General features: G+C 43.0%; 1 protein-coding gene and 1 long non-coding RNA gene across 3 annotated transcripts; both read right to left on the bottom strand.

Annotated features, from left to right (window-relative positions):
• Positions 1–9,755: 9,755 nt before the first annotated feature.
• Positions 9,756–11,334, bottom strand: LOC122455903. The gene is made up of 2 exons (XM_043492759.1): positions 10,942–11,334; positions 9,756–10,393 (listed from the first exon to the last, which is right to left on the bottom strand). Exons 1-2 carry the CDS (start codon positions 11,291–11,293, stop codon positions 9,861–9,863), a joined length of 885 nt encoding a protein of 294 aa, XP_043348694.1. The 5' UTR covers positions 11,294–11,334; the 3' UTR covers positions 9,756–9,860.
• A 15,059-nt stretch (positions 11,335–26,393) lies between these two features.
• Positions 26,394–40,450, bottom strand: LOC119861505. Of its 2 annotated transcripts, XR_005294914.2 has the most exons (6): positions 40,353–40,450; positions 36,221–36,358; positions 31,231–31,379; positions 30,710–30,753; positions 29,684–29,911; positions 26,394–26,863 (listed from the first exon to the last, which is right to left on the bottom strand). It is a non-coding gene; the product is annotated as an uncharacterized LOC119861505 (long non-coding RNA). The 2 variants fall into 2 exon arrangements; XR_005294913.2 differs by lacking the exon at positions 30,710–30,753 and having other exon boundaries at positions 26,399–26,863.
• Between the last annotated feature and the right edge of the window lie 18,705 nt (positions 40,451–59,155).

The following is a 59,155-nucleotide window of genomic DNA, read 5'->3' as shown; positions in this document are numbered from 1 at the left end:
AATTACGTTCAGAATAAAATTTCTCGCTCACATCTGTTAAGATTTTTTGTAAAATTGGCTGTCAGGGCTGTTGAACAAAACACAAAATCGGATGGGCTGCTCCACACAAACAAACCCCACCCTCACCCCTAGCTAGGTGGCAGTTCTAAAGCTGCACCCACATTTGAGTACGCACCTTGGCACTTTGGTGGTGCACGTCTGAGAACGGTGGTAGCATCCCTGCTAACCGACGGTTCATGAGGCAAAGTGCTGTACCTGGGGCCTGGACTAGGAAAAAGCATCCTGCATCAATGGCTTCCGGTCTTCTCCTTCCAATCACTGCCCAACACTTCCCTCTTCCCGGCAGACTTCACTCACTAGCCGGTATTCCAAGAGTGGCCAAATTGTAGCTCATGAGCCACATGCAGCTCTTTGACAGTTAAAATGTGACTCCTGGAGCCCCCCACACCCCTCCATTCTCCACCTATCAGACTGGAGGGGCGGGGAGCTTGAGGTGGGCTGGGGGGGGCGAGGGGCTTCTGCCAGAGGCTATTGGTGCCTGCTGAGAGTGGGGGAGCACAATTTAAAGGTTCGGGCCCCCCAGGCGCACACACCCCTCATACCCTATGTGGCCCCTCCCTACAGCTCCCAGGTGTTTGCTACTGCCTCTCCCCACGGCTGCAGCTCCTAGCTTGCCAGCTGCAGCAGCTGCCATGCAGGGAGGGGGCCCGGTAGCACCTTGTGACTGAGTGGGGCCTGCAAACCCTGGCAAAAATCTGCGGGGGGTTCATGACCCCCCATGTCCCGCCACGCGTCGCCTCTGGCTTCTGCCCAACAGGGAAGGGAGTCTCAGGGCTTTAGCCCCACAGCACATGCCTGCTGGGGCTCAGAGCTTCAGCAGGAGCGGGGCTGAAGCTCTGAGCCGGGCAGGCACCTCCTCCGGGGCTGACACTTTGAAATCCCCCTCCCCACAGGGCTGAAGCCCCGAGCCTTGGCAGGTGCTCTCCGGCTCAAAGACTTCTGAAGATTGTCATATGTGGCTCAGAGGGTTGGTAAGTTTGGCCACCCCTGCTCTGTTCTCTCTCCCTCCCCAGACCGCTCACTGACAAGGAAAAGGGTGAGGTCTCCTGAAAAATTCCAGGCTGGGAGCAAAGAGCATGTGTCTGATGTCATGTGCCATGTTGACTAAGCAGGCCCAAGCACAACCCTGGGAAAGGAGCTCAGGCAGTTTGCAGCAGTAAGGCACTCTATATCGAAGAGTGAATGCTGAATACATTACATTTCCACCGGCCTGATGATCCACAGAGCTATTTACCTGATCTCTCATCTGGAAGTAAGTGTTGCAATAGTAGCACAGGGCACAGAAACGTTTCAGAGAAATTGCTGGAGATTAAAATAATGTAAGGAGTGAAAAGATGAAACAAAATTAAAAGCTGTGCCAGGTGTTTTTGAATTGCATTTGGATAGAACTATAACTTGCCTCAAATGAATCATGAACACGTATCGTTTAGATCTTTAAACTCCACTACCAGCTTTTCCTAGCTCGGCCTCTCTACACTTCACTTTCTCACTGTGTGAAGGAAGCCTCCCGTGGCACTGAATCCATAGGTCTCAGCACATTCGAGTGCAGAGGTAGGCAGAAAACCAAACTTGATCCCAGAATGCATGTAATTACTGATTTCAAAGAAAACATTGCCCTCCAGCTGGCCTACTTGTGTAGGTTATAATGTCTGGAAATGGAATTAATTAACCGAGGCAGGTCTCTAATGCATGTATAACCCCCTGCAACCCATTTACAAACTTGCTTAGCAATGCTGTTTTTGCAAACAGCCAGTCAACTCTAAATACAGCTGCAGATGGACTCTTTGAAAATTTAAATGGTAGATTTAGGATGGGAATACCTTGACATTTAGTTCTGGAACAATAGCAAAATGTCAACATCTGTTGTGGCAGTATAGAATAATGATTAACGCCATTGAGTTTATTAAACTGCAATAGCATGACAATTTACTGGGTAGCAGCATTCTGCACTTTGAGAAAACTGAGCGTTTAATTAACTTAATTACAGAGACCAGTGAGACTTAATTTGAAGTTCTGCAGACTCAGACCCCAGTTCTGCAAGTGACAATGCCTGGGCAGAGCCCAGTGGGCTGCCAGATCAGGGCCTTGAACTATATTGATATCAAATATTAAAATGGATCATTCACAATCTTTACAGCAGAAAAAGTCAATAACTATCCTGGCTTGGTTTGCCTCTTATGACCTGCAGCAGTCGGACTGTGATACATCCGAACAAACCCAGGCTGTGTATGCATTCTACTATTACCTTTTATAGACCTAAATGCCTTTAAAAATTACTCAAGGGGTTCTGCTTTCATTTTCTTTCCCTAAAATGTGGTGGTGGTCCCTGAGTGATGACTTATCAGTGGAATATCTGCCCATGTTATGATGGAGGTTCAGGGAAACCACACTGAAATGGGTGGGTGAGACATCTGCCCTTAGTTCAGGATAAAAGTAAGAAGCAGTTAAGCTCCTTTTTGGAGCAAGTTTTGTGAGTATTGTTGGATAGAGGGGTGTGTCCGTCTGTGAGAAGAAGCACCCAGAAGCAGCCAAAGAACAGGCAGAGAGAAGCAGCCAAAAAAGCCAAGCAGACAGCAAAAGAAGCACTGGAAACATGGCCCAAAGAGAAAGTGAAAAGAAGAAGTTTTGGGGCAGAGTACTGGCTGGAAAGAGACTTGGAACTGTGAGCAAAGAAAGTGCCTCCTGTTTGATTCCTTCAGGTTCAGGGAAACAGGACTTTGCACACTCATTGTCAACAAAGCAGATTGCATCAATGATACTCTTGACTCCATCATCAATTTATCTTCTTAACAGAAACAACCTACAAGGCGAAATCTTGGCTACCCGGGAAGGTCAAGTAGGGTTACACCAAGGGTAGTCAATAGGCAAACTGTGGGCCAAATCTGGGTTTGAATGGACCCTGGTGCTTTTGAATGGACCCCAAAATCTTTTTATTTACTTATTATTGTTTTTTATTATTTTTATTTGCTCTGGAGTCTGGACCTTGACAATACCTTGACCAAGAAATTTGGACCTTGACAAAAATAACTGATGACTCCTGGGTTACACCAACAATAGGATCTTAAAAGACCTTGTAGCAACACTTATTTGCATTGGATAAAATAAAGTACATTGATGATGTTGGATTTTAACACTGAACTAGAGGCCTTGACCTGCATTTTATCAGCCAATTCTGTGTGAGGGCCAAAAGTATATACTCAAGTTAAAAATTCCTCATCAATTCTATGTCAATTTCATGAATATATTATCCTAGTGAAGACTACACCATTAAGAATATTTCCACATTTTACTTCTTACAGGTTTTTGTTTTCCGATGTCTAAGCACAGCCTGAGTAGGGTCAGAATATTAGCAGTGCTATTCTGTTCGGCCAGCAGTCTCTACCTGGATTACATTGAAAATTCAACCCCCCAGTTTTTACAGCAGGTAACAGTAAATCCAGGAAAACTCACAGCATCTAAACCATGGATTTCTTTTCAGAACTTGTATAGTTTCCATTTCCTTGCCGATTTTAGTAAATGCGGAGGAAAAAAAACACAACTGATCACTTGTAAATCTGTAAGCCATAGAAACAAGGGGAAAATAAACTTGAATTTACATTCTGTCCCAGGCTAAAATCCTCCCCTTGGAAAAGAGCCTGGAATCTTTTCCCCTATTCTTTTACTCTGTATAAATAGCTAGTCTTTTTCTAACTCCAGCTAAGCTCTTGGCTACAATAATATCTTGTTGCAATGAGTTCCACAGGCTATAGACTTATTGCTGTCCACTTAGATTTGCACACACACACCCTCTAAAAATGTGTGATGATCCTATATCCTTGCACAGGAGAGTGGTACTTATTTGCCTGCCTAGATTTGGTTTTCAGGCACATGCCAGTTTCTCAGCAGTTTGAGGATCTTGTTTTTTATGTCCAACTTATTCCTACCCGAGGGAGGGCCTCAGTTGAGCATACACAGCTCTCGCTGAATTCAGTAGGAGTTGCACACATGGAGCATAGATCTTAAATTAGGTTTAAACTCTTAAAAGCTTTTGTACACTGCCTGGAAGGCATTCACCTACCAAGGTGCTGGGAGCAGCTTTAGAGCCTACATAGAATAGAAGAGTCAAATTTAATGTGGTTAAATCTGGTTTTATTTCTTGCAATTGCGAGTCACTTCGGAGGAGTTCAGATCTGAATATCAACTGGCTCAGCTGGCTTCTGGCTCAGAGTTTAAATCCACTCTGAAGAACCCAGCTTTAACCTGGATGAAATCTTGGCCCTGTTGAAGTCAATGGAAATTTTTGACAGGTTTCAGAGTAGCAGCCGTGTTAGTCTGTATTCGTAAAAAGAAAAGGAGTACTTGTGGCACCTTAGAGACTAACAAATTTATTTGAGCATAAGCTTTCGTGAGCTACATCTCACTTCATCGGATGCAACATAAGTGAGTTCAGTGAGTGAGCTGAGCCAATGAAGTGAGTTGTAGCTCATGAAAGCTTATGCTCAAATAAATTTGTTAGTCTCTAAGGTGCCACAAGTACTCCTTCTCTTTTTGTGGATACAGACTAACACGGCTGCTACTCTGAAAGGAAACTCAGTATATCAAACTATTAACAAAAAACAGCACACATATAGCTATTATACTGTAAGCCCCATGAAGAGTCATCTTTAGCAACAGTGATTGCAACGCAGGTGTTCATACCAAGCAATCCCACTTGTTTATTGCAATACGAATAACTTCATTTTCACACATGCTGTTACATGATTATATATTTTACAGGAGAAGTTTATTCGTTGTAATAACGGCGGTTCTTTTAAAATTACTATCGGAAACTTCAAATTACTATTGCTGTTTATCTGTTAGTAGACACAATGTATTTGCAAGGGGGCTTTCCTTTGAAGAGTTATTTGAAGAAGTTGTTAATATTGATGGGGGGAAGAAAAACAAAAATTTTTAATAGTTTCAATCTGTTAACGCTAAAGCAGAGCGCACTGTAAAGTTCCACATACTGAATAACACTCAGTGGTGTGGGACTCCATTGAGGAAAAGCTACAGTTGTGTTACAACCTGTCACTTCCAGCTGTCACTGCTGCTAACATGCGTGTTCAGAAGAGTGACAGGCTGGGGTGAAATTAAAAATAAAAATAAAATCTTGACTCTCAAAAGCAAACATTCAGCATAACTTAGCCTTTTCCCCTCTGCCTCTCTTCTGATAGGATTGTAACTGAAATTTTCAGATGTAGTTCTTTAACTCTAGCAAGATAAGACAAGTGTTTGCCACCATAAATCCATAGGAGCGATTAAGCTGAGGGAGAGACGAATTACCTTAAAAAAAAAATTCTACTACCCCTGTAGGAGGGACTGTTTTCTGTCCTGGTAGAGGGATGAAATTGACTAGCTGATCATTTCAGTCTTGAACTTCTATTATCCTACCGAACTGATCATACACAATGGAGAGAACTAAAGCAGTCAGTGAAACCTCTTAGTTCCACAGGAATAGGGACAGCACATCCATGACAAAGGAAAGGACACTTCAAAATATTAGCAGTTGAGGAGATTATTGTTCAGTATAGCCAGGGGGGGAAATCTTTTTAAAAACTGAAATGCTTCAGAGAGGATGTGATGGACAGAGTAGGGAAATTGGCACAGCGAAATAGAAAGAGTTAGATTCTCCTCTCACTCCCACCAGTCTCACCTGACTGGCTTCAGTGAAATAAATCCTAGTTTATACCAGTGTGAAGTTTTTCTCCACTGTAGCCAGTGGAGTCACTTCACTGTAAATGAGAAGAGAAAGGCCAAGCTAGCTAGTGCGAGACAAATGAACACTGGAATTATGAGTTAAATGTGTCAGGTGATCATTTACACATCCCATTATTTCTCCCATAATAAAGTAGTTTATAGGGGAAAACTCTATGGTACTCTTTCTTCACTCTGGGTGCTGAAATATCCTGGTCCCACTGAAATGATTGCAAATATCCCACTGATTTCAATGGGGCCGGGACTTCACCACAAGTGGTTAGCACAGTGGGATCTGAGAAAGAGGTCGGGTTTTTTCAGAGAGAAAATTTGTTGCCATCAAATCTAGGATTAATGGATTATGGTAATCTACTTTGATTTATCAAATAAAACCTCAACAGATCCTACAGATGTAGTCAAGTTTTGACTAGAAATCGGATTTTAAACTGCAAAAGCACACAGTTCAAGCTTCCACAGCCATATTGATGTCAAGGTATTAAAGTCCAAGGGTTTCTCCTTCCAACAGATCCCAGTTACTTCCTCCAAACAGCTGTTTAGAGTTTTCCTTTATTCATAGCTCCAATTCTGTGTTTGAAACACCCCATCCCAAAACACAATCCAAAGCCAGATGGGCTCTGCACATCAGAATTAAGTTCTTGTAATAGAGCTGTAAGGAAAGACTAACCAAGTAAACTTCATAAGACACGTGTAGTTCTGAGGCCAGGAACGGATAAACTCCTGATCATGTCTGCCTGCCTAGAACTGAAATTGAGGTTTATCATTTTCCTTTTCTGTTCACAGTAAGTATCAAGGATGTCTGTTCTAATGCATTTGAAGATGGAGAGGGAGGGAGAAATCACATGTACAATTTTTTTTTGTACCAACATAGTGAACAAAGAGGAACAAGAATAAGCATTTAAAGAAGTCATTGTCTACAGCAGTCACAGACGAGACCATTAACTTAAGCAACACAATAACCTCAGAGCAATCTATTGTAAACAATTTTATGTAATCTATTTCATTGCAAGCAGGGTACATCACCACATGTATCATCAGAAAAGGTGTGTAACTGTGTGCCTGATGTGAATCTTCACTCCACTGTACGACACTCTCCTTCTACCATCTGTGACTGGTTGGGTATAAATACTGCAAATCCAAAAGCTATACATCTTCCCATAAACCCTTTACATGTATAACCCAGATTTCAAACAATATCCTATCTTACTACAAAGCAATCTTGGAGACTCTTACCAATGACAGCAGTATGTGTCTCCATACTTAATTAGAGAGACTCCAGAGCTTTAAGGAAATCACCAAGGCAATGACTGTTTCTATTAGAGTTCCGTAGACTCTAAGGCCAGAAGGGACCATTGTTATCATCTAGTTGGACCTCTTGTATAACACAGGCCAGAGAACTTGCCAAAAACAATCCCAAGAGCATAATATTCCTTAGCAAAACAGGGCACTGAAGCAAAAAGAATGAGAAGTACTTGTGGCACCTTAGGGTATGTCTACACTACGAAATTAGGTCGAATTTATAGAAGTCGGTTTTGTAGAAAGCGTTTTTATACAGTCGAGTGTGTGTGTCCCCACACAAATGCTCTAAATGCATGTAGTCGGCGGACTGTGTCCACAATACTGAGGCAACAGTTGACTTCCGGAGCTTTGCACTGTGGGTAGCTATCCCACAGTTCCTGCAGTCTCCACCGCCCATTTGAATTCTGGGTAAAAATCCCAGTGCCTGATGGGGCTAAAACATTGTCGCGGGTAGTTCAGGGTACATATCGTCAGGCCCCCATTCCCTCCCTCCCTCCCTCCGTAAAAGCAAGGGCAGACAATCGTTTTGCGCCTTTTTTCTTGAGTTACCTGTGCAGACGCCATACCACGGCAAGCATGGAGCCCGCTCAGCTAACCATCACCGTATGTCTCCTGGGTGCTGGCGGACGTGGTAGTGCATTGCTACACAGCAGCAGTTTATTGCCTCTGGGCAGCAGACAGTACAGTATGATTGGTAGCCGTCGTCGACATAGTCCTGGGTGCTCTTTTAACCTGGCGCCTGGGCAAACATGGGAGTGGCTCAGCCAGATCATTTCCCTTGTTTCGTCTCATGGCGATTGAGTCCTACCGGCAGTGCACTGTCTTTTAATCTGCAGCTAGCAGAAGACGATGGCCAGTAGTCATACTGCACCATCTTCTGCCGAGCATCCAGGAGGTGACGATGGCTAGCGGTCGTACCGCACAGTCTGCTGCCAGCATGATGTATAAAGATAGATGAAGTGGCTCAAAACAAGATATAGACCAGATTTGTTTTGTATTCATTTTCTCCTCCCTCCCTCTGTGAAATCGACGGCCTGCTAAGCCCAGTTTTGAGTTCTATCCTTGAGGTTTTGAGTTCTATCCTTGAGGCAGCCATTCAGTTTCTTGCAAAGCCACCCCCTTTGTTGATTTTAATTCCCTGTAAGCCAACCCTGTAAGCCATGTCGTCAGTCGCCCCTCCCGCCATCAGGGCAACAGCAGACAATCGTTCCGCACCTTTTTTCTGTGCAGATGCCATACCACGGCAAGCATGGAGCCCACTCAGATCACTTTGGCAATTAGGAGCACATTAAACATCACACGCATTATCCAGCAGTATACGCAGCACCAGAACCTGCCAAAGCGAAACTGGGCGAGTAGGCGACATCAGCGTGGTGATGAGAGTGATGAGTACATGAACACAGACTTCTCTCAAAGCACGGGCCCTGCCAATGTGGGCAACATGGTGCTAATGGGGCAGGTTCATGCGGTGGAACGCCGATTCTGGGCTCGAGAAACAAGCACAGACTGGTGGGACCGCACAGTGTTACAGGTCTGGGACGATTCCCAGTGACTGCGAAACTTTCGCTTGCGTAAGGGCACTTTCATGGAACTTTGTGACTTGCTTTCCCCTGCCCTGAGGCGCAAGAATACCAAGATGAGAGCAGCCCTCACAGTTGAGAAGCGAGTGGCAATAGCCCTGTGGAAGCTTGAAACGCCAGACAGCTACTGGTCAGTCGGGAATCAATTTGGAGTGGGCAAGTCTCCTGTGGGGGCTGCTGTGATGCAAGTAGCCAATGCAATCAAAGATCTGCTGCTATCAAGGGTAGTGACCCTGGGAAATGTGCAGGTCATAGTGGATGGCTTTGCTGCAATGGGATTCCCTAACTGTGGTGGGGCCATAGACGGAACCCATATCCCTATCTTGGTACCGGAGCACCAAGCCAGCGAGTACATAAACCGCAAGGGGTACTTTTCAATAGTGCTGCAAGCACTGGTGGATCACAAGGGACGTTTCACCAATATCAACGTGGGATGGCCGGGAAAGGTACATGACGCTCGCATCTTCAGGAACTCCGGTCTGTTTCAAAAGCTGCAGGAAGGGACTTTCTTCCCAGACCAGAAAATAACCGCTGGGGATGTTGAAATGCCTATAGTTATCCTTGGGGACCCAGCCTACCCCTTAATGCCATGGCTCATGAAGCCATACATAGGCAGCCTGGAGAGTAGTCAGGAGCTGTTCAACTACAGGCTGAGCAAGTGCAGAATGGTGGTAGAATGTGCATTTGGACGTTTAAAAGCACGCTGGTGCACTTTACTGACTCGATTAGACCTCAGCGAAACCTATATTCCCACTGTTATTACTGCTTGCTGTGCGCTCCACAATATCTGTGAGAGTAAGGGAGAGACGTTTATGGTGGGGTGGGAGGTTGAGGCAAATCACCTAGCTGCTGGTTACGCACAGCCAGACACCAGGGCGGTTAGAAGAGCACAGGAGGGTGTGGTGCGCATCAGAGAAGCTTTGAAAACCAGTTTCATGACTGGCCAGGCTACGGTGTGAAAGTTCTGTTTGTTTCTCCTTGATGAAATCCCCCACCCCTTGGTTCACTCTACTTCTCTGTAAGCTAACCACCCTCCCCACCTCCCTTCGATCACCGCTTGCAGAGGCAATAAAGTCATTGTTGCTTCACATTCATGAATTCTTTATTAATTCATCACACAAATAGGGGGATAATTACCAAGGTAGCCCAGGACGGGTGGTGGAGGAGGGAAGGACAAGGCCACACAGCACTTTAAAAGTTTAAAGCACTTATTGAATGCCAGCCTTCTGTTACTTGGGCAATCCTCTGGGGTGGAGTGGCTGGGTGGCCGAAGGCCCCCCCCCACCGCGTTCTTGGGCGTCTGGATGAGGAGGCTATGGAACTTGGGGAGGAGGGCGGTAGGTTACACAGGGGCTGTAGCGGCGGTCTGTGCTCCTTCTGCCTTTCCTGCAGCTCAACCATACGCTGGGGCATATTAGTTTGATCCTCCAGCAGCCTCAGCATTGCATCCTGCCTCCTCTCATCACGCTGCCGCCACCTTTCAGCTTCAGCCCTCTCTTCAGCCCACCACTTACTCTCTTCAGCCCACCACCTCTCCTCCCAGTCATTTTGTGCTTTCCTGCACTCTGACATTGTCTGCCTCCACGCATTCGTCTGTGCTCTGTCAGTGTGGGAGGACAGCATGAGCTCAGAGAACATTTCACCGCGAGTGCGTTTTTTTCGCCTTCTAATTTTCGCTAGCCTCTGGGAAGGAGAAGATCCTGTGATCTTTGAAACACATGCAGCTGGTGGAGAAAAAAAAATGGACAGTGGTATTTGAAAAGACACATTTTGTAGAACAATGGGTACACTCTTTCACATTACATTTAACATTACATATATAGCACATGTGCTTTTGTTACAAGGTCGCATTTTGCCTCCCTCCAGCGCGTGGCTAACAGCGGGGAACATTTCTGTTCAGCCATAGGCAAACAGCCCAGCAGGAACGCGCACCTCTGAATGTCCCCTTAAGAAAAGCACCCTATTTCAACTAGGTGACCACGAATGATATCACTCTCCTGAGGATAATACAGAGAGATAAAGAACAGATGTTGTTTGAACGCCAGCAAACATACACTGCAATGCTTTGTTCTACAATGATTCCTGAGTACGTGCTACTAGCCTGGAGTGGTAAAGTGTCCTACCATGGTGGATGGAATAAGGCTGCCCTCCCCAGAAACTTTTTGCAAAGGCTTTGGGAGTATATCCAGGAGAGCCACGAATGCCAGGGCAAATTAATCATTAAACATGCTGGCTTTTAAACCTTGTATAGTATTTTAAAAGGTACACTCACCAGAGGTCCCTTCTCTGCCTGGTGGGTCTGGGAGGCAGCCTTGGGTGGGTTCGGGGGGTACTGGCTCCAGATCCAGGGTGAGAAACAGTTCCTGGCTGTCGGGAAAACCGGTTTCTCTGCTTGTTTGCTGTGAGCTATCTACAGCCTCCTCATCATCGTCCCCAAAACCTGCTTCCATGTTGCCTCCATCTCCATTGAAGGAGTCAAACAACAAGGCTGGGGTAGTGGTGGCTGAACCCCCTAAAATAGCATGCAGCTCATCATAGAAGCAGCATGTTTGGGGCTCTGATCCGAAGCGGCCGTTTGCCTCCCTGGTTTTCTGGTAGGCTTGCCTCAGCTCTTTAAGTTTCATGCAGCACTGCTTCGGGTCCCTGTTATGGCCTCTGTCCTTCATGCCCTGGGAGATTTTCACAAATGTTTTGGCATTTCGAAAACTGGAAGGTAGTTCTGATAGCACGGATTCCTCTCCCCATACAGCGATCAGATCCTGTACCTCCCGTTCGGTCCATGCTGGAGCTCTTTTGCGATTCTGGGACTCCATCATGTGCACCTTTGCTGATGAGCTCTGCATCGTCATCAGCAACTTGCCACACTGGCCAAACAGGAAATTGAAATTCAAAAGTTCGCGGGCCTTTTCCTGTCTACCTGGTCAGTGCATCTGAGTTGAGAGTGCTGTCCAGAGCGGTCACAATGGAGCACTCTGGGATAGCTCCTGGAGGCCAATACCATCTAATTGCGTCCACAGTACCCCAAATTCGATCCAGCAAAACCAATTTCAGCGCTAATCCACTTGTCAGAGGTGGAGTAAGGAAATTGATTTTAAGAGCCCTTTAAGTAAAAAAAAAAAAGGGCTTCGTCATGTGGACGGGTGCAGGGTTACATCGATTTAACACTGCTAAATTCGACCTCAATGCCTAGTGTAGACCAGGGCTTAGCGACTAACAAATTTATTTGGGCATAAGCTTTCATGGGCTAAAACCCACTTCATCAGATGCATGCAGTGGAAAATACAGTAGGAAGATATATCTATATACAGAGAACATGAAAAATGGGTGTTGCCATACCAGCTCTAACAAGGCTAATCAATTAAGGTGGGCTATTATCAGCAGGAGGAAAAAAAACTGAAGGGCTCACTTCTGACACAGGGCCAGACTGTGAATTCTCAGCTCAGAACAGAGAGCAATTGACTCAAGTCGTCACATTGAGTCCATAGACTCAGGTGAGTGATTACTCACCTGGGTAACTAAGGATTTCATAGCTGTCCTTTGGTATAGGGCTCACCAAAGAGGGCCTGCTAAGTTATTCCAGTGATTAACTACCCTCCCATTGACTTCTGTGGACTTTGGATCAAACCGCTCCAGAGGCAGTCAGTGCAAGACAAATTAACCCTTGGGGCAGGTAGGAGGAAAAGTTACCAGGCCACGTGCTATTGGACACAAAAGCTGCTTAAGAGGCAAAAATTAAATGTTGCCTAATTGCACCTTGTATCTAAATATATTTAGGAGAATTGCTGACTGTATTTGATTTGTCAGGGTCTGCTCTCATCCTTCACAGAGGGAATGTCTACACTGCAATAAAAGACACGTGGCACTGCCGTGGCTGGCCTGGATCAGCTGACTGGGGCTCACGGGGCTTGGGCTGCAGAGCTATAAAATTGCAATATAGACCTGCAGGCATGACCTGGAGCCCAAGCTCTGAGACCCTGCAAAAGGAGCAGGGAAAGAGTCTCATAGCCCAGGCTCTATCCAGAATCCGAACATCTTCATTGCTATTTTTAGCTCCAAAGCCAGAGCCCTGAGACTCTGTGCCCCTGGTTGATTATTGTAGTGTAGACGTACCCTAAGGGATTTACAACAGGTAAATGCCATTAGCATCACATTCCCAACACATCAGCTGGAAAGAGAGATCCTAACATGACTGGATGTGTATATCATAACTCCTATCAGGTCTGACACACGCACTATCCCCAACATTCTGTTCTAATGATATGTACCCAAGAGGGATCTTGTAAGGTACTGTATGTAAACTGGTGACCCACTGGTCAGGAATATCACTGTGTGATGTATGTACAGGTTGTATATAAAGAATTATGTATGTGTGCTGGAAATACCTTTGTAAAATGAGTGTGGAGACAGAGCATGAATCAAACCCACCCTAGGCAAAGGAATGTGGATATCCAGGTCGGACTGGCTTGATTACAGGCAGCACACAACGACAGTACATTTACATATAAGTTAAGCAAAGCCATCAAGATAACAAGTGGTGGAGAAAGCAGTTTAGTATGCAGCACACCAGTGGACAGAGTCTGCACCTCCAGGAGTCTTCCTGGCTCTGGAGGCAAAGACAATGGACTTTGGGAAATATAAGGGGAGCAAAAAGACACTCTAGGGAACAGTACTCTCTGAGTCTGTGAAAAGTGGATCCTCCTACCTGAATGCTGGAATTGCTGGTAACTTGATGCAATAAGAAACGTGGTTAGGCAAAGACTGTAAGCTGCTAACATTAAGTTTTAGTCACTGGAAAGCCTGTATTGTTTTGTTTGTAACCATAGCTGTTGCTTTTCCTCTTAATTAGTATTACTTAAATCTGTTCTTTATTACTAAACTAAGTTCCAACAAAGCTCTCTCTTGCTAAGGCAGGAAGGTAACACAATGGCTTACAGTTCCGAGTGGCCTTAGGAGGACATCACAATGATCCCATGATCAAATTTACAGAAGTGTTCTAAAGAAGAGAGGTGCCTGTATATACATGTAAACAGTGAGTTAATACCCAAGGTGCATGTAGAAGACACTCAAGAGTATGTAGCATTGTTGAGTTTTGTAGGACCAATAGAACTACTTCTTGTGCACTACAAATGTCTTCTCCTGCATTGCTCTTTACACACATGCTACTGCCTACTGTTGTGATTCTGTTGCAAGTGTTGTGATATTTGAGTTTTTGTTTCTAATAGCTCCAGTAACTGGACTCAAGTGATTACATGAGAATCTAAGATTTCTTTTCTTCCCCTCCCTCGCAATTTTTTTTTTAAACAGTAAATTTCTAGCCCTCTTAATTGTGGAGCAAAGTTTGAAAATGTGACCTACAGGCACAGAAACTAAGAAAAAGAATTCCAGCTTTATAATTTTTAATTTTCATTATTTGTATCTAATCTCATGGTTTCTTTGAGGCCTGACTCATGATTTTTAAACTCCTGAGGTTGACAAAAAATTAGCTATGTTCATGGGCCCATGCCAGTTTGAGTCTGCTATGTCCTGGAAACATGCACCCAGCACGAAACGGTCATGAACAGAAAAATGTTACTATGGATTTTTTTTTTAAAGTCACACAAAAAAAGCCATCTCATATTTTGAATAAAAAAGTGAATAAAGATTTTCCCAGGTACTTGCACTCAGTTTTATCAGAGGCATGTTGCAGAGACAGGACTTGGAGAACCCTAATTTTTTTACTGTCCTGTAGCAACTTGCCTAGTGTATGCATACCAGCTGTCATGAATCTAACCTTTGGAAAGGCTATTTAAACAAACTGAATGAGTGTGATACCTTCAGTCCTCCCTGGTTGTAATCACTGTCGCTAAAAATCACAGAACTTTTACTTACGGAAGATAAGGATCAAATGTGAACAGTTTCTATAGTTATACGAAAGCTACTCTGCTTCTAGAGACTTTATAGTGTGATCGTATTGAAATTATATTCCGTTTTAAAGTGTTTGAGAGATTTCAAGAGAATCTTCTACCGGTTTCGGCCACACGCACAGACATTTAGAACCGGCTGCGCTGCTTCCCATGAAACAGTTCATAAGAGTCTCCAGTTTCAGTTTTCAGCAAGGAGACAGACAATCAGCTACAGCTCACGAGATTCATAATTCATCTGGAATGAAGTGTACACTACCAAAATGTATCCAAGAGTAAATGTTTCTTTAATATAAATGGTGACTTTGGGGAAAACTCTGTGCTGCTGTCCAGTGTTTATGACATTCCTGTGTTCCACTTGTTTGTCTTTAACAACTAACAGTTTCTCAGCTTTGTTGCCTTTTTCGAAATAGACTCTAATTCTAACCAAAGCCATGTGTCTGCTTATCCCATAGAGCCCCCCCCCCCCCAAAACACACACAAAATTCCTACAATTACAAAACCACACATTACTGAACCCCAGGAATGCGAGTGTAGAGCCCAATTTTGTTCATATCTTATCCCTTGGCCAAACCCTCAATTGTGGCCAAAATAACCTCAGTACAGCTGAGGTTTGTAGGGTGGATGCTCTAAGCCACCTTTCCTTTCCCCTGATTATGGGGCCAGTCCAAACCCCAACATAGTAAAGGGCCTGTTCCAAAGCCCATTGAAGTCAATAAAGACTCCTCTTTACTTCGATGGGCTTTAGATCAGGCCTTTAGAGCAGCCCAGCAGCTGCTCTAAATTACTACCAGTCCCAAAGGGAGCATCCCAGTCTCCAGGCCTTTCCTTTGCGGCAAGCCAAGCTCCAGATCTGCCTCCCAGCAGAAGCAGCCTTTGGCAGCAGGGGTGGCGGGACTGGGTAGGTTTATGGATGAAGTCAGGATTTTGGGTCTTTGATCTGACTTCAAGAGGAAGAAAGAAAATGCCCATCTTCTGCGGTGGTGACTCCCTCCCCAGGTGGGAGGAGGTGACATTGGCCAGCTAATGTCCTCTGGATTGTGGACAGTCATCCAGCTCCTTCTACTAGTGTGAGATGCTGTAGTTGGCAATGCCTTTCTAAGGCTCATGAGCACCAGCCTCTGCCAGGGTACACACATCTGGGCAGCACTGTAGTCCTGCTGCATGGGCCCATGCCAGTTTGAGTCTGCTCTGTCCTGGAAACATGACAGGGATATCTTATGCAAAACCAGTGGTTTTCTATTACAAAAATACCTGCTACATTGAACATAGTTAATTTATAGGGAACACTTACCCCTTGCCTCCCTCCTTAAATTTGCTACAACACTTTCAACTGAGGAATGCAACTCCCAGGAGCCCTAACTTCAGGGAATTGCACCAGGACTTGCGGGATCCGCACTTCAGAGGCCCCACAATGCGCTGGTACAGTAGAAGGGAATGGTGAGTGTGGATGCACTGAGCCTGTTCATAGGGGCCAGTCTGGATAGCGGGAGACATTGAGCCCCCATTTCAGAGGCAAAAAGCCCAGTAAACAGCTATCAAACCATTTTGATTTGAGTTGAGGCTTCCAGCACAGAGCATCCTTCAGCAGAGGAATAGCCAGGGTCTAACTTCAGTGATGTGACTAGTTTTAAAACAGCGATTCCTTCACCCTGAGGGAAAGCTCTGGGATAGTTAATTAGTACTGTATTGCTGAACATTCTCTGGGCATAGGATGCATATTAACCAAGCAGCAGGATGTCTGTTTTCAAGGACGTCCCTGATCTCAGATCACTTGTCAAGGAGAATTATTTTCCTTTACAGATGATTAAGCAGCAGCTGCACTCAGACAAATTCAGGTTTAAAGCACAGGTGTAGAAATTTTGGCTGTGGAAGGAAAAGGCCCGTCCAGCAGCAATGCACTAATGGTGAGAGAGCTGGTGGGTGCACTACTCTGACACTAGATGATTGTCATCACTTTGTGCCTCCATGTACAGCCCGCTTCTGATCGGACACTAGTTTTGAGACCTTTGGAGTCACACTGGGACCAGCTCCCCACTGCATCACCCTTGGGAGTTGTCATGTACTTTGATTCAAGTGAATGTAAAATGCAACTATTCTGATTAGCTCAGATTCTACAATCCCTTTGCACAGCTGGAAATGTGTGCACAAAACTGTGAGAGAATAGAGAACCAGCTCCACTGAAGTTACTCCCCATTTATGCCACCATCAGCAAGATCAGAATCCGGCCCGGAGTATGTGTGTGCAAGTTTGATTGCAATTCCTTTGAGGTAGGGTCCACGGCTTCCTGTTTGAATAGCACCCTGATCGCACTTTACAAATCCTAGAGAATAATTTTAACAAATAAACAGGAGAAACACTTTGCCTTAACCTGAACCTACCCTCTAGTAAGTGACCAAGCAGGCAGAGCTACACTTTCTTTTGGTAATAGCAGAAATCTTTTGAATTAATGGTAATAAGGATGATAAAAACTTGACGAAGGGCTGCTTGTTACACCAGTGGAAACTCCTAATGTAGACACACTTAAACCAGTTTAGCATGGGCTGGTAGTGTATCCATTTTAAGTATTCAAAGTGAAACCAGTTTAAGCACATCTAACGTTAGGGGTTTTATTTATTTACATCAATTCAAGTATTCCAGTGCAAACAAGCCCTCAAACTCAGCTACCAAGTTGGAAGCTGTGACTTCTTACCTCTGCTTAAAACAGGTGGTGGCCTGTCTGACTCCAGGATCTGAACTACTGGGGGAATAGGTTTCAGAGTAGCAGCCGTGTTAGTCTGTATTCGCAAAAAGAAAAGGAGTACTTGTGGCACCTTAGAGACCTTTGGTGCCACAAGTACTCCTTTTCTTTTTGGGGGAATAGGGAAGATTACCAAGCATTTGAGACACAGAATCCAAATAAAACACTGAGTAAATAAACCCACCTGCATCTTCCTTGGCCAAAACAGCAGACTCTGTACATTGGCCAGAGTAGAGCTTAATGGCCATTTTATTTCGGCCTATTTCCCAGCACTCCGCTGAGGTCAGAGAAAGGGGGACACAAACTACACAGGACATACCAATTATATAAACAAGATGTCCACAATCTTAGTGATTAATTCTGTAGAGAAATGAGATCCCAGGGCTGCTGTCTTTAGTCAGGAAGAGCTCGGACTGAAGTCAATGAATGATCCCAATGAGAGTTTTGGCTAAGTGAGGATGGCAGGATGGGGCCCTTAGTGAGTCATCCTGCAGTTGCACTACTTTAGTTTTTAGGGGCAAAATTTTCAAAGATCACTAATGATTTGGTGTGCGCCAATTTTTGGGTGCCCAACTTGAGACCTATTTTCAATAGGTGGGTGCCCAGCACTTCCTGAAAAGTCAGCCATTGCAGGTGTCAAGTGGGGCCCTCAGAATCCACAGCCTCTTTGGAAAAATCTTGGCCTACACTTCCACTGGCTGAAAAAAAAGACTATGATAGCCCTAGTCCTCTAACTTCAGCTTAGCGAGGCGTAGGAGCCAAGAGGTAAATCCTTCTGTGAGGAGTTGTTTACAAAGCGATGAATATTTCATCTTTCTCCTTTGAAGCGATGTTACAAAATTGTAAAAGGCAAAAGATTTATCCGTGCTCTTGGAGAGCTGGACAAGTCCGTAGCATTTGGGATTCCCATCTGTATCTGTTGACTGCATCATGCTCAAAGTAATTGATTGGGGCTTTTGTTTAATTCCGGCCACAATGTTGTGCATGCCATTTTTTCAAGCATAAAACTATATGATAAGCTTTTCTCCATGGGCTATAACATCACCCAGTCCTTTGGGTTTGGATTTTATCTTGATTTCTTGTTGGTATATTGCTGTGATTTCTGCTAACATGTTATCAGATCCCTGTCATGATATCATCCGATTGTGAGTTGGGGGATTTCCTATGCACTGTAAGTTGTACTCTGTCCCTTCACGAAGTTCTTGCAGAGCTAAACATTTTGTCACAGACCTAAGGAGGATTTTGGAGAGCTGCAAACAAATTCTTATTGAGCAGTTTACTACATTTGCACCTAGCAGCCCAACCCAAGGTCAGGGACCATGGTGCTAGGTGTGGCACAAACACAGAGGAAGAGGACAGTCTTTATCATGAGGAGCGTATGCAGTGATCACCCTTTTGGTTGAACCAGGAGATCCAGAGCTAAAAGCTGGAGCTGCTGCAGCATGCATTAAAGAGCCAAAGCTCTGTAACTGGGGGATGTAACCACTCAGATCCTCTGTGAATCAGCACAGAGGGGGAGCTGTAACCCATGCTCACCAGTGGGTTACAGTGACAGTCTAAATGGACAAGGCATTATTATCTCAATTTTATAGTTTAGGAATTAAGGCATAGCAAGATTAAGTGACTTGCCCTAAATCACACAGGGAGTCTGTGGAAGAGGCAGGACCTGAAACCACATCGCCCAGTTCCAGTCCAGGGCATCATCCTTCCAGTCTCTTTTTACCTGAAGGTTTTTGTTTTTTTCAGTCTCCTAGTCTTTCAGCTTTTGTTCGCTGCTCTGGTAAGGCAGCAGTGTTTCTCTAAGATTATGTCTACACTGGAGCTGGACAGTAAAGATTCCTGCTCAAGGAGACATGCCTATGCTAGCTGTGCTTGGGCTAGCCTATTAAAAATAGAAGTGTAGCCAAGGCGGTGCAAGTGGTGGAAGGACCTAGCTGCACCAAGTGAGTACCTAGGGTCTAGAGTTGACAGGAGTCCAGTTTTTGATGGGAACACCCGGTTGAAAAGGGACCCTGGCAGCTCCAGTCAGCACTGCTGACTGGGCCTTTAAAAGTCTGGTTGACAGCACTGCGGGGTTAAGGCAGGCTGCCTGCCTGCCATGGCTCTGCCAGCAGCAGCATGTCCTCCTCTGGCTCCTACGTGTAGGGACAGCCAGGGGGCTCCGCATGCTGCCCCCACCCCAAGCACTGGGAACCACAGCCAATGGGAGCTGCAGAGGCGGTGTCTGCAGACAGGGAAGTGCATAGAGCCACCTGCCCGCACCTCCACATAGGAGCCATAGGGGAGACATGCCGCTGCTTCCAGGAGCTACTTGAGGTAAGTGCCACCCAGAGCCTACACCCCCAGCCAGAGCCCTTCCCTTCCCCCTGGAATCCCAACCCCCCGCCCCAGCCCTCTGAACCCTCGGTCCCAACCCAGAGCACCCTCCTATACCCCAAATCCCTCATCCCCAGCCACATCCTAAAGCCTGCACCCACAGCCAGAGCCCTCACACCCCCTGCCCCGGCCAGGAGCCCACTCCCACACCCTAAACCCCTGATTTCTGACCCTGCCCCGGAGCCTGCACCCCCAGCCCAGAGCCCATTCCACGTCCCACATCCCAACTCCCTTCCTCAGCCCAGAGCCCCCTCCCATACTCCAAACCCCTTGACTCCACCCCTCCCAGCCCAGAGTACCCGCCTGCACCCCAAGCCCCTCATCCCTGGCCCCACCCCAGAGCCCACACCCCCAAATAGAGCCCTTACCCTTCCCACATACCAACCCACTGCCTCAACCTGGAGCCCCCTTCCGCACCCTGAACTCCTCATTTCTGGCTCCATCCCGGAGCCCGCACCCCCAAACAGAGCCCTTACCCTCTCCCTCACCTCAACCCCCTAAGCCAGCCCATTCAAAATGAGGGAGGGTGGGGAGAACAAGCAACAGAGGGAGGGGTGATAGAGTGGGTATAGGCAGGGCATCAGAGAAGGGGCAGGGTAGGGGCAGAGTCTTCCAGGAGAGGCAAGGCAGGGTAGGGGGGCAGGGCAAGAGCGTTCAGTTTTATGTGAGTCAAAAGTTGGTAACCCTACTCAGGTCTCGCATGGGATTGTACTCAGGGCGGCTAATCCCTCCCACCACTGCAGCAACACTTCTATTTTAGCATACTAGCTCGATCAGAGCTAGCAAGGGTATGCCTCCCTGAGCTGAAATTTACCCCTTCCAGCTCCAGTGTCTATATACCCTCAGTGACATATTTCCACCCGTATGTTTACTGTTATTGCTCACAAGCTATGTTTCCACCCAAAAAGTAAGAGATTATTTAAGAAAGGAAGAAAAAGACTCAAGTCAGGTGCAGAATATTTCTACAGTTGTCTTAACTTTTTGTAACAAATTTACCTGTGGCATAAAAAGACCCAACTTCCATTAACAGTATCAACCTTCCCCTTCGAAATCAAAGGAAATTATGTCTGCTTATAGTAGGGAAGAATTTGGCTTAAGTGTACCAAATGTCAAATAAGTAAATCTATAGCTATCCCCAGATGAAAGAAAAGGAGTACTTGGGGCACCTTAGAGACTAACAAATTTATTTGAGCATAAATTAAATAAATTTGTTAGTCTCTAAGGTGCCACAAGTACTCCTTTTCTTTTTGCGAATACAGACTAACACGGCTGCTACTCTGAAATCTATCCACAGATGGAAAAGCTGCAGGCAAGAGCTGGGAAGGAATCAATAGTCTTGGTTCATGCTCATACCAAAGCCAAAACAAAAGAAGATTACAGACCCTGCAAACCATACTGTACAATGAGCATGATGTAGAACCTATATAGTATAAAACATTGTCCTGTAAGCAGGTAGTATGGTGAAACAGAAGGACTTTAGGGCTGTATTAAAAATGTATGCCATCCTACAGGTTAGACTAATATACACCCATTAGAAATCTAAATGCACAAGTAAAATTCACGTGTAAATATAGGATGGTTTGTAGGTTTTGGAACATTGAGACTGTTTTTGGAACAAATGGCTGGGCAGCTACAGAACAAAGGGGAATAAATACTTGGGCCGAAGGGAAAGCCAGCTGTGATGCAAAGTTTAAATTAGCAGAAAGGGGGAAGAGAAACACACAGGAAGCAGCCTATAGGGCACCAGCAGGATGGAAAACGCAAGCAATGGCAATAGACAAATGGGGAGGCAAAGAAACATTTGTGTTAGAATACATTGTATAACAATCATTGTACAAACTTTCCCTTTACAGAAAGGAAGGAAAAAATATAAAGAATATAGACGAATGTGAAGACTGAGAAGAAGTTTCTAAGCTGCAGTGATAAATATTCAATTATCTAAGAAGGACTTATCCCACAATTGCCCTGCGAGATTCCCCAAGGCTCCAGATTTCTCAGAGGAAGGCATGGCTGGAGGCTACCTCCTCTCACCCAACTTGCCTGCAACTCCTCCCAGCATTCCTGGTTGAATTCCATCACCAGGATCAATGTAGCTGTGAAAACAGCCATGCTATGATTTTTAAGTGCGCTGCACCCTGGCATTTCTGAAAGGTCAGCCTGGGGACACAGACAACAGCCATTTTGCCTTCAGAATTGCCAGGGTCCGAGCAGAACAGGGACACGGGCTGTGCGCCCTCCTGGAGACTTTACTTTTGTCCTTCTTGTTTTTCTGAAGCTAAAATGAACGTCTCTCCGACTGAAAGCCCAGGGTTGCACTGACCTTGTGGCCTTCTAGCCAAACCCATTAAGGGCTCTTTGGGAGTTCTGAAATTTCGCACCTTTGTGAAGGGAAAAGGGAGCTCGCAGAACTCAGCATTATATCAGGAAGTGACCCCTCCTCCGCTGGAAGGGAGATGATCCAATTAACACAGAGACTCACTGATCAGAATCAGGAATGCCCTGGGCAATGGGGAGTCTAACTAAATTCAGTGACCACAAGCGCTAATCATTTACAGATGGCAAGGAGGACATGACCTGAATGGAGAGGAAGCTTTCCTAGATGTTTATTTTTAAGAGGGACCATTTAATGGGGTGATTCATCTTAGAAATAAGGTCATCCCCTCCCAAATTCTCCTAGCTGAGATAACCTCAAAAAGATCCATGTGCTGGAAGCCTGGTTAGCCAATGGCGTGGGAAGGGAAAACCAGAGCTCTTTTAGAAGCTGTACATTTTTATCACTCAACTGCCAGGTAATGTAATGGAGCTGAAACACTCATAAATTCCATGCCAGGAAAGTCTAGTGATGAAATTGCATACAGATCTGCCCTATAAAGCGTGTTGGATACCGCTTGCAGTCCCCTTCCCACACAAGCTAGGCCTTGTTTTGGGGCTTCTTACCCCATAAGAGGGCCGTAAATACTTTCTGAGCCATCTGGTAGTCTTCACCTTGCCCTGACACGAAATGTTTAGATCCTGTTGGCTCAGATCCACCCACTGCTCTAGCTCTGTAATGTCTGTTTATAGCCAAGTGTGGGGGGAAATAAAGAACCAGAAGTAATTGCAGAGGATTAGATTGTGCCTAACTTTATGCAAATATAGGTGGAGAGGGTACAAAGAGTCTACACATACACAACCTTCTGCCTCTGCCAGGGGCAAGCCCAGTCTCGGTCCTCACGCTACAGACACGCAAGCACTAGCGGACTCTAATGCCGGCAGCGGCTCTAGAAACCCTAGGGAGCAAGGACGAGCAGCATGAGGCATTCAGGCCTCTAGCACTCCCCATGATCCTGTTTGTAGGAGCCAAGCCCACTGCAACTAATGGGAGTCTCTCTCTCCATTGGCTTCAACAGGCTTTGGATCCGGCCCTACAGAACAGTTTTTAGGAAGAAAACAGCACCACTCAGTGTCCATTTGTCATATGCCCTTTTTTTTTTTTAATTACTGTCACTCATTCTGCAGGAGGGTTATGAAAGTAAATCCTCATTCTGACATTAAGTCCTCATGGTGAAATGGGGTGACATCACTTTGGGAGAATTACTGGGTCAGTAGCCTTACAAGGGGAGAACTGGGGAGGGTCTGCTGGACGTCTGAAAAAGCAGTTAAAGGAAAGAGGGCCACTGATAGTTCTGGTCTACACCACTGGCCTACATTCTGCAAATACAATATGTTATTATTTATGTAGTGGCTAAATGAATGCATACAACCTGTGCTGCAATGTGATGTGAAAATGCATTTACTATGCATAAATAGTCCCATCAGAACATTTGCCCAGAGGAACAATGAAGCAGTACGACATTTACTACCAAAGTCCTTGAGTGCTTTTCTTTTTGAGCCTCTATGTGTAAAGGTTTCAGAGTAGCAGCCGTGTTAGTCTGTATTCGCAAAAAGAAAAGGAGTACTTGTGGCACCTTAGAGACTAACAAATTTATTAGAGCATAAGCTTTCGTGAGCTACAGCTCACTTCATCGGATGCAATGCAATGCATCCGATGAAGTGAGCTGTAGCTCACGAAAGCTTATGCTCTAATAAATTTGTTAGTCTCTAAGGTGCCACAAGTACTCCTTTTCTCTATGTGTAAAGTGTTAGATGAATGGCAAGCATTTAATCTATAGCAGCATTCTAGCCATGGCTTGGCAGTGTGCTACACATCAGCTGGACGTGTGTGGGCCCACTCCTGAAATCCTGAGGGAGCATTCCAGTTCATTGCAGCAGGGCTTTGCCCCGAGTTAGGGTAAGTTGCAGCTCAACAGCTTTTCTTATACAAAATAGATGGGATTTTTAGTGCATTTTATTTAGAAACAGCCTGCCCTCATGTGGTGGAAAAAAACAAGAGCATGAGAAAAGACTGATGGCTTTTTATCCATGGGAAATGTTGTACATCGAATGTGTTACAGCATAAGGGATTCTGCATAAACGATATGCTAGGCATCTGAACTGCAACAGGAATGCATTTTTTGGCACAGTAATAGTTTGAAGTAGAAAGAAATCACCTGAGTTCACCTAATATTTGTATCCTGTGCCCGTTCCTTGGTTCCAAGCGCTTCCCTCATTCTTTTATAATACGCATTTGTTGTAGCATCGATTGCAGTCTTTGAGCCATATTATATCATACCGATTTTTAAGCGGAATGGCCCATTGAAATCAGTGAAGGGTTCTGACTAAAAACGCGTAAGCCTCTGGAGGTACATAAGCTGGTACTAACCCTGCTGCCATCTCTATTTAGACCAAATTTCCCACTGCCCTCACTGGGAATTCCCTGTGTCAAGATCAGGTGCCTCTGCACACAGAAAATTCTCTTTAACTCATGGGATGCCTAATCTTTGTAGGAGTATTGGCTTCTGCCCTCTTGTTCTTGAGCCTATTCCCCTTCCCAAATGGGTTTCTGGCACCTACCTTTCCTATATGCCTCTGAGTGACAGTCAAATACCCTCTTTTGGATAACGAAGATAAGCCTGGGGTTTTTTTAAAACGTGTTAGAGGATCCCTAATTCTCGGCATGGATTCCCAAGCACTCAGGTTTGGAGTTCTGCCTTCACCCAGTGGAGAGGAGAGTACAGCAAAAGGCTGCCCCCTTTCGATGCGCTTCTCAAAAATGGGTGCTGACATGCTGCCTTCTACCTTCAAAAGGCCTGAGGGAGCTCTACCGGCTCTTGGGCAGACATCTTTAGCAACAATCTGGAAGAAAATATAAAATCATTGCTGGTAAAATTTGCAGATCACAAAAATTAGCAGATTGGTAAATAATGGTTGATGCAGGTCTGTAATGCAGCCTGAGCTGCAGTGCTCGGTAAGACAGCTCCTTTGTACAACCTACATTTTTATATAGCCAAGTGCAAAGTCATTCATCTAGGAACAAACACATAGTTCACATGCACAAGATGGAAGACAGTATTCTGGAATGAAGTGAAAAGAACTTGCAGTAATGGAAAAAAGCCAACTTGAAACTGAGCATGAGTTCCCAGAACGATGCTCTAGCTAAAAGGGTGAACACTGTCCTTGGAAATAGAAGCAAAGGAATATTGAATAGAGGGAGGGAGGTAGTATCTCTATAAATGGCATTAGTGAAACCACTACTGGGATGCTGTGTCCAAGTTCTGGGGTCCACACTTTTTAAAACGGTGTTTACAAATTGGAAAGGGTTCAGAAGAAAGCTACAAGAATAATTCCAGATCTGGATAACTTGCCTGGTAGAGACTGAAAAAGTTCAATGGATTTTGTTTATGCAAGAGAAGATTAAGAAGTGATTTGATCACAATCCACAAGTACCTATATGGGGAAGAGATTTCTGATAGCAAATGGCTCTTTAATCTAGCAGGAAAAGTCGTAAGATCCAGTGGCTGGAAGCTGAAGCTAGACAGGTTTAGACTGAAAAGGTGCAAATGTTTTAACAGTGAAGGTAAGTAACGGTAGAACAGCTTACCTACGGACATGGCAGGTTCTCCATTACCTGCAGTCTGGAAATCAAGACTGGATGTCTTTCTAAAAAGACATACCAAAGCTCAAACAGACGTTGCAACCTTGCTGCAGAAATTATCTGTGTTAAGCAGGTTAGTCCAGACAATCCTTAAAATATATGAAAAGGCGGAACATGTTATAGTTACAAGTGTGTGCACATGCTTGTTTGTGACTGGGGATGGGGAGAAAAAAGGCTGGAACACTCTCCCTATGCAAGGGAGAGGCTACAGCTACTTGCCTGCACTGGAGACAAGCCAGAATAGACTAGAAATTGTAGTGGTCCCACCAGCCGTCTGTGTGCTGTACCACAAAGTTCTCTTCCCAGTTGCACTCTAGTCTTCCATTAATCCATTCCCAGTGCCCAGGTTCCATCCCAATCCACTTCCATGGAATGATTTAAACTGTTTACATTTCAGTTGACCATCACTCTCATTCTTTACACTATTATTATGTGTATTACTATAGAACCTAGAGGCCCCAGCTGAGAATATTCACATTGTGCTAGGTGCTGCACACATACTTAGTGAGAGGCAGTTCCAGAGCCAGAGAAGTTACTGTTATGAGCTGGGTGAAACCCTATTGAGTTTGATAAGCGTGAACTTGTCCTTCAGTTCACTTAACCGTAAGCATATGCTCCCACCTAAGACACAAGGTATGTGTGAACCAATCCTGGGGTTGGCTAAAGAGGCTGGGGGCAGAGGGGCTCTCAGTGACTTCACATGGAATGTGCCAGCCAGATACAAGGGCAGAATTTGGTCCTTAAAACTGCAGTCTGTCCCGCAGCAATCCCATCTTTGTAGCGAAGGAGCAATATACACCAAGATACTAATTAATAGTAATGCCTTTAAAAACACTCTGAAGATACCATAAACAGCGTTTGTCAAGATTAATGAAGATTGTAAGTATTCTTACAAACTGCAAAGAACCATAGCACACGGTCTTGTTGCAACAATCTCCTTCCTACTATTCTATTCTCTTCATGTTCTTCTACCGCCCTCATCACCATGTATCTGATGGATAAACTTGCTCTCAGAGTTCCCTGACAATCTCCGACAGACCAGGTTCTGCTCTGTTAGGGAATGTTTGTAGAAGTCCAAATCCATGTCTGTGGAGTTCAAAGGCCTACCAGTGCTTCTCTCTGGTTGACAACCTTCCAGCAGCTGGAACATCAGCACTGGGGAGCTCTGCAACACAAACTACATTTATAAGCCACCATCAAACCCAGTGCAATAAACCTGCCCTCCCACGAGCATGTGCTCCAATTCCATTTTATCGACTTGTCATCACCCTTTTAAAACAAACCAGGCACATGTTTTATTTGAAGAGTAAAGTTGAACGGGCATAAACAGAGTTTGGGTACATAAAAATATTTTGAATGGGTCTGTTTGCTGTGTCAGTCTCTGGGAACTGCCTTATCAGAGAAGCTCTGTCTCAAAGGTGATGTTTTGTTTACTGTTGTATTAGCTAACTTATACGTAGGTCATGTCATACGTACAGTGCTGCAGCGACACAGCTGTAGCACATCTGGTGAAGATGCTCTATGCAGATGGGAGAGAGCTCTCCCGTTGGCATAAAAAAATCCACCTCTGTGAGCAGCAGAAGCTACATTGACAGGAGAAGCTTTCCTGCCAACACAGTGCTGTGCACACAAGTGCTTAGGTTGGTGTAACTTATATCACTATGGGAGGGTTGTGTGGTTTATTCACATCTACCTGGTTAGAAGAGACTATGAGTCAGCCCAACTATACTTTGATACAGGCTTGGAGCCCAGGAAAACATTTTTAGAGAATTTTGACCTATTTGGTTAAGATCTCAGACTTTTTCACCTAGGGGAGAAAAAAGATCAGACTTCCACATTTTTGCAAGAAATAAGTATTCAATACAGGCTTGTAGCATTTAAGGACAACAAGAATATTCAGAGTTATAATTTAAACATCAATAACTATTTTGGAAAAGATATAAGCCCTCTTGCTTCAGCATTTAAACCAAACTAACTTATAGCTGGGGGGGGGTGACTCTTCCTAGGGCCAGGTTATCCCACACTGTCAAGTTTCATGCATCTTCCTCTGAAACATCTGGTCCTGGCCAGTCAAAAGCAGGATACTGCACTAGATTGACTGCTGCTTGATGTTCTGAAAACGATACATCTTCCTTGGAGAAGCTGGCTGGTTTTCTATAAAACTCAGGGCAACCGAGAGGGTGAAATCCTGGCTCACTAAAGTAACTGAGACCAGGATTTCACCCTTAATTTTGGAATCCCCAGTTTAAGGTTTCAGGTACGGTGGCCCCTGACACATCCCTAGAATACTAGAATTCGCACACATCATACCAGCAGGGATGAAGCAATGCACCCTTCAAAATGGCGTCCTCCATACGTGACACCAGACAAAACCACGTCCTGTTTTACATCAGTACTGGACAGGGGTCAAACCACACAAAGTCAGATGAATGACCAGCCTAGTTTCAGGTGTGCCTAGAGTCCTCTGTGAATTGAAGAGTCTGTAATGTATTAATCTACTTAATCCCTCATATAGTGCTTTACAAACATTAACTATTTAATATACACGGGAACAGCTGTAGTGTGGCATCCTGATGCATTCTTGCACAATTCATTAAAAGATCTGCTCACTCTTTTCATATACTCATAACTTCATTAGTTTTAAATTAACTTTTTTCAAACGTGGCAAAGGCTCTAACTGAAGATTAAGTATTTGCCAAGATTTTTAAGCTATTTTGAGCTGAATGTTAAGAAGCCTTAAGTTTTTTCACCATGTGTGTGTTTCTCAAATTCAGTTTAGCTTTTAACAAAAAAACAAAACAAAACAAAAAAGGTACTTCCAGGATATGAATTAGCATAAGGATTTTTTTTTTTTTTGGAAGATGTAACGTCCTGAAAATAGAGATTTTTCATGATGCTGCCTTTTCAGAATTGCCGCTATATCTCTGCCACTGATATCATCATAACAAATAAAGTAAAACATTTTGAATCCGCAAATTAAGTTGTTGCTGGTTCTTCTTTGGAATGAAATATGTGGTTAAGATACAGGACTTCCTGTATCTTAACTGCTGCTCAAAAAAATGGAAAAAAAAATTCTATACATTTTTTTCAATGAAATTAAAAGTTGTTTCGTTAGAAATTTCCCCCCAAATTTTCTAATTTTTCAAAAAGAGGCAAAATAAACCAAAATTAAATAGAATGAAGACAAATTTCTTGTGAGCTGATTTTTTTTCCTTTTCTCTCCTTCCCCTCCCCTCCAATCAAATAATTTCCAAACTAAATTTCCTTTAGTCAAAAATTGGAAAAATTAAAATGATACAAGTTTTCATAACATATTTTGTATTGTTGAAAGAGGAATTTTTGTCAAGAAAACCTTTTCGACTAGCTCTGCCATCATCTGCCAAAGTAACAGAAGCCAAATCCATAGAAACAGCAACAGTAGATGCCCAGAAAGTACAAGCCAGACTCAAGCATGTCTTTTATTTCTGGGAATAGCATTCTAGCTCGAGTCCTCCTCACATCTGAGGCTGCTGACTGAATGCTCATTAAAACTAGTATCAGGGGGTAGCCATGTTAGTCTGTATCCCCAAAAACAACAAAGAGTCCGGTGCAATCTTCAGATGCATCTGAAGTCATTTTTTACGCACGAAAGCTTATGCTCAAATAAATCCGTTAGTCTTCAAGGTGCCATTAAGACTAGTGACCTTTGAAGTCATTAGGTACCAACAGATTTGTTAGAATTGTTCTCTTTAAAGTTTCAGAATTAATCTTAGAAATATCTGCCACCGTTTCATGACACTCATTGGGTTGCCTCTACCAGCAGATACTGGCACCATACTTTTCACTTACTTTTGCATCAAATAGAGCCCCTGCTGCAATCAGCATTTCCATACACAAACCAGTCACTTTACTCCTGCTTTAGGTCATCAGATTAATAAAATGCTCATTTCCCATTTCATGGGATTTTTTAAAAATTATATATAAAACCATTTCCTTAGTGACTGACCTTTTCATGATTCAGGATAATGATTCCCCATCGGGTGTATTATACAGGTACTTCCCTTTCAAAGGGGGTCGGATGAGATGATCACAGTGGTCTCTTGTCAGTAGCATCCCCTTGAAGCTTTGACAGGGTTGTACCCTCACTTGAGGTCTGGTCACTTGGTAGCACCCTGCAAGGGACAGGTTCTCAGCCCTCTGACCTTCCAGCGTCCCAGAGAACAAAACAAACAAACTGAGGAACAAGAAAATACAATCAGTCCTGGCTGGCCTGCTGGGCTCTCTTCCTTCAGGGGGCTTGGACCACTCCAAGTCAGGCTCAAAGTCCAGCAGGAGAATATGGCACAGCCCCTTTCACTTCAGAGAATCTGGGCCTTCTTTAAGGCAAGGGAGTGGGCTCTGCCTCCCACCAGGCCTCTCCCTGGGAGCTGGGAAGCTCAGTACTGTACTCTGCTCACCTCCCAGAGTTGCCCACCCCTCAGTTGACTTTCTCCCTTCCTAAACTCCTCCTCCACTCTCGACATGACTTGCACATCTGGCAGGCCCAGAGCAACCCCTTCCTGGCAGGCCCAGGGTTTATACCCCTGGTGCGGGGTTTGTATCTTCACAGCTTTTCTGGCCTGAAAAGCTGCCACTTTACGAAAAAAGGCGAGACACAGACATAACAATCAATGGCCCCCTTGGGAAAGATATCGGGCAAACTAACCAGTGACTGGTGGTCAATATGCAACAGAGAAGCTGAAATGCTTGACTACAGAACAGCAAAAGCTTAGTAATTTAAAACAATAGGTAGCCGTACAAAGCCAAAAAGGACTAAAGTACTTAAGAGTTGATAATCACATGCAATAACAACATTCAAGTACCATGAAACTTTTGAGAAAAAAGGCACAAAAGAGTTAGTAATGATAGCTGTAATACGTAGTTATTGCCTGAACCTATGGGTCTCCAAAGCTACTAGGCTCAGATGTGGTTTTGATCCGGACAACAGTTGATTCAGTGACCAAGACAATATAAGCAAATTAGAAGTACTTACGCCTTTATGTCCAGTGACTACAGTCTGATTAAATGTAATCTAATCTGAAAATCAAAATCAATTATTACAGAAATACATTGTAATTACTTTGGACAGGGCAACGTGGAAACAATGCAAGATGAACTGTGGCAAGTATACTGGATATAAACTCTGAAAGATACTTCAGTTGGGAAAAAAAGTTTACCCAGGGTTAACCCACTGATTTAGGCAGGATTATATTGACCAGCAAAAGACATTTTAAAAACAAAGGTCAGCAGGAAATATTAAGAGTAATTTTAACAGTTTCTTTTAATAGAAAAAAAATGTATTCAGTGAATAGCCTTGATAGATAAAATGTAGCCGAGGGTAGGGTAATAGCTGTATATTATGTCAGGATTTTGTTTTGGGGCACCATTTCAAAGAAAGGAAATTGAAAATAATACAGGAGTCTTCCCAGTCTGTAATAATAGGCTTGCAGGTTGTATTTTAGATGCTATTTGAGACTCCCAAAACAAGAATAGTTTCTGTCCAACAATATGTACCTTTTTCAATTTATTCTCCTCAAAATGTCCTAGTGCCCGCCTTTCTTCCTGATGTCCTGTTCTCCATGATAGGAAACATTTTTTAAAATTTAAAATCCAGCCGACAGTCCAGCACTGGTGATGTCAAATAGCCCCGTTATCTTCAATACCTTGAATGGAGAATTATATATTTGAAATATTTTTGTTTAAAAGTAACTATAAATATCTTAAACCAGATAGCAAAATAATTTACAAGAATAAGGACAGTAGAAATACAAAGATTTCTTCCTCCACTACTGTGCCAAAGCAATAGTGCTAGGCCCAAGTATCCATTCCTATGCCCTTGCTATCAAGACATCCATCTAGATATCCATCTAGCTCCCAGCACCATAACACTTCACAGATATTGATGAAATTATCCTCAGAACCTCCCAGGAGGCAGGGAAGTAGCATTATCACCATTCTATAGGAGGGGAATGGAAGCAAAGCAAAGTGAAATGACTTCACAGTCACACAGGGAGTCTGTAATAGAGCCAGGGATTGAATCTAGCCTCTTGGGTCCAGGTCAGTATCTTCAGCCCAGTTTTTGTACCAGCATAACCATTTTGGTTACAGGTGTGATTTTTTAAAATCATTTATTTATTTTAACCAAAGTAGTTATAATGTACAACCGCTCGTGGGCCCAGTTATACCAATGTAAAGGGGTAGATAGTATACCAGCACAAAGCAACTTTATACCAATGTAACAGAATTTACAAGATGTTGGCTTAACTGTCCCTAAACTTCTAACTCCCAGCTGCTGGGACTCATAGACGTTAAGGTGAAAAGGGACTATCATGATCATCTAGTCTGACCTGCACATTGCAGGCCAGACTGGACAACAAGGGATGGTGTTTGATGATAATTGGCCTGTTCTGTTCATTCCCTCTGAAGCATCTGGTACTGGCCACTGTCAGGGTGAGGATACCAGGCTGATGGACCATTGGTCTGACCCAGCATGGCTGTTCTCAACTATAAAGTGGTCCAACTTGTGTTCAGGCAAGCCCTCAAGCACAAGTTTATCTTTCCTCTACATAATGTATAGTTAAATGGTATATCTACATTTAGGTTTTTTGACATGGAATAGTTTTGAAAAGAAGTACCCATATCTAGGTTTCCTATTTAGATGCACAGAAACTTCACAAAAAGAAAAGGAGGACTTGTGGCACCTTAGAGACTAAAATTTATTTGAGCATAAGCTTTCGTGAGCTACATCTCTCTTCATCGGATGCATTAACAGAAACTTCAGTCTTTTGAGTAGTTTCATTCCAATTAGGACTTTTGGGGTTCTATTATTTCCACTTTTTTTTTTTAAACGTAAGACGAACCTTCATAGCTCCCCATGATAAACTCCCACTAAACATGGAAGATCTATATGGCCCAACTACTTCCAATACAACAAAACTGGCAGATTTCAGATAAACATACATATTCAGGTTAACTTCTGAATTTTTGGTCCTGCTGGGGTTACATCAGATTAAACACAAAAGCTAAAACCCAAAATATTTTCATAAAAATAAAGCCATCTTTTACAGCTCTTTAACAAATTGGACATAAGGCATTCTGCACAGAGTACAAAGGTTGATCTATTGCCAGCAGCAATAAAGCTCCAAATATATTTTGATTGGAGTAGAATAGATCGCATATTTGAATCTGAAAAACTGTGCTAAGCAAGCCAGTATTAGTCTACTGTTCAATGGAGATTTTTGTAATTGGAGCACAGTGTTAAACTTTCCATATTTTAAGAGCTGAAAGGAGGCTGTGACTAACCAACAATTATATGTAGAGCTGGGGTCTACAAAATAAACAAGTGTTTAGGATAAACTAATGTGGAAGCTCACAGCTTCTGAATAAAAATGTTCTTGCTCACTGACCTTTACAGGTTTTTAAAGAATGACAGTAGTGTGTGTTTAACTTTAAAATCCCTTTTCCTGCTATAGAGTATTCCAATACCCTGCAATTCCTGTCCCACATTGCCATTTAGTAATTGACACCATTGATAAATGCAACCGCTAACAGAATACAAGTCCTGGAAACACAGGGACAGAAAAACATTCTGACCTGCCTTAGATTGTTTTAAATGGTGTAATCCAACAATAAAAACGTATGTTGTGTAAATGGTACATCAAGGCAATTTGCAGAAGCCTCTTGCAACATAAGCCTCGGATTTTTCTATTGTACTCATCAGTGTGTGGACCTTCATGCACGATGCAGTTTAGGACTGGAGAAATGTTCAACATTTGAGACTTTAATAGTGCAAGCAAAAAGACAGTGAGCTCTTCTCACACACCAAAATTGCAGAAGTGTGAACTTGTCATTTAGAACCAATTGTGTGATTTATCAGCAAGCCAAACACCTAGTAGATAGCTAGCTCAGTTACCACATGCTCATCAGTAGCTTCAACTGTCGCTTGCTGGACACATTTCAACTTTGTTACATGAATGCAGTAGCTTTAGTATCTCACCCCATACTTTAAACCTTGTCAGCAAAGCAATGTATAGGACAATGACAGCAGGGAAATTTAGGGAAAAAAAGCTCAATAGAGAGACATGGTGGGGTCTTGCAGCAGCTACATGGAAATATTGTTCCATTTAATGTCAGGTCCTGAGCACTGGTCTCATGCATTTGCTACTAGACTTGACTCTATTAGCAGTGCTGGTATCAAGATTTTTCTGCTATACTAAAATGTGGTGAGGTTGGTGACAGGGTTCAATTTTTTTTTTATTATTTATTTAAGCATGAACACCTCCCAGTGCCTTTTAATACAATGGGGAGCCTAGCAATCACATCAGTTTGAGGTGTATGACATTCCAATTTCTCCACATGACAAAAAAGGTCATGATTAGTGAATATTGTGGCCAATTTTTCTAAAGTCAACAAGTCCAGAGCAACTATGCTCTAAAGTTAGTGAGGAACATGGTCTAGTATTTGTGCAGCGGATCGAAAGTTCCAGACAAGTGCTCCATTTACATGAAGATTAGAAAGTAAACCTACAATTAGAGTCCAGGTTGTATAAGCAAATTCTGAAAACCCCACTCATGAATTTCTATTGTCCCAGTAAGGACAATACCAAAACTGCCATATACAGTCAAGTTAAAATTAAGCAAACTATTTCAAATCTCTGCAGTGAATAATATTTTTTCCAAGGCATTTTTGAAATGCCTGATCATGCCAAGAGTTTGGGTAAACTCAAATCCTAAAAGACACTAATTTCATACTTACTCTGGGTAACATGAACAAAAACCCTGGGGGAATCCAGACAACCTTGAACTCTGCATACACTCAAGATACCTTTGTAGGAGACAATATTTTTGACCGAGATGTCTCCCAGCCAGGCATTATATGGGGAAATAAATGCCTTCCTTGCACCTACCCTGATGTCTTAAGCAGGGGGAAGGTGCCTGTGCCTCTTAAGAATCTGGTACCCATACTAAACATTGGAAGAGGGGGCTGGAAAAGCCACCATTTCTGTGACTCTACTCTCAAGGACAGCACAAGGTTGATTAGAGGCCAGTGCTGAGAAAGCCAACTTTGCTGTCTGCCAATATCTGTCCTGCAGCTCCCTCCCTGGGCTTTGACCAGGGAGCACCAGCACTTCTCTTCTCCCATCTTGGAACCACTTGGGCTGAAGCTTGCAGTAACAGCAGTAGCTCAGTCTTCAGAACATTGCCTCCCTCCTGCTTTCCCAGGAGGCTCTTCCTCCAGACCAGGGAGCATCTAGTTTGCTGGGGAGGCGAGACAGAAGGAGGTGCTGCAAGACAAATGTAAAAGCCGACCAAGGGGGACTCCCTCATTTTCCTCCCTATCTGCTGCAGCAGAACTACTTGAATGATACACATTGTTAAAGACAAGACTTGTTTAAATCCACTTTATTGACAAGTTTTCTACACCGCCATTTACATTCAGTATTCATACGAACTTCATTCTTCACATGAGAGTTCCACCTTGGACAGTCCTAACTGCATCTGATTTTCTGTTAGTGGATTAGTGATGGAATTGTGAGACAACCGTCCCTCCACCTCACCCCCTCGTAAAGCCTCAATTTTCAAAATAAAACCAAAACCATCTGAGACCAATTACTACAATTTTCACACCATTACATTTGAGTACTGACAAAATCTACATTGTCAGCGATGAAGGTCCTGCGGTTTACAGATGGATACCGTGCAATTTTTCTCCTGCTAAACTAATCAAAATTGCATCGTGATCCACCCGACAACAGCAAAACAAAGCTTAGCATACAGGCAACTTTTAAACAGCAGAATTGGCGACAAGTCCTCCTTTCCTCCACAGGCCGGGACAAGTGCAATACTCTACACATAGCTACAAGTAATGCAACAAATCCCCACCCATGGAGAAACCAGCGCAAAAGCCTTTGTCGAAAAAATGTTCAGAAACCTATTCCTTGCAACCGAATGAATGCAACCACAGTCAGTTTTGCATGGATTTGCACAGCGTTTGGAATAAGCTGGAATGCAATCCTGCAAAACTGACTGTAGTCAGCACTATCTTTTCATGACAGCCACTGGCCAAGATGCTTTTTATCTGGCAGTACTATAAGTGCCCACATTACAGTAGATCCAATTCAAAAACTACCTGCACTATGAGCACTTTGATACTGCTAGGACAAAAATCAGTTTTCTTTCTTTCGTAAGAACCTGAAGGGAGAAAACACCCTGGTTTTTAATTACAGGTTATTTTAATGGCTAATCTAATATATGGAGGATGAACAAACTTTTTCAAGATGTACAGAAGGCAGCTTGTGCCAGAAGGAGCATTTAGGGCAGTAGATTCTAAGCTACTTCACTAACTGCACTAGATGCACCTTAACACAAGGAACACTTGCAAAGCAGATATAAAGCAGCAAAGCAGGCTCAATTATGGTGGCCTCGACAATCCTACAAAAATGGGGGATTGAATTGCCATTGTAATGCTAGAAGTGCTTCCACTGCAGTAGATACCAAAATGCTACCTGCACTGTAAGCACTTTTGCACAACTCAAGGCCCTTCCACCAGGATGAAGCTCCTCAGACTTAGGTCGTCTTTTTTCAGCACAGTGAAGATCAGGTAGAAATGTGTTTCAGTATCAATGCTGCATTCAGGACAAAACCTGCCAAGAGAAAAACCAGAACATTAACATCACACACAGAAAATATAGCAATTAAGAACATACTCTCAGAAGATCTCGAGAGTAACTTACTGCTGAATTTAGGATTCAGTGCAACCTTTTCCCATCGTTCATTCAAGTGCAGATTCAGAACCAAGTTTTGGGTAAAAGTCAAGTTACCCAGTAAAGTTGAACCAGGTTGTTTAGCAGGAATTTAGTGACGCCGATTCCAAAATTAAGCTCAAGTAAAAAGCCCATCATATGGCTTGCTTTTATTTATTTATTTATTTATTTGAGGAATTTAAAAAACAGGTGATGTTCTCTTAAGTCTTCTGGCCTACACCTACACTTGGGTGCCCCCCAATACTTAAGATATTTTATTTGAATTTGACCAAGTGCCTCCAATACTAGCATTAGCTACCTTTTACTCACCCTGACCAATGTGCTCAAAGTTAATAATTGTTTCCCCAGCAGCTTGAACAAAATTCTGTCACGTGATTTCATTCATTGTTCCATCACTGACAGAATTTACTGGACTACATCTGTAGCTAATGACAGCATATTAGAATTCAAAGATGACCCCTCAGATATTCTGTTATTTAAAATTAATGCAAAAGCCATGCTCTCAATACAAGACTCATAGGCAAAATTCAGGTTTCAGAGTAGCAGCCCTGTCTGTATTCGCAAAAGGAAAAAGGAGGACTTGTGGCACCTTACAGACTAACAAATTTATTTGAGCATAAGCTTTCATGAGCTACAGCTCACTTCATCAGATGCTGTAGCTCACAAAAGCCTATGCTCAAATAAATGTGTTAGTCTCTAAGGTGCCACAAGTACTCCTTTTCTTTTTTTACAAATACAGACTAACACGGCTGCTACTCTGGTACCTTACATCATCACCCTATAAAGTGTGAAGCTGAAGACAAGATGCTCTCAGATCTGGTTTATCTAGAATCTAGATACAGCATATGGCAGATATAAGTAGATTTTTCCATTAAGAATTATAATAGAGGGAGTCTTACCAGAAGTTTAATAGCAGTCTAACCATGTATTGGTCAGCTTTCTCAATTAGGCACAGGAGGGCAGAATACCTACCCCATCCCCCAACATGGCATTATCTCCCCATTAGCCATTCTGCCTCTCCCATTTCCAAAGGCTCTGAGGCACTCATATCTTGCCATAAGTGTTATCTCATGGCAGACTGACCATCTGCTTGGCGGGGGAGGGGGAAGAGAGATTATTCAGCATTATTCCTTGTGTGCATGCAGACCACTCAATTGAGCTGGGTGCACCCACACTAAGACAACACAACCCTAAATAAAATAAGTGCTTTATAAGCATATCCGAGTTTATTTCACAGCACAAACCGACAGCTAGCTATTTATTTCAGCTAAAGGCTATAAAGTAGAAGTGTAGTGTTGCACCCAGTTAAGTGACAATGAAAAGCTGGTTTTGATTAATATGGAATAAAATGAATACATTATAGTGGCTATGGATTCAGCTTATGAACAGAGGCACACTTCTTGCACTTAATGCCTTACACAATCACATGCTACCTCAGCTACCTAGTGCTGGTTATCAAAAAAATGGCCTAAATAATTTAAGATAAAGAGACCACATTAGATCACTTATGTAAAACAGTGATCTACTCACTACATTCCACTGCCAACATTAAGATAAAATTTAAATTCTAATTAAGAGTTAACTTGATCTCAAAAAAGTTGCCTCCAGATTTTAATAATTTTACCCCTTTTATTTTTTTGTTTTGTTTTAAAAAAAGTTTCACCAGCTGCAAAGTTGTAGTTGCTATTTGTTACGGTAAGAGGTGCACACTGCCTGCAGAGCTTCAGAAACACTAACAGGTTAACCCCTCGTGCCAAAAGGCAGATAACGTTATTCAATATTGTATCGTTCAAATCTCACGAAGCACCCTCATAGGGCAACCCACAAGTTCAGTTTGCAAGCCTTGGTTCCTCTCTTGAATTAAAGATAACCGCCCCCGCACCCAAAAAAAAAAAAAAAAAAGTTGCGGAAGGACAATAAAAAAAGCTACCAAAAAAAAAAAAAAAAAAAACACACAACCTCCCCCCTACCCTGGGCTTGGGCAGATTTTCTCGCCCCCACCCCCAGGCAAAAAACCCGCCTGTTCTCTGCAGAACACCCCCGGCCAGCGATCGGACCCGCACCTGCCCCCCCCCCAGTTTCTACAGGCCCCACATCTGCGGGGGGAAGGCCGAGATCGGCGACCCGGGCTGATTCCCCCGCGGCGGCGGCTGCTCTCCCGGGGGGCTGGAGCCCCCCCCCCGCCCCCGCCGTTACCTTTGGCTCGTGCATCGCTGCACCCGGGCTGCATCCCCGCCGCCCCCCCTCCCCTCCGGGCGGTGCCGGGGGGCCCGGCCGCTGCACCCCTCGCCCGGCCGCCCCCCACCACGTGCACGGGGGCGGCTCGCTCCGGCCCTCGTGCTGCAGCCGCGGCGATTAAAGAGAAAGGGGCAAGGCATGGTGGGAAATGGAGTCCTCCATTCAAAGTCCCAAAAACGCGCCAAGCCGCGCCCCGCCCCCCACCCCCGCCGTGCAGCTCTCCCTCCCTCCCCCCCCCACCCCGCTGCCGGGAGGGGGGGCTCCCCCTCGCCCCGCGTAGCCGCAGCTCGTGCCCCCCCCCCCACGCGCGCGCGCGCGCCCTGGTGGCGCGGGGACCCGGTCGCCTGCCCCCCAGCCATACGCCAGTCCCTGGAGGGGATGGGGGGGGGGGGGCTGGTCCAACAACCCCCCCCCGCCCCGGGAGCTGGGAACTCGCCTCGCGGGGACTAAACTCGGGAAAGTTTCGCCCCGGGGAGAAGTTCCGGGCCCGCGGGGGGGGGGGGTCACTGCAGGAGCCTCCCCCCCCCCCCGGGGCCCTTTGTCTCCATGAGTTACCCAGGCTGGGTCCCCCTCCCACGGCAGCGCTGCCTCCCATTTACCCGCAGCCCGCGCCGGTGTCCCGCGTGGATCAGCGCGCGCCTCCCGCCTCTGCCCCGGGCCGAGCCGCCGCCGCCGCCGCCGCCGCCCGAGGAGCCCCGCGCGCGCGGCTTCTCCCGGCGCCGCACATGGCCGGCTCCCCGCCCTGCGCGCGGCGCGTGGGAGGCCGGGACTACAAGCCCCAGAGTGCCTCGCGGCGCGGGCCTGCCCCCCGCCCATGCGCAGTGAGCGGCTCCGACAGCGACGCCAGCCCTTTCCAAGGGCCGGAAGAAGGGGGAAGAGGCTTTAACCCCTGGCGCCATGTGCTCGCCTTGGGCCTCCCCCCCCCCCGCCCGCCCGCACCACCTCTTCTCCTCCTCCCCTCCCGGGGCCAGGCCGAGGGGCCCGTCCCCACGCGAGCGCGGGCTCCCCCCGGGCCGACGGCTTCCGCGCGCCGCGGAGAGGCCGGAGACAAAAGAAAGACGAACTGGGTTGGAAGCGGAGTCGCCCCGCACCCGCGGCGCGTTGGGCAAACGCCCTACAAAGGGGCACGGCCCGGCGGCTCCCACGCGAGCGGATCCCCCCCCCCGACGTGAAACTTTCAAGGCCCCCCCCGCGCGCGCGCACACACCCCCCCCCGCCGTGGGCAGCGTGAATGCAACCTCCCCCCCCCGCTCCCATTGTTGCCGCGGTTGCTCGTTACAGCAGCAGCCGCCATGGGCGCCCTGCGAGTTTCAAAGGGCTGCCCAGGCGCGGCGGGCTCCAGCCCGCGGGCGGGCCCCCCGGCGAGCCCACTCCCACAGGTGGCTCTGCCGCCCGCCGCACCCCCGGCACGCGCTGAATGGGAGCCCACGACCCACCGTGAAATCTCTGCCCCCCCGACACCCCGCGGGGCTGCCCCGGCCGCCACGCACCCCAGCCGCCCCGCGCGGCGGAAGGAGCCGCGCCAACTACCCACCGCGCGGCGGGGCGGCGAACCCGCGGCGGGGGCGGGGGGGGTGGGTGGGTTGGGTTGGTTGGTTTGTTTTTTTTTAAACAAACAGAAAGATAAACACGTTACCTTTTAGCTCGAGCCGAAACCTGGAATAAAAAGGGTTTACGAAAGTGGCGCGAAGACACTATCATGTGATCCCAGCCCAGGGCGTCTCCTTCCCTTTTACCAACCAGCCAAAAAGAAGAGAGAGGAATAAAGGGGGGGAGCACATCCGCTCCCCCCCCACACACAATTAGCATAATTAATTGTGTCCTGCAGCTGCAGCCAAAACTACCAGGCCAATGGGAGCAAACAGAACCTCCTCCTCCTCCTCCTCCTCCTTCAGGGTTCCCCTGCCTAACATTTTTCTTAAAAGACACATTACTCTGATTTGGAAATTTTTCAAATATTGCTTTCCTCACAATACATTAATAAAGTAAATAAAAAAACGCACCGAGCTCCTGAGCAATTTAATTATCCGGGGGGCGGGGGGATGAATATGATTTCTTTTATTTTATTTTTTGGTGGAGTGTTTTACCAGAATTAATAATTATGTTTCCCTTTTGAAATTAGCTGGTATTTATATAAACTTCATGCCCTTCCTGGGCAATGCGTGTAGGGCAAAGGGGTTTCACTTACTGCACTGGTTTGGAGTGATCTGAAGAATAGGGATTGTTTGTTGGGCTCAGCACTTCCCTCCCGCAATGAACTGGAACAATACCCAACACACACACACACACGCAGCTCCTTCATTTTATCTGGAAAGGCTGGAAGTCAGGAGAAATGCATGCATGTACTAACACAGTGAATAACTTAATTAGATCCCATGCTAATGGCTTTATACCCCCATGGATTTCAGCGTCGTCCAGATAAATAATCAGAATAAAAACGTGGGCTGAAGGGAGGCACTTTTTGGAACATCCAGTTTAGAAAAAAATGATAGTGAGGTTGCTTTTCTTTTCTTTTCTTTTTGGTCTTTCGCCTTGAAATATATTAAACATCAGTAAAGGATGAGCCAAATATTTCGGGAATCGAAAAATAGAACAAAGCGATTCTCCACCCAAATGTGTTCAGAATAACTAACAGCCCAAAGTAAAGCACGTGATCTCCTCATGCTTTAAAAAACTTGTGGTCATGCTGAGGCTAAAAGCTAAGAGCTTGTGACCCCGCAACCCTTCTCCCCTCCCCCAGACCACAGCCCAGAGCTCCCACCAGGCTGCAGCCAGCTCCCTGAATTGTTGCAGGGACAATACTTTTTAGGCACTCACAGAGATAAAGGAGCAGCAACTGGCAGCCCCCTTGTCACATCACACACGTCTAAAACAGGTTGTACACAATCAAACTATATATGTGTTTGTGAGCACTTGATCCCATAAAGCCCCAGATGTTATATAAGTGCTAAAAGAGGCATTAACATTTTATCTCTGCTGATAATTGCTTTCCAAATTATGAATACATGAAATTCCTGTAAGAATCTGATTAAATTGAATCGGTAACCTTTTATGTAATAAGGACTGTTCAACTTTGAATGCTTCATAGAGTACAAGAATCCCCTTTATCTTTTGTGATAAGGTATTTCTAAATCTGACAGCAAATTATCTGAAGTGTGGATTCTGTAAACTTTTATCTAAATTTGTTTTTAACTTTACAAGAATGATCAAGAATGTGCTAATTGTGCCTTGCTAGAGGCAGCAATTTTAAGAGGATTAGATGCAATCACCTTTACAAATATCAATAAATAATTAACCATTTCACCCAGTTGGAGAGCCATTCCATTTGATTCAGAAATAATATTGGGTGCTTCATTTAACCCTAATCATTGGTATCTTAACTTAGAACAAAAAGGTCCCCATGGAAACCAGAGAGTAATCTATCAGTGTTATGTTGGTTACACAATTAGAAAAGAGCTTTTGTTCAGCTTGTTTTTACTACTGTTTAATTTCTTTTTTAAATTCTAGAGCCAAGTTCTTTTACATTTTAACTGAGTTTTGCAGAGCTTCACTACTTTTCAGTGTGTGTGTGAGGCCTAAAACAAAGCAACCATATCAAAGCACTCCCTGAACAAGATGGGAGGGCTCCCTACAAGCAAAAATATTTCAGATGCTACTTTGTTATTTGATCCAGAAACAGCAATTTGTGTCTTCATTACAAGTGAAAGTGCTCTTTAAAAATCATTCATTCTAAAACATAGCTCATGTAGATACTAAAAATTAATTATCCACTTATTTTGAACTGCAAACTCAGAATAGCAGTCTGAATGTTTTTATTACAAGCTAAAAATAAGTTTATGAAAGCACAAGCCAACAATGGTAAAGAAAAATTAACTAATTAAATTAAAGTCAATCATGTAACACATACCCATGGGCATATTTATTTGCTATTTTAGGAGTACATCCACATAAATAGAGTAAGATATAAATACAATAATGCAAAATATGAACATATCACAAAAGTTCATGAATTAACAAGTATGTTCAACAAATGTATTATAGAAAGCATCTAAAAATTACATATAGGTTAAGTATAACCTGAATCATTGTAACAAGGTCAAATATAATTTTTTAAAACTTGTAGCAGGTAAATATTGTTAAGAAGGACACACACCACAGAGAAAGTATCCAACGAAAGTATTTCTTTTTTACATAATACACACAAATATCATGTAGCATATACTCTGCATTAATAACTGAAATTATTTTCTATGGAACATTTGCTCTCTTAATGTTATTCTTCTGCCACATGACATACAAAGAAGAAAATAATGTATAAGAACAACAGGCTTTGCACAATACTGAAAAAGAATTACGCATCCGTTTTCTGTCGGTTCAAAAATAAGTTATACTTTCAACAAACACAGACTAAAGACAGTGAAATAAATCCATATGAAAATGTTGCACAGATAAGGTTAAATGGTATTAACATTATTTTTACACCCTTTTGCTAAATTTTAACTTTTATTTTTGGAATGGAATCCACTAGTATTGCAAATATATCACATACTACAAAAATGTAATAATCACAGAAAATGTCTGTGAAGACTATTTAATATAAAGCTTTGTCCACTGATAGTATTCAGGCTGTGTAAATTAGTTGAGAAAAAAATTGTGCACTTTGTGGACGCCCTGTTCAAATACACATATGATTTACATATAGATTATTGCACACAAAAGTGACATAACTAAAATACATTATTTACCTAAGTAATATTTTGTCCTAAATTAAGAAAACAATTGTGAAGATTAAGTGAGGCATTTAATTGTATACATGGTGGTAATGTTTATTTATATATTATATTCAGAATTTATTGTGACTATATTAGGTTTAGTTATTTTCCTTGTACCAGATATACAGAAACTTGGCATTTTATATAATTTAGCTATATACTTGCACACATGCAGAGAAGAAGATAGGGCAATATTACTTTTTTTAGTGCTCTTTTTTCTTTTCAGTGTTACAGATAGTTTCTTATGTTCTCTCTGAGCTTGGTTATTGATTCATAACCTAACTGCTAGGTTCAAGATTCCCTTGGACTGTCTCCTCCACTTCTCTTTCCTTCAAGAATTAGTACTATTGTCTGACCTTCTGAGGAATGCTGAGTGAAATGTGCTGAACTATCCAGATGCACAAAAGAAAAGAAGTGAAAACTAGAAACAATTTAAATAGCTGGGATTAATATCTGTGAATAAGAAAATCATCTTTCAAATCAAACTACACTTATTAGATACATATCTGTTCTGATAAGAAGAGACTATGTTTTTGTCAAGTAAATGGAATCTACTTTGCTTCTTAAAACTAAGAATATTTACAAGTTAAACAAAGGACTTCTTCTAAAATTATAGGACTAACACATAAGAGCAATCCGTAGAAAACCAGATTATTTTATAGTCATGTTTGCAGTCTTTCAGTTTAACTCTACTTTTGGAAAGGAGTATCTAACAAGGAGCATCTCATCACAAAAAACAAAATTTAAAAACTGTTGGATTTACTACTTTAACCATTGTCCATAAAACATGGTCAAATATATCTAAACCATGACCCTGATCCTGTGAAGATTTACACATGCTTAACTTTTACAAACAGGGAGTAGTCACGTTGAAATCAGAAGGGCCAGGATTTCACCCACAGTGTTTAATAAAGTTGTGTGTGTGTGTAAACCTTTGCAGGATCAGGGCCCAGGAGAGTAATATCGTATTTGGACTCTTGCACCATATCTATACAGTATGAATTATTCTTGTAAACTATGTCTGACGTATCATGTCCTGCTGAATTTACCTTGTTTTAAAACAATATTCAGTTGCAACTGATTAAGAATCAAATAACTTTTCCCTTTGCAAGGACAGGATAAAAACAAAATATTTTTGGGATTATAATTCAAAATTTTCTTAAGTATCAATTAAAAATGAAATGTATTAAATCATGTTTAGACTTCAGAGCAATTTAATATATTAAAAATATAGTTTGTACAATTCTCTATGAAATACTGAATGAAGATACCTTTTTGTATTATAGATTTTAAATTTGTATTTGTCCTTTAATTGCTAATTTATTATTTTTGTCTTGCTATTTCATCTACTCTACCTTACTCTTTTTGGAGACCAAGCTATTTAAAATAGCAAAAATTGGGGATAAAATTATATACTACTAACATACAAGTTACCTGGAATTTTTTACAAAGTGAATTATTATCTTTCTAAGGAACAATACAATCTTTATTCTACTAAATAAAGTTAATCTAAATGCAAAGGATGTTCTTTATTCTAACTGAAAAACAAACTAAATGTATACATAGTAATGTGGAGTTCATTTCTGGTTTTAGACTGAATTTTTATACTATTGGCTGCTATGATATGTAATATAACACTTGATACATATCTGATATGCCTTAAAGTATTTTTGCATATTAATGTTTAGCCATTATTTTTAAAGAACTCTTTGGTAAGTTTACGATATGTTTGTTTATGAAAGCAAAATTGAAATGGTAAGCATGAAAATACTATTTTTTCCTGTATTTATTTTCATAGATTGGCAGAATGTACCTCATTGGAGTTAGAAATCTGCATGCAGCTCTCTGTAATCCTGAGTTCTATTCTGTATTCTATATTCTTTTCTAGGGATTTCTGAACTGCTCTTTCATGGAAATATGGTTGCTATGGGGGCTGATTCTGCAAGGCACTGAGCGCACTTAATTCCCACTGACTTTGGGAGGGGTGGGGGTTGAGGGACCTCATAACCATACAGGATTAAGATCTGTGGGGATACAGACTGTCATGGGTTAAATCTTGCAAACATGTATGTGAATGGCCCCTAGTAATGAAGGTACTACTATGCTCATGACTAAATTACTCATGTTGTTTTTTCAGGATAGGGCTCTATTGAACCTCTGTGCTTGAAAATACATCCCATGTAGAGCAGGTTCTGAATTCCTTGCCGATTCAAATATCCCGCTGAAACCAGTTAGAGTTTGGATGCACAAGGAATGCAGCATCAGGGCCTGTGTTTTCTCTTTTCTGAATAGATAAGCTAATGTCTCCATTTTAAATATATTTTCATCCATGTTATTTATTTTTCTACTTCATTGACTATACCTCTCTAAATTACAAACTATAGTCTTTTATACATTTTTATAGCATATCATGATTTGAGAATTGTTTTTCTTATCAAAAGGTTTTTTGTTTGTTTTTTTGTCCTGACCTGAAGAAGAGCTCTATGTGAGCTCCAAAGCTTGTCTCTTACCAGCAGAAGTAGGTCCAATAAAAGAGATTACCTCACCCACTTTGTCTGTCTAATATCCTGGGACCGACATGGCTACAACAATGCTGCATATAATAACAAATAGTCTATTATATGTATATTTCCCTCAAGTATTACTTCTGAATTATATATTTTGTAATAATATATCATATTTACTCAGCTGCAAAAACTAATTTTGGTATTTAATAGTGTATGTTCTGATTTTTCTTTAGGTTTTGTATAAATGTCTATATTCTTATAGTCTCTCTCTATATATTTAGTAAGAATGTGTTTTGGTGTTAAAAATAGAAAATATTCCAAATGATGATCAAAACTTCTAAATAAATTAGGCACTCTGGCTTTTAAAACTGCAGTTTACTTAAATGAGGGCTATATAATGTAGTAAAACACAATCTCTTGGGTAGCAATCATGCTTTCCATAAAAGCAAACTGCAGTACAAAGGCAGGCTCTGGTAGAGCCTTGATCCTGCAAACATGATTAACTTTACATCCGTGAGTAGCCCCACTGACAATCTCAGGGGCAAAGAAGTCACATCTCCTAGGAGACTTGCAAGGTAGCCATATAGCCATCAGTACATACATTCACCAGATTGGTCATCTAGGACAAGATCTTCAACTCCACCTTGGCCCCTTTACACCAGGTCAGAGGGACAGAGCAGTGTAAAGCAGCCCTAAAAGCCCCGTATCTGGCCAGGAGAGCATTGCCTTTGTGCAGATATTAAAAGACAGCCATGAGGCTGCCCTCCAATGGTCCCACTTGCAAGCCCCAGCACTGGGGGCATGAAGGCACGTTGGAGGAGGGGGCAAGCATCCGATGCTCATAGATTTTGGTCAGTGCTTGGCTCATAGGGCAGCCATAACAAATAGACGCCCTCCCGATGGCTATCGGAATTTCACCAGGGGCTTCTCCAGGCCCCAGAGTAGCACAGGATCAGGACAGGAGGGCACAAAAATGGCTCGAGGCTACCTTATACCCTCCCTTTGGGCTTTGAGGCATAGCACAGACTCTCCACCTTAGTATTCAACACTACTTGTCAGTAGAAGTGTTGTCTATGCTCCAGCAAGGAGAAGATGACTTGTATATATTTTGCCACATTTCTGGATGTCCATAATTAAAGGGTGAACCTGCTTTCCACTTGGGAGCAATGCTACTATGACAATCCCATCATAACAAATCTGTGGACCTTAGCTGTCAGGACACTGGGCTTGAACCCAGGCCCATAGGCAGCAGCCTTAGCCACTGCACCACAGTGATGCACTGGACAGGTGCCTCTGACCAACAGCTTTCGTGCTAAAGGCCCCTGATTGGATGGACAGGCAGCACTCTCATTGGGTACCTGGACAATATAAAGGTCTCAGTAGGAAGAGGATGCTGTCTGAGTTACAGACCCGAACCTGCTGGTTGCTCCCCAGATTGCCCTGTATTGCTGTCTTGCCTCCCCAATCCTTGACCTGGCCCCTTGGATTGGATCTTCTGGCTACTGAGCCCTGTGAGAACTCAGACCATTGCCTTAAGCTGCCTCTGAAACAGACTAACCTGCTAGCTACCCAACCACCCGCGCACACTTGGCTACTTGTTCTGGACTGTGTCCTAATCCACTTCGGCCACCAGGTATTACATTAGCACAATGAAGAATAGGAACGTTTTATCTGAGCCTACTGGAAAATTTCCTTTCTTTGCATAATAAGGTCCACAGATTTAGCTCAGCCTGGACACAGAGATGGAAATTGACATCCAGAGATTCAGATTTATTTTGTTAGTGCAAATTATCACCTTCCTCTGCAACAGGAGAGGCTGTTTTGTTTTTCTAGGTAAAGTGACACAATCTCTAATTTAGGAAAGTAGGATGAAATTGTCCTGCGGTCTGTAGAAGTTGTCTGAATAGATGGGAACTTCAGCAGGTGGGCTTCAAAGTCTTGTTCTGAGCCAACCTGCAAGCAGGGTGAAGTGCATCATTAAGAAAAAAGCATTCCAATCATTAAGTGACTGAGCTTTTTTTTTCTGAGTAAATACATCAGGAGAAAACATTTTGGATATAAGCTCTCGGTGCCGAAAGGATTCCCACAAAGCTGGGGTACATGGAACTCCATGATCAATACGAGCGACAGAGTTCAACCTCCAACATGTGAACATGCTGCAGGTCTGTAGTACAGCACTTCTGCAGCAGATAGTTAAAACTATTGTCTGGAATAGAGGCAACAACTCCTCTGCATCTCCTTGGGTAAGTGTCCCCAGCCACTGGGGCCACATAAGTTCAGATACAGTGCACTCCTGTGGTCTGTGCTGATCTGTTCAGAGTTGGTGTAGAGCCTTCCTGCTCAACATTCAGAGGGTACACAACTGCCTCCATCAGGTGGAGAGATTGGCTGCCATCATTCCCCGCACAGCCCCATCCCGAGACTTTAGTTGGGAGGATGGTCTTGGGCAGCCCCTCAGTGCTTGTATGAATTTCATCCATTTTGTATTAATAAACCTACCTGTCTTATTTTAAAAATAATTAATACTTGTACATTATAATCTTGTTAACCCAAACAGGACTGGAGTGATTGGATTTATTTGGATAAAAAGGTAGCTTTTAATTTAAGTGATATACAACAAAGACCATGTAAATTCCAGCGATTGTTAAAGGTGGGTTTTACGTACAGTATACTAAATTCGTTTCTGTTGATAGTTAAAAATAAGCTGGATGTAGCTAGCCAAAGCTAAGCTGCAAGTAGCGTATGGAAGTTATGAGACTTTGCAAAAATGGTTTTAAAAAACATTTGATTATTACATTTCAACCACTGAAACAAATGCAGATACATAGTATAAAAATATATTTTTAAACATAAGATTTTGCCCTCTTATACTTCAGTGGATAAAGTAATGGATAAAGATTATTCCAAATGTATGAGTTCCTCAGAAGCAGTAATGTTACCTACTGAGAGTTATTGCTTACTAGAATTAATGAACAAATCAAATCACTCGCAAGTCTTATGATTATGTATTTCTCTTAAGTAACATAGTTAGTGAAGAAAAGTCATATGAGAATAGTTTTTGCTCAGAATCTCATGGACACTCTGGACCAGTCCTGCAAACAGTTAAACACATAAGTAACTTTATGTAGGTGAGTAAAGATGGGACTTGTCATGTAAATAAAGTTAATCACATGAGTAAGTGTTTGCAGCTTTGGGACTTAAGTGTGTAACTTATGACAGCTTCCGAAATTTCAAATTGTTCAATAAATAAACAACTATAAAAGGTTTCAGAGTAGCAGCCGTGTTAGTCTGTATTCGCAAAAAGAAAAGGAGTACTTGTGGCACCTTAGAGACTAACAAATTTATTTGAGCATAGGCTTTCGTGAGCCACAGCTCACTTCATCGGATGCATTTGGTGGAAAATACAGAGGGGAGATTTATATATGTGTATATAAATCTCCCCTCTGTATTTTCCACCAAATGCATCCGATGAAAGCTTATGCTCAAATAAATTTGTTAGTCTCTAAGGTGCCACAAGTACTCCTTTTCTTTTTGCAACTATAAAAGGTTTGTGTATATAACTTTCTTTATTCCAGCAACTACAGGTTAATTCTTGGCAGTACTGAGTCTCAAAAACATGATACTCAATAGTTGCAATGTTTTCATGCCTTGTAAAAATAAAGGGAAAGATTTGTTGACCTCTGCTTTCTACACGATTCATATAGAAGAATGTTAGGTTAGTATTACAGGGGTGACCCAAACTGAAAATGTCATACATTCTACAAAATACTTAATTATAACAGTCAAACTTTACTCTTAGAAATATTCCATGTTCTAATATTTCAGTTAATTGGCAACATTTTATGTTTCCTTCCAAGCAACCATTAAAAGGAGCTTAAAAGAATCGAGAAAAAAATAATTTAAAATGAAATACTCATTATTAAATTTAGCAAATTACAGTTGCTGATGATTTTGAATGCCTCATAAAACATTTAAACACTACTTAAAGATAATGGCAGCAGCAATTATTAGTAATGAAATCATGCTTATCATAGTTGTGAATAAGAAAAAGTTTATAGCAAATCATAAGATTTTATGGATTCTGCACAGCAGTGAAACTCTAGCTGGAATATATATTATACAAAACAAACTCCTCAGCGTTTCAGTAAAGAAATGCTTTTGAGGTATCTTGTGGCTAGGCACTGGGTCATGACCTAGGTCTTGAGAAGCTTGAGTTAGTAGATGTTAGGTCTTTGTTTACCATGGACTTAGACATTTTGTATTATTAAGAATCTGTGGCTTATGAGGACATTCTATTTATCTTACCAGTCTTTTTTGATGGAAATGCCTGAATTTTCTTGGAAACAGGGAATTTATTGTGGATTCTTGGTGCCCCTTGGAGAGGCTTATTTTTCTGGACAATAGTTTTCCTTAGTGTCACCACCCTTTTGATTTCCCAATGGTCACAGGCTCCCAAGGTCGTGCAGAGTGCATCCTTTTGTTATAATGAACCTAGAATTGTATATAAAAAGGCACCAAAAAACTTTTGTTAGTAATTTAAATATAGTTACAATCATATATCTCTGTATTAGAATTTTGCTGGTCTGACTAAAATCCTGAAAAAAAAAGGAAAGGTGTGAGATGTAAAGGCAAATTGCAAGAATACAATTAATATAGCTATATCTTAAAGTCACCATATATGCTCCCATATGTAACTGAAATGAGAATTCCGAAATAGGACTTTCTAAATAAACTTCTGTACCATTTAAAAGTTCAGTGTAATCAGTGATACTGTATCTTAAACATATTTACAATGTAAATATTAAAACAATGTGCCTTTCTTTTTTGTTTTTTTCTTCTTTTGATTTTTTTTACCCCAGAAAATGTGGTCATTTAAATGATGTTTCTTCTTTTAAATCTTGTTGTGGTTGTCTGTTGTAGAAAGTGTTGATCATTGCTGTGGCTCACTGCATTTTATGAAGATGCTTAACTTGCCTAGAAGATGAAGGGCTTCTCTCAGCGTTGATCGGAAAAAGCAGAACTCTATGGAGGTTGAACACTCAGTGAGATTAATAAGAATTTTAACTTGAAAATTTCCCTTAAGATTTTCCTGTATTTGCAATTTCCTTTTGACCTCAGTAGCATCAACTCTTGATTAAATGTGAGAAAAGTGTGTCATCCTTCAGGAGTATTCCAATTCTTTATCTTTTCCTTACCCTTTCTAGCAAGATTACATAGAATTCTCTATAAACTTTTTCTCTGCTTAGATGGGAAGTATATTAAATCTACTAAAACACTATCTGAAAAGATGGCTAGCAAAAGGTGTAAGCACAGTTCTTCTTTAATACATTTTTTGCCTGCCAAACCAGATTAAAGTGTCAGTTGCTTAATAGGTCATTTTGGGGTATTATTACTAAGTTTTCATTAATCATGGTAGACTGTACTTTCATGCTATTTCTTCTGTTTTCCATAATCAATTCAACCATTTTTGTACACTGTAAAATGGATTGCCAAATAAATATAATGCCATTCCATAATCTGCAACAGAAGAATCACCGCCATCATAAATACAAAGAATTCCTGTTTCCAGGACAGGGGTATGGATTTCTCCTTTAAACTAACAGTTTTACTTGTTTCTGCAGAGATGGCCAAAAATTACAGCAGAATTTATAAGTGTTTTTTGCAATGTCTTTTCCTTGGCATTATTCCTCAGAAATAAAATTAAAATGACCATAAATTATTTTTGTGTATTCTTTTTAATTTTTATGATTATTATGTCTATGTTGTATAAAGGGAAACTGTCAGGTTTTAAAACATGTGTTTCAAAAAATACTTTTCCATGTCACCTTATTATGTAAAACTAAAATATTTTGCAACTACTTTTCACCAAATATACTTTTGTTTACTTTTTTGCTATTCCTTCACTAGGCTTTGAAACTGTGAAGACACTAGTCAGTTTCACTTTTGCTTACAGCATCAGATAATTTTCACTTCCTATAACTAGTGAACTAGCTGTTAAAGCTGGAGGGTACTGTTTATATCCAAATAAAACTGTTTTAATTTAACATTTTTAGCTGTAAACATTTCCAGTAATAGATTTTTGCTTCATTTAAATAGAAACCTAAATTTGATGCATAAACTACCTGGCAATGTCCCTTTAAGCATATCGCCTCTGATCCAAAGCCCACTGAAATCAACAGGAGTGTGAGTATTTCCTTCCATTGACTTCCACAGAATTTGAATAAGACCCTTGAGAAACAATTTTGGCAGGTTACGCTGTAAGATTTTCAAAATGACAACACCTACTAACATATTTTGAAACTACACAAAACGGTGGCTTATTCTGTGAAAATGTAGGTTGGGAGTCACACTGATTTATTTTTTTAAGTAAAAAGAAAAGGAGTACTTGTGGCACCTTGGAGACTAACAAATTTATTTGAGCATAAGCTTTTGTGAGCTACAGCTGCATACGATGAAGTGAGCTGTAGCTCACGAAAGCTTATGCTCAAATAAATTTGTTAGTCTCCAAGGTGCCACAAGTACTCCTTTTCTTTTTGCGAATACAGACTAACATGGCTGCTACTCTGAAACCTTTTTTTTAAGTATGGCTCTTGTTCCACATTACTGCTTCTTGGGTCCAATTTTGCAGTCCTCTATGAAAAAAAATGCCATTGGCTTCAGTGGCAGCTTTGCCTGATCAAGATTTTCAGGGCTGGTCCCTCTTTTTGTATTTGAAATGTTTTCAGGTCAAAGAAGAACTCATTCAGTAATTAAGCTCCTAGGGTACTAGTAAGGACAAAGATACAAGACGATGAATTCTCTAAATCCTCCATTCCTAACAAACCAGGTTATTCCCATCTGCTCCTATTTGCTAGAAGCACTTATTTAATCTACCTCTGTGATTCCCACAGAGTAGCAATTAGGATTTTATTTACCTTGGATTTACACATTTCATATGTTAAGAGACTGTGGCTTCTGAAAACATTCTCTTTAATTTAGTTGGTTTTGAGGAAATGCTGAACTTTCTTGGAAACCAAGATTCCTTTTCAGTTTTGAGCCTTTGTTGAGCTTTTTGATGATCCAAGACATAGCCATAAACAGCTACACAAAGGCAACTGCGATTTTATTGTGCATTCCTGGTGCCTCTTGAAGAGCTTATTTTTCTAGACAATAGTTTTCCTTAGTGTCACCAATCTTTTGATTTCCCAATGGTCACAGGGTTCCAAGGTCATGAAAAGTGCATCCTTTTGTTCCTCCTAACCTAAAATTTTGTATAAAAAGGCAGCTAAAGGACCCTAAAGTTGGTTAAGACCTGGAGGAGTGTATTTTGTATTGCAAAACTTTGTATGAAGAAATGTTTAAACAATTCCATGCAATTAAATGTAAAGTTAATATTTTCCAAATATGCAACTACTGGTGGAAGAGTCTTTTTATGTTATCTCTTACAGCACTTCTAAATATCTGATCTGCTTTAAGTGCAAGAATGTGCATGGCTTAAAGAAAAGCTTTTAATATATGTTTGGTTTTAGTGACAAATTTTTTTGTTAAAATACAGTTTAGGTTGCAATTAAAGAAAAGATGTCCTTAAATACATCCTTTAAAAAAAACCAAATTTTAAAAAAATGGAAATTACATGCAAAGGTTACAGAAGCAATCCTGACACAAATGCACAAGACCACACAACAAATATAATTCACTGAGCAGCACCTAAGCAACTTTAGCCATAATTTTTTTTTAAATTGTTATTTAATTTTCTAGGATTATTGTAGAAGTGTTTTATGATGTTGCATTTTAAATGCTATTAAGATGTGTTAAAGCAATGGGAAGTTATATCCACGGCTGACAAGAGGGAAAGAAAAAAGGGGCAATTGTACCAGCCACAAAATGTCAGTAACATCTGTGTAAATAAAGTGAAATGGGAGGAGGTGGGCCTCAGAGAACATGATGCACCAGGCCCCCAACTTTCTCCCAACAGCCCTGGTTATATCTGTTTTCTAACCATTCAGGGTTGTAGCTCTTAGAAACCCTTCTGTTGTTTCAAAAAGAAAATGGAGATTCTTATAGGAATTTCAGCAGCCCATTATGGAAGTTTTCTAAAAAGACATCAGCACCTTTTCTTACTTAGGTGTACCCCATGCTGGGAATAAAGCCAGTTGTTCTGATTTTTAATATTTCTGTGCCTAATATTACCTATCCCTCTAACAGGGATACCAATCTCTCTTTAATAGTTCAACAACACTTTTCTGTTGCATAAGTCAGTGGCATCTCTCTATGAATCACAGGCCTTTCCATGTGTGGCCATTTCAGGGAGACGGTACAGGCCTAGTGGAGACGGTTCTAATTTTCAGCCCAGAACATCGGAATTCTAGGGGGTGTAATTCTCAGAATTCATGGAAGTTGAAGGATTAGCAGCAATGCATTTTCAGAAAGGGGGAAGGTTATCAAATAGCTCCTTGCCCCTGGCACCCTGACCAAAGAGAGAGAGAGAGAGAGAGAGAGAGAGAGACAGATGGATGGATGAGAAAAAAAAGGACAGGCTATTGGTACTCTCCAGCCAAAGGGCCTGGGAGGGGCTTTTAAAGAGCTTCAAAGAGACCTGGAGAGAGCAACAGATGCTGGTGGGGACTCTCCTGTGAAGAGTCCACAGTGGCCATGGAGAGTTATGTGGTAACAGTCTGGAATGGCAATGTAGAGAAGCCAGGGAAGGTCTGGGGAGAAGGCCTAAGAGACAGGGAAGTAAAGCAAACCTAGGGAATAGCACAGAAACTTGGAGAATGGGGAGAGAGTGAATCAGGGATGCTTGAAGCTGGAATGGACAGCTGCTTCATTGTTTAGGGTTTCAGGACTGGAGCTTGCAGTAGAAGAAGGACATGGGCTCTCCCTTATGCTTCAGTAATAGTACTGATCACAAATTTATCATCAGAATTGTTTTTTGATGGAAAACTGTTTTTTTGACCAAATGAAATGTTTAATGAAAAGGGTCTGCTTTCTAGGAAAATCGTCATTTTTTTTCATTGAGAAAATGAACATGTGAAAACCAAAATATTTCAATTTGGAGATGTTGCCAGTGTGCCTCATGGCCCGCATTCCCCTCTCTGGGCAAGGCTACCCTGCCAGAATTGAATAATGCATCATGGTCAAGAGCTCCCATGATGTGCCATAACTCCTCTCCAAGAGAGACTGTGGTGCATCATGGGAGATATAGGCTGACCAGCCGTAGTGATGGAACCGGGGAGTCAGGGAGCCTTGGTCCTCCCTGCTTCCTCCCCCTGGCCAGGCCAGCATGGAGCCCAGCCGGGGCGTGGAGCCTGGGCAGTTGTGGGAGCTGCACACGCAGACACTGCACATGCCAGTGGTGCGGGAGGGACGGAGAGCAGCCTTCAGCCCATATCCCCCACCCCCTAGGCTCCTCGCTCAGCCCAGGGCAGGTGGAGGTGGAGGGTCCACAACTCCGCCCTGGCTCCCCAAAGCTGCCCACGTGGCTCTTCCTGACCCGGCTCCAGCTTGGGGGGTGAGGAGGTGCTTCGGATCCTCAGCCTGGCCATGGTAAGAGCCACGCCATGGGCAGCACCACAGGCTGGGGACTGTTCTCAGGTCCCTCACCCAGGGCAGATGGAAGGTCCACCGCGGCTCCCCTGCCTGTGCAGCTCTTATCATGGCTGGGCTCCGGCACTGATGCCCCACCCCCAGCCAGAGCCGGCTCAGGGAGATCTACGTGGGCAGCTGTGGGGAGCCTGGGTTCTCCACCTGCCCTGGGCGGGGGACCTGAGGTCAGGGACACAGGAAGGGGGCTGTTTTGGCCCTCACCCCACTCCAGGTGGGGCGGGGGGAGCAGGCTCCCCAGCCTCACTCCAGCTTCTGGCTTGGCCGGGATGGGGGCTCCGGAAGTTTGGGAGGGGGACAGGGACTTGGGGGGAGGCAGTGGCACCCAGCCCTCCCACTTTTGGGAAGGCTCCGGTGCCCCTGTCGACCAGGGAGGCCAAGCCTATAGAGGATAATGGAAGAATGAGGCACCAAAACTACAATTTCCCAGAATGTGCCCAGTTTTCAAGATTTCTACATGCAAAGTTGCCGCACATTCTTGAAGTTCCCTTGCATTTTTAGGGGAGACATAGTACAGAGAGTATAGTGTTTGTCCATAAACGCTTTAAAGTGGTTGACTCCATGAACATCCTGCATGATGTCATGAACCGAGAGTTCCAATCAGTGGGCAGAGCAGTGCCAGACAATTACCTTGGGAAAATAGAGCTGTATCAGAGTAGCCATTCTGCTTTTCTGACCTTGCATGACTGCAGCTTCATCACAAGCAAGAGCCACCAAGTGCTCCTTCAAGTAAGCCTCTGTGAACCCCACTGCAGCCAACTTTTGCAGCAAGATTCTGGCAATGGTTGAGGCGTCAGTGGCTGGAAGATCAATTAAGTCAACAAACAGGTTTATACGCTGTTCCATATCCTCCGTTGCAAATCATATGTTAACAATAAGAGTGGAAGCCTGGCTCAAAGTAGTTGACTCATCAATCATTACTGTGATTTTGCACTTACAAGATATTATATTTCAAAATATTTTTTCTTCATTTTCTCCGCAATGTGCTGCTGTGTGATACTGCAGGTGACGTTTTAGTTCAGAAGTCGCCCCATATTTAGTCCATTTAACTTCAGATCAATTTCTGTTTCAAAATCATAGGAGGGATAATTTTGTTTCACCAGTTTGTAACACAGTACGGAATACTCTGATCATAGCTTCAATATGCTGTGACTGCCCTTACACTTAACGTGCTATCAATTTATCTTTCTCTGCCTCACTCTGAATATTTTCTGCAGCTTTTTGATTCTCTGAGACTTCGTGCTCATATCTCTTTTTCCCCAGAGACTTCATTTGTTTTAATTTTCTGTCCCCATATCTTGAAATATCAGAATTAGCTCAAGATTTAACAATCCTCAAGCCATGACCTCTGCTCATCTCCAAGAGATGGGCAGTACTTCTGCACCAATGCTGCAACCCAGCTTACTTTTTCTAACATTTAGCCAGGGTTTTTTTTTGCAAAAATCTTTTTTTGGGGGGCGGGGGGTGGGCTGTCTGACCAGCACAACATTAGATCACTCCCACCACATTCTGGTTCGTCATCGTGTTCTTCTTGCTCGTCAGGGATGCACTGCACTGCTTCTTCATCCTTCAACCTACTATACATTAGGACAGAAGATGAATGGAATACTGACTTTCGAACCCGCTATAGGCATTTTGAATATTTAGTAATGCCATTTTGTCAGACTAATGCTCCCACAACCTTTCAAAATTTTGTGAACGAGGTATTTAGAGACATCCTATCATCTATCTCAATGACATACTTGTGTTTTCAAATAACTCTGAGCAGCATTGTTACCACATTTGTTCAATCCTGGAAAGACTATGGAAGCAAAGTCTGTACATGAAATTGGAAAAATGTACCTTTGACCAATATTTCACAGAATATTTGGGTTACATCCTTTCCCCAGAGGGAATTAAGATGAATCCCCCAGAAGTGGGAGTTCATCCACAGCTGGGCCCAGGTCCTACTGGGAATTACAGTGCTTCCTGGGCTTTGCAAATTTTTACCAGCAATTAATTCCTGGCTTCTCAAGGCAAACAGCCCCCATAACAAATCTTCTCTTTGAGGCTGTCAAATTTGTTTGCATGCCTGAAACTCACCATACCTCTGACCAGCTCGAAGCCACTTTCACCATCACTTCCATTCTAGTACATTTGGACCCGGACCAAGCATTCACAGTGGAAGCCGATGCATACAAGTAGCCTCAGGGCCCCCATTCTCCTCTTTGGGCAGGTTCCTCTGCCAGACTTCCATGGTGCACCATGGTCAGAAACTCCCATGATGTACCATCTGGAGGATGATAGGGTTATAAGGAATAGCAAGCATAGATTTGTCAAGAATAAATCACGCCAAACCAACCTAATTTTCTTCTGTGACAGGGTTGGCCTAGTCGATGGGGGGAAGCAGTAGTCGTGATATATCTTGATTTTAGTAAGGCTTTTGACACAGTCCCACAGGACATTCTCATAAGCAAACTAGGGAAGTGTGATCTAGAAGTTAATATAAGGTGAGTGCACAACTAGTTGAAAGACTGTATTGAAAAAGTAGTTATCAATGGATCTCTGTCAAACTGAAAGGGTGTGTCTAGTGGGGTCTTGCAGAGGTCAGTCTTGGGTCTGGAACTATTCAATATTTTCATTAATGACTTGGATAATGGAGTGGAGAGTGTGCTTGTAAAATCTGCAGATGACATTAAACTGGGAGGGGTTGCAAGCATTCTGGAGGACATGATTAGAATTCATAACAACCTTGGCAAATTGGAGAACTGGTCTGAATTCAACACAATGAAATTCAATAAAGTGCAAAGTACTTCATTTAGGAAGGAAAAATCAAATACACAACTACAAAATAGGGAAAAACTGGCTAGGCAGTGATTGATTCTCCCGTCACTTCGACAGGAAAGTGTTCAGCTAATACTGACTTAAGTTCTGGGTTTATTTGTCTTTATAGCTTCTCACATGGGAAACTAGTCCAATCCTGTATTTGCAAATGCAACTGCGTGTCTTGCAAATGTAGTCATTGTTGAGGGGAGGGTTGGAAGAGTTGACCTTACGACATGCTCTCTTCTCCTGCAAAGACCTCATGCACCACTCCTCAAAAGAGGACACGGCCTCATGGCACAGACCTCTTCATCTGGGTCTGTCCAGTGTAATGTGTTTCCAGGTTTTAATGTCTTTTTTTCATGCTTTGAGGTTGGCCTTCAAGGTGTCTTTATATCTGAGGTTGACTTGACCTTTAGAGCAGGTTCCTGTGCTCAGCTAGCTGTAGAACACTGCTTTTGGTATGCAAGAAACCTTCATGCAGACTATGTGTCCAACCCAGTGAAGTTGAGCCCTGATGAGCATATTCTCAATACCAGGGATTTGGCATCTCTCAAAGACTTCAGTGTTGGAGATCCTGTCCTGCCACTTGATGTTACAGATGCATCTTAGGCCGCAAAGTTGAAAACTCTCCGGCTATTTGATGTGACATTGGTAGAGTGTCCACGTCTCACATGCCATGCAAGCTGGCCTTTGCCAGGTGCTGAATGATCTCATCAACCAACATAGGATTGCTGGAAAGTATGTTACTCAAGTAGCAGAACTTGCTGACCGAG

The sequence above is a fragment of the Dermochelys coriacea genome, chromosome 9, assembly GCF_009764565.3.
Source record: "Dermochelys coriacea isolate rDerCor1 chromosome 9, rDerCor1.pri.v4, whole genome shotgun sequence".
NCBI lineage: Eukaryota > Metazoa > Chordata > Testudines > Dermochelyidae > Dermochelys > Dermochelys coriacea.
The sequence above is the reverse complement of the archived record's forward strand: the minus strand, read 5'-3'. Positions and strand labels throughout refer to the sequence as shown.

Bases quoted from the DNA above. Each gene is read 5' to 3' on its own strand.
- LOC122455903 (XM_043492759.1), bottom strand. From the start codon at position 11,293: ATGAAACTTAAAGAGCTGAGGCAAGCCTACCAGAAAACCAGGGAGGCA. The intron at 10,394-10,941 runs GTGAGTGTACCT...TTTCTCCACCAG, and splicing joins AGGCAGAGAAGGGACCTCTG to CTGCATGTGTTTCAAAGATC.